At 52.8% G+C, this 72,089-nt stretch overlaps 5 non-coding genes across 5 annotated transcripts; all 5 read right to left on the bottom strand.

Annotated features, from left to right (window-relative positions):
- Positions 1 to 16,379: 16,379 nt before the first annotated feature.
- Positions 16,380 to 16,456, bottom strand: TRNAN-GUU (transfer RNA asparagine (anticodon GUU)). Its single transcript has one exon. It is a non-coding gene; the product is annotated as a tRNA-Asn (tRNA).
- A 5,086-nt stretch (positions 16,457 to 21,542) lies between these two features.
- TRNAN-AUU (transfer RNA asparagine (anticodon AUU)) lies at positions 21,543 to 21,619 on the bottom strand. The gene has a single exon. It is a non-coding gene; the product is annotated as a tRNA-Asn (tRNA).
- Positions 21,620 to 21,690: 71 nt separating this feature from the next.
- On the bottom strand, positions 21,691 to 21,767 carry TRNAN-GUU (transfer RNA asparagine (anticodon GUU)). Its single transcript has one exon. It is a non-coding gene; the product is annotated as a tRNA-Asn (tRNA).
- A 7,305-nt stretch (positions 21,768 to 29,072) lies between these two features.
- On the bottom strand, positions 29,073 to 29,149 carry TRNAN-AUU (transfer RNA asparagine (anticodon AUU)). Its single transcript has one exon. It is a non-coding gene; the product is annotated as a tRNA-Asn (tRNA).
- Positions 29,150 to 29,220: 71 nt separating this feature from the next.
- On the bottom strand, positions 29,221 to 29,297 carry TRNAN-GUU (transfer RNA asparagine (anticodon GUU)). Its single transcript has one exon. It is a non-coding gene; the product is annotated as a tRNA-Asn (tRNA).
- Positions 29,298 to 72,089: the final 42,792 nt, after the last annotated feature.

The raw sequence follows: 72,089 nt of genomic DNA, 5'->3' as shown, positions 1-72,089 counted from the left end.
GCGCCGCACCACCAGCGGGTGGGCTCGTACCTCCAACCTTTCGGTTAACAGCCGATCGCGCTAGCCAATTGCGCCACGGAGACAGTCCTGCTCCACTCTCACCACCATCAGAACATATCTTCAAAGCTATCAGCCCAAAAAAAAGCAACACACCACTCCCGGGAGGGCTCGAACCTCCAACCTTTCAGTTAACAGCCGATCGCATAGCCAATTGCGCCATGGAGACAGTCGTGCTCCACTGTCGCCACCGTCAGAACATTTTTTCAGAGCTATCAGCCCAAAGGAAAAAAATCGCCGCACCACCACCGGGTGGGCTTGAACCTCCAACCTCTCGGTGAACAGACGATCGCGCTAGCCAATTGCGCCATGGAGACAGTCGTGCTCCACTCTCACCACCATCAGAACATATCTTCAAAGCTATCAGTCCAAAGAAAAAAAAGAGCCGCACCTCCACCGGTTGGGCTCGGACCTACAACCTTTCGGTTAACAGTTGATCGCGCTAGCCAGTTGCGCCACGGAGACAGTCGTGCTCCACTCTCACCACCGTCAGAACATTTCTTCAGAGCAATCAGCCCAGAAAAAAGCGCGGCACCACCACCGGGTGGGCTCGTACCTCCAACCTTTAGGTTAACAGCCGATCGCGCTAGCCAATTGCGCCACAGAGACAGTCGTGCTGCACTCTCACCACCATCAGAACATATCTTCAAAGCTATCAGCCCAAAGAAAAAAAAAAGCGCCGCACCACCACCAGGTGGGCTCGAACCTCCAACCTTTCGGTTAACAGCCGATCGCACTAGCCAATTGCGCCACGGAGACAGTCGTGCTCCACTCTTACCACCATCAGAACATATAATCAAAGCTATCAGCCCAAAGAAAAAAAAGCGCCACACCACCACCGGGTGGGCTCGAACCTCCAACCTTTCAGTTAACTGCCGATCGCGCAAGCCAATTGCGCCACGGAGACAGTCGTGCTCCACTCTCACCACCATCAGAACATATCTTCAAAGCTATCAGCCCAATATAAATAAAGCAACACACCACTCCCGGGAGGGCTCGTACCTCCAACCTTTCGGTTAACTGCCAATCGCGCTAGCCAATTGCGCCACGGAGACAGTCGTGCTCCACTCTCACCACCGTCAGAACATTTTTTCAGAGCTATTAGCCCGAAGGAAAAAAATCGCCGCACCACCAATGGGTGGGCTCGAACCTCCAAACTCTCGGTTAACAGCCGATCGCGCTAGCCAATTTCGCCACGGAGACAGTCGCGCTCCACTCTCACCACCATCAGAACATATCTTCAAAGCTATCAGTCCAAAGAAAAAAAAGCAACACACCCTTCCCGGGAGGGCTCGTACCTCCAACCTTTCGGTTAACAGCCGATCGCGCTAGCCAATTGCGCCAAGGAGACAGTCGTGCTTCACTCTCGCCACCATCAGAACATATCTTCAAAGCTATCAGCCCAAAGAAGAAAAAGCAACGCACCAGTCCCGGGAGGGCTCGTACCTCCAACCTTTCGGTTAACAGCCGATCGCGCTAGCCAATTGCGCCACGGAGACAGTCCTGCTCCACACTCACCACCACCAGAACATATCTTCAAAGCTAACAGCCCAAAATAAAAAAGCAACACACCACTCCCGGGAGGGCTCGAACCTCCAACCTTTCGGTTAACAGCCGATCGCGCTAGCCAATTGCGCCACGGAGACAGTCCTGCTCCACTCTCACCACCATGAGAACATATCTTCAAAGCTATCAGCCCAAAGAAACAAAAGCAACACACCACTCACGGGAGGGCTCCAACCTCCAACCTTTCAGTTAACAGCCGATCGCATAGCCAATTGCGCCACGAAGACAGTCGTGCTCTACTCTCACCACCGTCAGAACATTCCTTCAGAGCTATCAGCCCAAAGAAAAAAATCGCCACACCACCACCGGGTGGGCTCGAACCTCCAACCTCTCGGTTAACAGCCAATCGCGGTAGCCAATTGCGCCACGGAGACAGTCGCACTCCACTCTCACCACCATCAGAACATATCTTCAAAGCTATCAGTCCAAAGAAAAAAAAGCAACACACCACTCCCGGGAGGGCTCGTACCTCCAACCTATCGGTTAACAGCCGATCGCATTAGCCAATTGCGCCACGGAGACAGTCCTGCTCCACTCTCACCACCATCAGAACATATCTTCCAAACTATCGGCCTAAAGAAAAAAAAGCAACACACCACTCCCAGGAGGGCTCGAACATCCAACCTTTCAGTTAACAGCCGATCGCGCTAGCCATATGCGCCACGGATACAGTCCTGCTCCACACTCACCACCACCAGAACATATCTTCAAAGCTATTAGCCCAAAGAAAAAAAAGCGCCGCACCTCCACCGGGTGGGCTTGTACCTCCAACCTTTCGGTTAACAGCCGATCGCGGTAGCCACTTGCGCCACGGAGACAGTCCTGCTTCACTATCACCACTATCAGAACATATCTTCGAAGCTATCAGCCCAAAGAAAAAAAAGCAAAACACCACTCCCGGGAGGGCTCGAACATCCAATTTTTCGGTTAACAGCCGATCGCGCTAGCCTATTGCGCCACGGAGACAGTCGTGTTCCACTCCCACCACCATCAGAACATAACTTCAAAGCACTCAGCCCAAAGAAAAAAAAAGCGCCGCACCACCACCGGGTGGGCTCGAACCTCCAACCTCTCGGTTAACAGCCGATCGCGCTAGCCAATTGCGCCACGGAGACAGTCGTGCTCCACTCTCACCACCATCAGAACATATCTTCAAAGCTATCAGTCCAAAGAAAAAAAAGCGCCGCACCTCCACCGGGTGGACTCGTACCTCCAACCTTTCGGTTAACAGCCGATCGCGGTAGCCAATTGCGCCACGGAGACAGTCCTGCTTCACTCTCACCACCATCAGAACATAGCTTCAAAGCTATCAGCCCAAAGAAAAAAAAGCAACACACCACTCCCTGGAGGGCTCGAACATCCAACCTTTCAGTTAACAGCCGATCGAATAGCCACTTGCGCCACGGAGACACTCGTGCTCCACTCTCACCACCATCAGAACATATCTTCAAAGCTATCAGCCCAAAGAAAAAAAAAGCGCCGCACCACCACTGGGTGGGCTCGTACCTCCAACCTTTCGGTTAACAGCCGTTCGCGCTAGCCGATTGCGCCACGGAGACAGACCTGCTGCACTCTCACCTCCATCAGAACATATCTTCAAAGCTATCAGCCCAAAGAATAAAAAGCAACACACCACTCCCGGGAGGGCTGCTACCTCCAACCTTTCGATTAACAGCCGATCGCGCTAGCCAATTGCGCCACGGAGACAGTCGTGCTCCACTCTCACCACCGTCAGAACATTTCTTCAGAGCTATCAGCCCAAAGAAAAAAAGCACCGCACCACCACCGGGTGGGCTCGTACCTCCAACCTTTCGGTTAACAGCCGATCGCGCTAGCCAATTGCGCCACGGAGACAGTCGTGCTCCACTCTCACCACCATCAGAACATATCTTTAAAGCTATCAGCCCAAAGAAAAAATGCGCCGCACCACCAGCGGGTGGGCTCGTACCTGCAACGTTTCGGTTAACAGCCGATCGCGCTAGCCAATTGCGCCACGGAGACAGTCCTGCTCCACTCTCACCACCATCAGAACATATCTTCCAAACTATCGGCCCAAAGAAAAAAAAGCAACACACCACTCCCAGGAGGGCTCGAACATCCAACCTTTCAGTTAACAGCTGATCGCGCTAGCCATATGCGCCACGGATACAGTCCTGCTCCACACTCACCACTGTCAGAACATTTCTTCAGAGCTATCAGCCCAAAGAAAAAAAGCGCCGCACCACCAGCGGGTGGGCTCGTACCTCCAACCTTTCGGTTAACAGCCGATCGCGCTAGCCAATTGCGCCACGGAGACAGTCCTGCTCCACTCTCACCACCATCAGAACATATCTTCAAAGCTATCAGCCCAAAAAAAAGCAACACACCACTCCCGGGAGGGCTCGAACCTCCAACCTTTCAGTTAACAGCCGATCGCATAGCCAATTGCGCCATGGAGACAGTCGTGCTCCACTGTCGCCACCGTCAGAACATTTTTTCAGAGCTATCAGCCCAAATGAAAAAAATCGCCGCACCACCACCGGGTGGGCTTGAACCTCCAACCATCTCGGTGAACAGACGATCGCGCTAGCCAATTGCGCCATGGAGACAGTCGTGCTCCACTCTCACCACCATCAGAACATATCTTCAAAGCTATCAGTCCAAAGAAAAAAAAGAGCCGCACCTCCACCGGTTGGGCTCGGACCTCCAACCTTTCGGTTAACAGTTGATCGCGCTAGCCAGTTGCGCCACGGAGACAGTCGCGCTCCACTCTCACCACCGTCAGAACATTTCTTCAGAGCTATCAGCCCAGAAAAAAGCGCGGCACCACCACCGGGTGGGCTCGTACCTCCAACCTTTAGGTTAACAGCCGATCGAGCTAGCCAATTGCGCCACAGAGACAGTCGTGCTGCACTCTCACCACCATCAGAACATATCTTCAAAGCTATCAGCCCAAAGAAAAAAAAAGCACCGCACCACCACCAGGTGGGCTCGAACCTCCAACCTTTCGGTTAACAGCCGATCGCACTAGCCAATTGCGCCACGGAGACAGTCGTGCTCCACTCTTACCACCATCAGAACATATAATCAAAGCTATCAGCCCAAAGAAAAAAAAGCGCCACACCACCACCGGGTGGGCTCGAACCTCCAACCTTTCAGTTAACTGCCGATCGCGCAAGCCAATTGCGCCACGGAGACAGTCGTGCTCCACTCTCACCACCATCAGAACATATCTTCAAAGCTATCAGTCCAAAGAAAAAAAAAGCGCCGCACCTCCACCGGGTGGGCTCGTACCTCCAACCTTTCGGTTAACAGCCGATCGCGGTAGCCTATTGCGCCACGGAGACAGTCCTGCTCCACTCTCACCACCATCAGAACATATCTTCCAAACTATCGGCCCAAAGAAAAAAAAGCAACACACCACTCCCAGGAGGGCTCGTACATACAACCTTTCAGTTAACAGCCGATCGCGCTAGCCTTATGCGCCACGGAGACAGTCCTACTCCACACTCACCACCACCAGAATATATCTTCAAAGCTATCAGCCCAATATAAAAAAAGCAACCCACCACTCCCGGGAGGGCTCGTACCTCCAACCTTTCGGTTAACAGCCGATCGCGCTAGCCAATTGCGCCACGGAGACAGTCGTGCTCCACTCCCACCACCATCAGAACATAACTTCAAAGCACTCAGCCCAAAGAAAAAAAAGCGCCGCACCACCACCGGGTGGGCTCGTACCTCCAACCTCTCGGTTAACAGCCGATCGCGCTAGCCAATTGCGCCACGGAGACAGTCGTGCTCCACTCTCACCACCATCAGAACATAGCTTCAAAGCTATCAGCCCAAAGAAAAAAAAGCAACACACCACTCCCTGGAGGGCTCGAACATCCAACCTTTCAGTTGACAGCCGATCGAATAGCCACTTGCGCCACGGAGACAGTCGTGCTCCACTCTCACCACCATCAGAACATATCTTCAAAGCTATCAGCCCAAAGAAAAAAAAAGAGCCGCACCACCACTGGGTGGGCTCGTACCTCCAACCTTTCGGTTAACAGCCGTTCGCGCTAGCCGATTGCGCCACGGAGACAGACCTGCTGCACTCTCACCTCCATCAGAACTTATCTTCAAAGCTATCAGCCCAAAGAATAAAAAGCAACACACCACTCCCGGGAGGGCTGCTACCTCCAACCTTTCGATTCACAGCCGATCGCGCTAGCCAATTGCGCCACGGAGACAGTCGTGCTCCACTCTCACCACCGTCAGAACATTTCTTCAGAGCTATCAGCCCAAAGAAAAAAAGCGCCGCACCACCACCGGGTGGGCTCGTACCTCCAACCTTTCGGTTAACAGCCGATCGCGCTAGCCAATTGCGCCACGGAGACAGTCGTGCTCCACTCTTACCACCATCAGAACATATCTTCAAAGCTATCAGCCCAAAGAAAAAAAGCGCCGCACCACCAGCGGGTGGGCTCGTACCTCCAACGTTTCGGTTAACAGCCGATCGCGCTAGCCAATTGCGCCACGGAGACAGTCCTGCTCCACTCTCACCACCATCAGAACATGTCTTCCAAACTATCGGCCCAAAGAAAAAAAAGCAACACACCACTCCCAGGAGGGCTCGAACATCCAACCTTTCAGTTAACAGCCGATCGCGCTAGCCATATGCGCCACGGATACAGTCCTGCTCCACACTCACCACCACCACAACATATCTTCAAAGCTATCAGCCCAATATAAAAAAAGCAACGCACCACTTCCGGGAGGGCTCGTACCTCCAACCTTTCGGTTAACAGCCGATCGCGCTAGCCAATTGCGCCACGGAGACAGTCGTGCTTCACTCTCGCCACCGTCAGAATATTTATTCAGAGCTATCAGCCCAAAGAAAAAAAGCGCCGCACCACCACCGGGTGACTCGTACCTCCAACCTTTCGGTTAACAGCCGATCGCGCTAGCCAATTGCGCCACGGAGACAGTCGTGCTCCACTCTCATCACCATCAGAACATATCTTCAAAGCTATCAGCCCAAAGAAAAAAAGCGCCGCACCACCAGCGGGTGGGCTCGTACCTCCAACCTTTCGGTTAACAGCCGATCGCGCTAGCCAATTGCGCCACGGAGACAGTCCTGCTCCACTCTCACCACCATCAGAACATATCTTCAAAGCTATCAGCCCAAAAAAAAGCAACACACCACTCCCGGGAGGGCTCGAACCTCCAACCTTTCAGTTAACAGCCGATCGCATAGCCAATTGCGCCATGGAGACAGTCGTGCTCCACTGTCGCCACCGTCAGAACATTTTTTCAGAGCTATCAGCCCAAAGGAAAAAAATCGCCGCACCACCACCGGGTGGGCTTGAACCTCCAACCTCTCGGTGAACAGACGATCGCGCTAGCCAATTGCGCCATGGAGACAGTCGTGCTCCACTCTCACCACCATCAGAACATATCTTCAAAGCTATCAGTCCAAAGAAAAAAAAGAGCCGCACCTCCACCGGTTGGGCTCGGACCTACAACCTTTCGGTTAACAGTTGATCGCGCTAGCCAGTTGCGCCACGGAGACAGTCGTGCTCCACTCTCACCACCGTCAGAACATTTCTTCAGAGCAATCAGCCCAGAAAAAAGCGCGGCACCACCACCGGGTGGGCTCGTACCTCCAACCTTTAGGTTAACAGCCGATCGCGCTAGCCAATTGCGCCACAGAGACAGTCGTGCTGCACTCTCACCACCATCAGAACATATCTTCAAAGCTATCAGCCCAAAGAAAAAAAAAAGCGCCGCACCACCACCAGGTGGGCTCGAACCTCCAACCTTTCGGTTAACAGCCGATCGCACTAGCCAATTGCGCCACGGAGACAGTCGTGCTCCACTCTTACCACCATCAGAACATATAATCAAAGCTATCAGCCCAAAGAAAAAAAAGCGCCACACCACCACCGGGTGGGCTCGAACCTCCAACCTTTCAGTTAACTGCCGATCGCGCAAGCCAATTGCGCCACGGAGACAGTCGTGCTCCACTCTCACCACCATCAGAACATATCTTCAAAGCTATCAGCCCAATATAAATAAAGCAACACACCACTCCCGGGAGGGCTCGTACCTCCAACCTTTCGGTTAACTGCCAATCGCGCTAGCCAATTGCGCCACGGAGACAGTCGTGCTCCACTCTCACCACCGTCAGAACATTTTTTCAGAGCTATTAGCCCGAAGGAAAAAAATCGCCGCACCACCACTGGGTGGGCTCGAACCTCCAAACTCTCGGTTAACAGCCGATCGCGCTAGCCAATTTCGCCACGGAGACAGTCGCGCTCCACTCTCACCACCATCAGAACATATCTTCAAAGCTATCAGTCCAAAGAAAAAAAAGCAACACACCCTTCCCGGGAGGGCTCGTACCTCCAACCTTTCGGTTAACAGCCGATCGCGCTAGCCAATTGCGCCACGGAGACAGTCGTGCTTCACTCTCGCCACCATCAGAACATATCTTCAAAGCTATCAGCCCAAAGAAGAAAAAGCAACGCACCAGTCCCGGGAGGGCTCGTACCTCCAACCTTTCGGTTAACAGCCGATCGCGCTAGCCAATTGCGCCACGGAGACAGTCCTGCTCCACACTCACCACCACCAGAACATATCTTCAAAGCTAACAGCCCAAAATAAAAAAGCAACACACCACTCCCGGGAGGGCTCGAACCTCCAACCTTTCGGTTAACAGCCGATCGCGCTAGCCAATTGCGCCACGGAGACAGTCCTGCTCCACTCTCACCACCATGAGAACATATCTTCAAAGCTATCAGCCCAAAGAAACAAAAGCAACACACCACTCACGGGAGGGCTCCAACCTCCAACCTTTCAGTTAACAGCCGATCGCATAGCCAATTGCGCCACGAAGACAGTCGTGCTCTACTCTCACCACCGTCAGAACATTCCTTCAGAGCTATCAGCCCAAAGAAAAAAATCGCCACACCACCACCGGGTGGGCTCGAACCTCCAACCTCTCGGTTAACAGCCAATCGCGGTAGCCAATTGCGCCACGGAGACAGTCGCACTCCACTCTCACCACCATCAGAACATATCTTCAAAGCTATCAGTCCAAAGAAAAAAAAGCAACACACCACTCCCGGGAGGGCTCGTACCTCCAACCTATCGGTTAACAGCCGATCGCATTAGCCAATTGCGCCACGGAGACAGTCCTGCTCCACTCTCACCACCATCAGAACATATCTTCCAAACTATCGGCCTAAAGAAAAAAAAGCAACACACCACTCCCAGGAGGGCTCGAACATCCAACCTTTCAGTTAACAGCCGATCGCGCTAGCCATATGCGCCACGGATACAGTCCTGCTCCACACTCACCACCACCAGAACATATCTTCAAAGCTATTAGCCCAAAGAAAAAAAAGCGCCGCACCTCCACCGGGTGGGCTTGTACCTCCAACCTTTCGGTTAACAGCCGATCGCGGTAGCCACTTGCGCCACGGAGACAGTCCTGCTTCACTATCACCACTATCAGAACATATCTTCGAAGCTATCAGCCCAAAGAAAAAAAAGCAAAACACCACTCCCGGGAGGGCTCGAACATCCAATTTTTCGGTTAACAGCCGATCGCGCTAGCCTATTGCGCCACGGAGACAGTCGTGTTCCACTCCCACCACCATCAGAACATAACTTCAAAGCACTCAGCCCAAAGAAAAAAAAAGCGCCGCACCACCACCGGGTGGGCTCGAACCTCCAACCTCTCGGTTAACAGCCGATCGCGCTAGCCAATTGCGCCACGGAGACAGTCGTGCTCCACTCTCACCACCATCAGAACATATCTTCAAAGCTATCAGTCCAAAGAAAAAAAAGCGCCGCACCTCCACCGGGTGGACTCGTACCTCCAACCTTTCGGTTAACAGCCGATCGCGGTAGCCAATTGCGCCACGGAGACAGTCCTGCTTCACTCTCACCACCATCAGAACATAGCTTCAAAGCTATCAGCCCAAAGAAAAAAAAGCAACACACCACTCCCTGGAGGGCTCGAACATCCAACCTTTCAGTTAACAGCCGATCGAATAGCCACTTGCGCCACGGAGACACTCGTGCTCCACTCTCACCACCATCAGAACATATCTTCAAAGCTATCAGCCCAAAGAAAAAAAAAGCGCCGCACCACCACTGGGTGGGCTCGTACCTCCAACCTTTCGGTTAACAGCCGTTCGCGCTAGCCGATTGCGCCACGGAGACAGACCTGCTGCACTCTCACCTCCATCAGAACATATCTTCAAAGCTATCAGCCCAAAGAATAAAAAGCAACACACCACTCCCGGGAGGGCTGCTACCTCCAACCTTTCGATTAACAGCCGATCGCGCTAGCCAATTGCGCCACGGAGACAGTCGTGCTCCACTCTCACCACCGTCAGAACATTTCTTCAGAGCTATCAGCCCAAAGAAAAAAAGCACCGCACCACCACCGGGTGGGCTCGTACCTCCAACCTTTCGGTTAACAGCCGATCGCGCTAGCCAATTGCGCCACGGAGACAGTCGTGCTCCACTCTCACCACCATCAGAACATATCTTTAAAGCTATCAGCCCAAAGAAAAAATGCGCCGCACCACCAGCGGGTGGGCTCGTACCTGCAACGTTTCGGTTAACAGCCGATCGCGCTAGCCAATTGCGCCACGGAGACAGTCCTGCTCCACTCTCACCACCATCAGAACATATCTTCCAAACTATCGGCCCAAAGAAAAAAAAGCAACACACCACTCCCAGGAGGGCTCGAACATCCAACCTTTCAGTTAACAGCTGATCGCGCTAGCCATATGCGCCACGGATACAGTCCTGCTCCACACTCACCACTGTCAGAACATTTCTTCAGAGCTATCAGCCCAAAGAAAAAAAGCGCCGCACCACCAGCGGGTGGGCTCGTACCTCCAACCTTTCGGTTAACAGCCGATCGCGCTAGCCAATTGCGCCACGGAGACAGTCCTGCTCCACTCTCACCACCATCAGAACATATCTTCAAAGCTATCAGCCCAAAAAAAAGCAACACACCACTCCCGGGAGGGCTCGAACCTCCAACCTTTCAGTTAACAGCCGATCGCATAGCCAATTGCGCCATGGAGACAGTCGTGCTCCACTGTCGCCACCGTCAGAACATTTTTTCAGAGCTATCAGCCCAAATGAAAAAAATCGCCGCACCACCACCGGGTGGGCTTGAACCTCCAACCATCTCGGTGAACAGACGATCGCGCTAGCCAATTGCGCCATGGAGACAGTCGTGCTCCACTCTCACCACCATCAGAACATATCTTCAAAGCTATCAGTCCAAAGAAAAAAAAGAGCCGCACCTCCACCGGTTGGGCTCGGACCTCCAACCTTTCGGTTAACAGTTGATCGCGCTAGCCAGTTGCGCCACGGAGACAGTCGCGCTCCACTCTCACCACCGTCAGAACATTTCTTCAGAGCTATCAGCCCAGAAAAAAGCGCGGCACCACCACCGGGTGGGCTCGTACCTCCAACCTTTAGGTTAACAGCCGATCGAGCTAGCCAATTGCGCCACAGAGACAGTCGTGCTGCACTCTCACCACCATCAGAACATATCTTCAAAGCTATCAGCCCAAAGAAAAAAAAAGCACCGCACCACCACCAGGTGGGCTCGAACCTCCAACCTTTCGGTTAACAGCCGATCGCACTAGCCAATTGCGCCACGGAGACAGTCGTGCTCCACTCTTACCACCATCAGAACATATAATCAAAGCTATCAGCCCAAAGAAAAAAAAGCGCCACACCACCACCGGGTGGGCTCGAACCTCCAACCTTTCAGTTAACTGCCGATCGCGCAAGCCAATTGCGCCACGGAGACAGTCGTGCTCCACTCTCACCACCATCAGAACATATCTTCAAAGCTATCAGTCCAAAGAAAAAAAAAGCGCCGCACCTCCACCGGGTGGGCTCGTACCTCCAACCTTTCGGTTAACAGCCGATCGCGGTAGCCTATTGCGCCACGGAGACAGTCCTGCTCCACTCTCACCACCATCAGAACATATCTTCCAAACTATCGGCCCAAAGAAAAAAAAGCAACACACCACTCCCAGGAGGGCTCGTACATACAACCTTTCAGTTAACAGCCGATCGCGCTAGCCTTATGCGCCACGGAGACAGTCCTACTCCACACTCACCACCACCAGAATATATCTTCAAAGCTATCAGCCCAATATAAAAAAAGCAACCCACCACTCCCGGGAGGGCTCGTACCTCCAACCTTTCGGTTAACAGCCGATCGCGCTAGCCAATTGCGCCACGGAGACAGTCGTGCTTCACTCTCGCCACCATCAGAACATATCTTCAAAGCTATCAGCCCAAAGAAGAAAAAGCAACGCACCAGTCCCGGGAGGGCTCGTACCTCCAACCTTTCGGTTAACAGCCGATCGCGCTAGCCAATTGCGCCACGGAGACAGTCCTGCTCCACACTCACCACCACCAGAACATATCATCAAAGCTATCAGCCCAAAATAAAAAAAGCAACACACCACTCCCGGGAGGGCTCGAACCTCCAACCTTTCGGTTAACAGCCGATCGCGCTAGCCAATTGCGCCACGGAGACAGTCCTGCTCCACTCTCACCACCATGAGAACATATCTTCAAAGCTATCAGCCCAAAGAAACAAAAGCAACACACCACTCCCGGGAGGGCTCGAACCTCCAACGTCTCGGTTAACAGCCGATCGCGCTAGCCAATTGCGCCACGGAGATAGTCGCGCTCCACTCTCACCACCATCAGAACATATCTTCAAAGCTATCAGTCCAAAGAAAAAAAAGCGCCGCACCTCCACCGGGTGGGCTCGTACCTCCAACCTTTCGGTTAACAGCCGATCGCGGTAGCCTATTGCGCCACGGAGACAGTCCTGCTCCACTCTCACCACCATCAGAACATATCTTCCAAACTATCGGCCCAAAAAAAAAGCAACACACCACTCCCAGGAGGGCTCGTACATCCAACCTTTCGGTTAACAGCCGATCGCGCTAGCCAATTGCGCCACGGAGACAGTCGTGCTCCACTCTCACCACCATCAGAACATATCTTCAAAGCTATCAGCCCAAAGAAGAAAAAGCAACGCACCAGTCCCGGGAGGGCTCGTACCTCCAAACTTTCGGTTAACAGCCGATCGCGCTAGCCAATTGCGCCACGGAGACAGTCCTGCTCCACACTCACCACCACCAGAACATATCTTCAAAGCTATCAGCCCAAAATAAAAAGCAACACACCACTCCCGGGAGGGCTCGAACCTCCAACCTTTCGGTTAACCGCCGATCGCGCTAGCCAATTGCGCCACGGAGACAGTCCTGCTCCACTCTCACCACCATGAGAACATATCTTCAAAGCTATCAGCCCAAAGAAACAAAAGCAACACACCACTCCCGGGAGGGCTCCAACCTCCAACCTTTCAGTTAACAGCCGATCGCATAGCCAATTGCGCCACGAAGACAGTCGTGCTCTACTCTCACCACCGTCAGAACATTCCTTCAGAGCTATCAGCCCAAAGAAAAAAATCGCCACACCACCACTGGGCGGGCTCGAACCTCCAACCTCTCGGTTAACAGCCAATCGCGGTAGCCAATTGCGCCACGGAGACAGTCGCGCTCCACTCTCACCACCATCAGAACATATCTTCAAAGCTATCAGTCCAAAGAAAAAAAAGCAACACACCACTCCCGGGAGGGCTCGTACCTCCAACCTATCGGTAAACAGCCGATCGCGTTAGCCAATTGCGCCACGGAGACAGTCCTGCTCCACTCTCACCACCATCAGAACATATCTTCCAAACTATCGGCCTAAAGAAAAAAAAGCAACAAACCACTCCCAGGAGGGCTCGAACATCCAACCTTTCAGTTAACAGCCGATCGCGCTAGCCATATGCGCCACGGATACAGTCCTGCTCCACACTCACCACCACCAGAACATATCTTCAAAGCTATTAGCCCAAAGAAAAAAAAGCGCCGCACCTCCACCGGGTGGGCTTGTACCTCCAACCTTTCGGTTAACAGCCGATCGCGGTAGCCACTTGCGCCACGGAGACAGTCCTGCTTCACTATCACCACTATCAGAACATATCTTCGAAGCTATCAGCCCAAAGAAAAAAAGCAAAACACCACTCCCGGGAGGGCTCGAACAACCAATTTTTCGGTTAACAGCCGATCGCGCTAGCCTATTGCGCCACGGAGACAGTCGTGCTCCACTCCCACCACCATCAGAACATAACTTCAAAGCACTCAGCCCAAAGAAAAAAAAGCGCCGCACCACCACCGGGTGGGCTCGAACCTCCAACCTCTCGGTTAACAGCCGATCGCGCTAGCCAATTGCGCCACGGAGACAGTCGTGCTCCACTCTCACCACCATCAGAACATAGCTTCAAAGCTATCAGCCCAAAGAAAAAAAAGCAACACACCACTCCCTGGAGGGCTCGAACATCCAACCTTTCAGTTAACAGCCGATCGAATAGCCACTTGCGCCACGGAGACAGTCGTGCTCCACTCTCACCACCATCAGGACATATCTTCAAAGCTATCAGCCCAAAGAAAAAAAAAGCGCCGCACCACAACTGGGTGGGCTCGTACCTCCAACCTTTCGGTTAACAGCCGTTCGCGCTAGCCGATTGCGCCACGGAGACAGACCTGCTGCACTCTCACCTCCATCAGAACTTATCTTCAAAGCTATCAGCCCAAAGAATAAAAGGCAACACACCACTCCCGGGAGGGCTGCTACCTCCAACCTTTCGATTAACAGCCGATCGCGCTAGCCAATTGCGCCACGGAGACAGTCGTGCTCCACTCTCACCACCGTCAGAACATTTCTTCAGAGCTATCAGCCCAAAGAAAAAAAGCGCCGCACCACCACCGGGTGGGCTCGTACCTCCAACCTTTCGGTTAACAGCCGATCGCGCTAGCCAATTGCGCCACGGAGACAGTCGTGCTCCACTCTCACCACCATCAGAACATATCTTCAAAGCTATCAGCCCAAAGAAAAAAAGCGCCGCACCACCAGCGGGTGGGCTCGTACCTCCAACGTTTCGGTTAACAGCCGATCGCGCTAGCCAATTGCGCCACGGAGACAGTCCTGCTCCACTCTCACCACCATCAGAACATGTCTTCCAAACTATCGGCCCAAAGAAAAAAAAGCAACACACCACTCCCAGGAGGGCTCGAACATCCAACCTTTCAGTTAACAGCCGATCGCGCTAGCCATATGCGCCACGGATACAGTCCTGCTCCACACTCACCACCACCAGAACATATCTTCAAAGCTATCAGCCCAATATAAAAAAAGCAACGCACCACTCCCGGGAGGGCTCGTACCTCCAACCTTTCGGTTAACAGCCGATCGCGCTAGCCAATTGCACCACGGAGACAGTCGTGCTTCACTCTCGCCACCGTCAGAATATTTCTTCAGAGCTATCAGCCCAAAGAAAAAAAGCGCCGCACCACCACCGGGTGACTCGTACCTCCAACCTTTCGGTTAACAGCCGATCGCGCTAGCCAATTGCGCCACGGAGACAGTCGTGCTCCACTCTCATCACCATCAGAACATATCTTCAAAGCTATCAGCCCAAAAAAAAGCAACACACCACTCCCGGGAGGGCTCGAACCTCCAACCTTTCAGTTAACAGCCGATCGCATAGCCAATTGCACCATGGAGACAGTCGTGCTCCACTGTCGCCACCGTCAGAACATTTTTTCAGAGCTATCAGCCCAAAGGAAAAAAATCGCCGCACCACCACCGGGTGGGCTTGAACCTCCAACCTCTCGGTGAACAGACGATCGCGCTAGCCAATTGCGCCATGGAGACAGTCGTCCTCCACTCTCACCACCATCAGAACATATCTTCAAAGCTATCAGTCCAAAGAAAAAAAAGAGCCGCACCTCCACCGGTTGGGCTCGGACCTCCAACCTTTCAGTTAACAGTTGATCGCGCTAGCCAGTTGCGCCACGGAGACAGTCGTGCTCCACTCTCACCACCGTCAGAACATTTCTTCAGAGCTATCAGCCCAATATAAATAAAGCAACACACCACTCCCGGGAGGGCTCGTACCTCCAACCTTTCGGTTAACTGCCGATCGCGCTAGCCAATTGCGCCACGGAGACAGTCGTGCTCCACTCTCACCACCATCAGAACATATCTTCCAAACTATCGGCCCAAAGAAAAAAAAGCAACACACCACTCCCAGGAGGGCTCGTACATACAACCTTTCAGTTAACAGCCGATCGCGCTAGCCATATGCGCCACGGAGACAGTCCTACTCCACACTCACCACCACCAGAATATATCTTCAAAGCTATCAGCCCAATATAAAAAAAGCAACCCACCACTCCCGGGAGGGCTCGTACCTCCAACCTTTCGGTTAACAGCCGATCGCGCTAGCCAATTGCGCCACGGAGACAGTCGTGCTTCACTCTCGCCACCATAAGAACATATCTTCAAAGCTATCAGCCCAAAGAAGAAAAAGCAACGCACCAGTCACGGGAGGGCTCGTACCTCCAACCTTTCGGTTAACAGCCGATCGCGCTAACCAATTGCGACACGGAGACAGTCCTGCTCCACACTCACCACCACCAGAACATATCTTCAAAGCTATCAGCCCAAAATAAAAAAAGCAACACACCACTCCCGGGGGGGCTCGAACCTCCAACCTTTCGGTTAACAGCCGATCGCGCTAGCCAATTGCGCCACGGAGACAGTCCTGCTCCACTCTCACCACCATGAGAACATATCTTCAAAGCTATCAGCCCAAAGAAACAAAAGCAACACACCACTCCCGGGAGGGCTCGAACCTCCAACCTCTCGGTTAACAGCCGATCGCGCTAGCCAATTGCGCCACGGAGATAGTCGCGCTCCACTCTCACCACCATCAGAACATATCTTCAAAGCTATCAGTCCAAAGAAAAAAAAGCGCCGCACCTCCACCGGGTGGGCTCGTACCTCCAACCTTTCGGTTAACAGCCGATCGCGGTAGCCTATTGCGCCACGGAGACAGTCCTGCTCCACTCTCACCACCATCAGAACATATCTTCCAAACTATTGGCCCAAAGAAAAAAAAGCAACACACCACTCCCAGGAGGGCTCGTACATCCAACCTTTCGGTTAACAGCCGATCGCGCTAGCCAATTGCGCCACGGAGACAGTCGTGCTCCACTCTCACCACCATCAGAACATATCTTCAAAGCTATCAGCCCAAAGAAGAAAAAGCAACGCACCAGTCCCGGGAGGGCTCGTACCTCCAACCTTTCGGTTAACAGCCGATCGCGCTAGCCAATTGCGCCACGGAGACAGTCCTGCTTCACACTCACCACCACCAGAACATATCTTCAAAGCTATCAGCCCAAAATAAAAAAAGCAACACACCACTCCCGGGAGGGCTCGAACCTCCAACCTTTCGGTTAACAGCCGATCGCACTAGCCAATTGCGCCACGGAGACAGTCCTGCTCCACTCTCACCACCATGAGAACATATCTTCAAAGCTATCAGCCCAAAGAAACAAAACCAACACACCACTCCCGGGAGGGCTCCAACCTCCAACCTTTCAGTTAACAGCCGATCGCATAGCCAATTGCGCCACGAAGACAGTCGTGCTCTACTCTCACCACCGTCAGAACATTCCTTCAGAGCTATCAGCCCAAAGAAAAAAATCGCCACACCACCACTGGGTGGGCTCGAACCTCCAACCTTTCGGTTAACAGCCGATCGCGGTAGCCAATTGCGCCACGGAGACAGTCCTGCTTCACTCTCACCACCATCAGAACATAGCTTCAAAGCTATCAGCCCAAAGAAAAAAAAGCAACACACCACTCCCTGGAGGGCTTGAACATCCAACCTTTCAGTTAACAGCCGATCGAATAGCCACTTGCGCCACGGAGACAGTCGTGCTCCACTCTCACCACCATCAGAACATATCTTCAAAGCTATCAGTCCAAAGAAAAAAAAGCAACACACCACTCCCGGGAGGGCTCGTTCCTCCAACCTATCGGTTAACAGCCGATCGCGTTAGCCAATTGCGCCACGGAGACAGTCCTGCTCCACTCTCACCACCATCAGAACATATCTTCCAAACTATCGGCCTAAAGAAAAAAAAGCAACACACCACTCCCAGGAAAGCTCGAACATCCAACCTTTCAGTTAACAGCCGATCGCGCTAGCCATATGCGCCACGGATACAGTCCTGCTCCACACTCACCACCACCAGAACATATCTTCAAAGCTATTAGCCCAAAGAACAAAAAGCGCCGCACCTCCACCGGGTGGGCTTGTACCTCCAACCTTTCGGTTAACAGCCGATCGCGGTAGCCTCTTGCGCCACGGAGACAGTCCTGCTTCACTATCACCACTATCAGAACATATCTTCGAAGCTATCAGCCCAAAGAAAAAAAAGCAAAACACCACTCCCGGGAGGGCTCGAACATCCAATTTTTCGGTTAACAGCCGATCGCGCTAGCCTATTGCGCCACGGAGACAGTCGTGCTCCACTCCCACCACCATCAGAACATAACTTCAAAGCACTCAGCCCAAAGAAAAAAAAGCGCCGCACCACCACCGGGTGGGCTCGAACCTCCAACCTCTCGGTTAACAGCCGATCGCGCTAGCCAATTGCGCCACGGAGACAGTCGTGCTCCACTCTCACCACCATCAGAACATATCTTCAAAGCTATCAGTCCCAAGAAAAAAAAGCGCCGCACCTCCACCGGGTGGGCTCGTACCTCCAACCTTTCGGTTAACAGCCGATCGCGGTAGCCAATTGTGCCACGGAGACAGTCCTGCTTCACTCTCACCACCATCAGAACATAGCTTCAAAGCTATCAGCCCAAAGAAAAAAAAGCAACACACCACTCCCTGGAGGGCTCGAACATCCAACCTTTCAGTTAACAGCCGATCGAATAGCCACTTGCGCCACGGAGACAGTCGTGCTCCACTCTCACCACCATCAGAATATATCTTCAAAGCTATCAGCCCAAAGAAAAAAAAAGCGCCGCACCACCACTGGGTGGGCTCGTACCTCCAACCTTTCGGTTAACAGCCGTTCGCGCTAGCCGATTGCGCCACGGAGACAGACCTGCTGCACTCTCACCTCCATCAGAACATATCTTCAAAGCTATCAGCCCAAAGAATAAAAAGCAACACACCACTCCCGGGAGGGCTGCTACCTCCAACCTTTCGATTAACAGCCGATCGCGCTTGCCAATTGCGCCACGGAGACAGTCGTGCTCCACTCTCATCACCGTCAGAACATTTCTTCAGAGCTATCAGCCCAAAGAAAAAAAGCGCCGCACCACCACCGGGTGGGCTCGTACCTCCAACCTTTCGGTTAACAGCCGATCGCGCTAGCCAATTGCGCCACGGAGACAGTCGTGCTCCACTCTCACCACCATCAGAACATATCTTCAAAGCTATCAGCCCAAAGAAAAAAAGCGCCGCACCGCCAGCGGGTGGGCTCGTACCTCCAACGTTTCGGTTAACAGCCGATCGCGCTAGCCAATTGCGCCACGGAGACAGTCCTGCTCCACTCTCACCACCATCAGAACATATCTTCCAAACTATCGGCCCAAAGAAAAAAAAGCAACACACCACTCCCAGGAGGGCTCGAACATCCAACCTTTCAGTTAACAGCCGATCGCGCTAGCCATATGCGCCACGGATACAGTCCTGCTCCACACTCACCACCACCAGAACATATCTTCAAAGCTATCAGCCCAATATAAAAAAGCAACACACCACTCCCGGGAGGGCTCGTACCTCCAACCTTTCGGTTAACAGCCGATCGCGCTAGCCAATTGCGCCACGGAGACAGTCGTGCTTCACTCTCGCCACCGTCAGAACATTTCTTCAGAGCTATCAGCCCAAAGATAAAAAGCGCCGCACCACCACCGGGTGACTCGTACCTCCAACCTTTCGGTTAACAGCCGATCGCGCTAGCCAATTGCGCCACGGAAACAGTCGTGCTCCACTCTCATCACCATCAGAACATATCTTCAAAGCTATCAGCCCAAAGAAAAAAAGCGCCGAACCACCAGCGGGTGGGCTCGTACCTCCAACCTTTCGGTTAACAGCCGATCACGCTAGCCAATTGCGCCACGGAGACAGTCCTGCTCCACTCTCACCACCATCAGAACATATCTTCAAAGCTATCAGCCCAAAAAAAGCAACACACCACTCCCGGGAGGGCTCGAACCTCCAACCTTTCAGTTAACAGCCGATCGCATAGCCAATTGCGCCATGGAGACAGTCGTGCTCCACTGTCGCCACCGTCAGAACATTTTTTCAGAGCTATCAGCCCAAAGGGAAAAAATCGCCGCACCACCACCGGGTGGGCTTGAACCTCCAACCTCTCGGTGAACAGACGATCGCGCTAGCCAATTGCGCCATGGAGACAGTCGTGCTCCACTCTCACCACCATCAGAACATATCTTCAAAGCTATCAGTCCAAAGAAAAAAAAGAGCCGCATCTCCACCGGTTGGGCTCGGACCTCCAACCTTTCGGTTAACAGTTGATCGCGCTAGCCAGTTGCGCCACGGAGACAGTCGTGCTCCACTCTCACCACCGTCAGAACATTTCTTCAGAGCTATCAGCCCAGAAAAAAGCGCGGCACCACCACCGGGTGGGCTCGTACCTCCAACCTTTAGGTTAACAGCCGATCGCGCTAGCCAATTGCGCCACAGAGACAGTCGTGCTGCACTCTCACCACCATCAGAACATATCTTCAAAGCTATCAGCCCAAAGAAAAAAAAAAGCGCCGCACCACCACCAGGTGGGCTCGAACCTCCAACCTTTCGGTTAACAGCCGATCGCACTAGCCAATTGCGCCACGGAGACAGTCGTGCTCCACTCTTACCACCATCAGAACATATAATCAAAGCTATCAGCCCAAAGAAAAAAAAGCGCCACACCACCACCGGGTGGGCTCGAACCTACAACCTTTCAGTTAACTGCCGATCGCGCAAGCCAATTGCGCCACGGAGACAGTCGTGCTCCACTCTCACCACCATCAGAACATATCTTCAAAGCTATCAGCCCAATATAAATAAAGCAACACACCACTCCCGGGAGGGCTCGTACCTCCAACCTTTCGGTTAACTGCCGATCGCGCTAGGCAATTGCGCCACGGAGACAGTCGTGCTCCACTCTCACCACCGTCAGAACATTTTTTCAGAGCTATTAGCCCGAAGGAAAAAAATCGCCGCACCACCACTGAGTGGGCTCGAACCTCCAAACTCTCGGTTAACAGCCGATCGCGCTAGCCAATTGCGCCACGGAGACAGTCGTGCTCCACTCTCACCACCATCAGAACATATCTTCAAAGCTATCAGTCCAAAGAAAAAAAAGCGCCGCACCTCCACCGGGTGGGCTCGTACCTCCAACCTTTCGGTTAACAGCCGATCGCGGTAGCCTATTGCGCCACGGAGACAGTCCTGCTCCACTCTCACCACCATCAGAACATATCTTCCAAACTATCGGCCCAAAGAAAAAAAAGCAACACACCACTCCCAGGAGGTATCGTACATCTAACCTTTCAGTTAACAGCCGATCGCGCTAGCCATATGCGCCACGGAGACAGTCCTACTCCACACTCACCACCACCAGAATATATCTTCAAAGCTATCAGCCCAATATAAAAAAAGCAACCCACCACTCCCGGGAGGGCTCGTACCTCCAACCTTTCGGTTAACAGCCGATCGCGCTAGCCAATTGCGCCATGGAGACAGTCGTGCTTCACTCTCGCCTCCAGCAGAACATATCTTCAAAGCTATCAGCCCAAAGAAGAAAAAGCAACGCACCAGTCCCGGGAGGGCTCGTACCTCCAACCTTTCGGTTAACAGCCGATCGCGCTAGCCAATTGCGCCACGGAGACAGTCCTGCTCCACACTCACCACCACCAGAACATATCTTCAAAGCTATCAGCCCAAAATAAAAAAAGCAACACACCACTCCCGGGAGGGCTCGAACCTCCAACCTTTCGGTTAATAGCCGATCGCGCTAGCCAATTGCGCCACGGGGACAGTCCTGCTCCACTCTCACCACCATGAGAACATATCTTCAAAGCTATCAGCCCAAAGAAACAAAAGCAACACACCACTCCCGGGAGGGCTCGAACCTCCAACCTCTCGGTTAACAGCCGATCGCGCTAGCCAATTGCGCCACGGAGATAGTCGCGCTCCACTCTCACCACCATCAGAACATATCTTCAAAGCTATCAGTCCAAAGAAAAAAAAGCGCCGCACCTCCACCGGGTGGGCTCTTACCTCCAACCTTTCGGTTAACAGCCGATCGCGGTAGCCTATTGCGCCACGGAGACAGTCCTGCTCCACTCTCACCACCATCAGAACATATCTTCCAAACTATCGGCCCAAAGAAAAAAAAGCAACACACCACTCCCAGGAGGGCTCGTACATCCAACCTTTCGGTTAACAGCCGATCGCGCTAGACAATTGCGCCACGGAGACAGTCGTGCTCCACTCTCACCACCATCAGAACATATCTTCAAAGCTATCAGCCCAAAGAAGAAAAAGCAACGCACCAGTCCCGGGAGGGCTCGTACCTCCAACCTTTCGGTTAACAGCCGATCGCGCTAGCCAATTGCGCCACGGAGACAGTCCTGCTCCACACTCATCACCAGCAGAACATATCTTCAAAGCTATCAGCCCAAAATAAAAAAAGCAACACACCACTCCCGGGAGGGCTCGAACCTCCAACCTTTCAGTTAACAGCCGATCGCATAGCCAATTGCGCCACGAAGACAGTCGTGCTCTACTCTCACCACCATGAGAACATTCCTTCAGAGCTATGAGCCCAAAGAAAAAAAGCGCCACACCACCACTGGGTGGGCTCGAACCTCCAACCTCTCGGTTAACAGCCAATCGCGCTAGCCAATTGCGCCACGGAGACAGTCGCGCTCCACTCTCACCACCATCAGAACATATCTTCAAAACTATCAGTCCAAATAAAAAAAAGCAACACACCACTCCCGGGAGGGCTCGTACCTCCAACCTATCGGTTAACAGCCGATCACGTTAGCCAATTGCGCCACGGAGACAGTCCTGCTCCACTCTCACCACCATCAGAACATGTCTTCCAAACTATCGGCCTAAAGAAAAAAAAGCAACACACCACTCCCAGGAGGGCTCGAACATCCAACCTTTCAGTTAACAGCCGATCGCGCTAGCCATATGCGCCAAGGATACAGTCCTGCTCCACACTCACTACCACCAGAACATATCTTCAAAGCTATTAGCCCAAAGAAAAAAAAGCGCCGCACCTCCACCGGGTGGGCTTGTACCTCCAACCTTTCGGTTAACAGCCGATCGCGGTAGCCAATTGCGCCACGGAGACAGTCCTGCTTCACTATCACCACTATCAGAACATATCTTCGAAGCTATCAGCCCAAAGAAAAAAAAGCAAAACACCACTCCCGGGAGGGCTCGAACATCCAATTTTTCGGTTAACAGCCGATCGCGCTAGCCTATTGCGCCACGGAGACAGTCGTGCTCCACTCTCACCACCATCAGAACATAACTTCAAAGCACTCAGCCCAAAGAAAAAAAAGCGCCGCACCACCACCGGGTGGGCTCGAACCTCCAACCTCTCGGTTAACAGCCGATCGCGCTAGCCAATTGCGCCACGGAGACAGTCGTGCTCCACTCTCACCACCATCAGAACATATCTTCAAAGCTATCAGTCCAAAGAAAAAAAAGCGCCGCACCTCCACCGGGTGGGCTCGTACCTCCAACCTTTCGGTTAACAACCGATCGCGGTAGCCAATTGCGCCACGGAGACAGTCCTGCTTCACTCTCACCACCATCAGAACATAGCTTCAAAGCTATCAGCCCAAAGAAAAAAAAGCAAAACACCACTCCCGGGAGGGCTCGAACATCCAACATTTCTGTTAACAGCCGATCGAATAGCCACTTGCGCCACGGAGACAGTCGTGCTCCACTCTCACCACCATCAGAACATATCTTCAAAGCTATCAGCCCAAAGAAAAAAAAAGCGCCGCACCACCACTGGGTGGGCTCGTACCTCCAACCTTTCGGTTAACAGCCGTTCGCGCTAGCCGATTGCGCCACGGAGACAGACCTGCTGCACTCTCACCTCCATCAGAACATATCTTCAAAGCTATCAGCCCAAAGAATAAAAAGCAACACACCACTCCCGGGAGGGCTGCTACCTCCAACCTTTCGATTAACAGCCGATCGCGCTAGCCAATTGCGCCACGGAGACAGTCGTGCTCCACTCTCACCACCGTCAGAACATTTCTTCAGAGCTATCAGCCCAAAGAAAAAAAGCGCCGCACCACCACCGGGTGGGCTCGTACCTCCAACCTTTCGGTTAACAGCCGATCGCGCTAGCCAATTGCGCCACGGAGACAGTCCTGCTCCACTCTCACCACCATCAGAACATATCTTCCAAACTATCGGCCCAAAGAAAAAAAAGCAACACACCACTCCCAGGAGGGCTCGAACATCCAACCTTTCAGTTAACAGCCGATCGCGCTAGCCATATGCGCCACGGAGACAGTCCTGCTCCACACTCACCACCACCAGAACATATCTTCAAAGCTATCAGCCCAATATAAAAAAAGCAACACACCACTCCCGGGAGGGCTCGTACCTCCAACCTTTCGGTTAACAGCCGATCGCGCTAGCCAATCGCGCCACGGAGACAGTCGTGCTTCACTCTCGCCACCGTCAGAACATTTCTTCAGAGCTATCAGCCCAAAGAAAAAAAAGCGCCGCACCACCACTGGGTGGGCTCGTACCTCCAACCTTTCGGTTAACAGCCGATCGCGCTATCCGATTGCGCCACGGAGACAGTCGTGCTCCACTCTCACCACCATCAGAACATATCTTCAAAACTATCAGCCCAAAATAAAAAAAGCAACTCACCACTCCCGGGAGGGCTCGTACCTCCAACCTATCGGTTAACAGCCGATCGCGTTAGCCAATTGCGCCACGGAGACAGTCCTGCTCCACTCTCACCACCATCAGAACATATCTTCCAAACTATCGGCCCAAAGAAAAAAAAACAACACACCACTCCCAGGAGGGCTCGAACATCCAACCTTTCAGTTAACAGCCGATCGCGCTAGCCATATGCGCCACGGATACAGTACTGCTCCACACTCACCACCGCTAGAACATATCTTCAAAGCTATCAGCCCAATATAAAAAAAAGCAACACACCACTCCAGGGAGGGCTCGTACCTCCAACCTTTCGGTTAACAGCCGATCGCGCTAGCCAATTGCGCCACGGAGACAGTCGTGCTTTACTCTCGCCACCGTCAGAACATTTCTTCAGAGCTATCAGCCCAAAGAAAAAAAGCGCCGCACCACCACCGGGTGACTCGTACCCACAACCTTTCGGTTAACAGCCGATCGCGCTAGCCAATTGCGCCACGGAGACAGTCCTGCTCCACTCTCACCACCATCAGAACATATCTTCCAAACTATCGGCCCAAAGAAAAAAAAACAACACACCACTCCCAGGAGGGCTCGAACATCCAACCTTTCAGTTAACAGCCGATCGCGCTAGCCATATGCGCCACGGATACAGTACTGCTCCACACTCACCACCGCTAGAACATATCTTCAAAGCTATCAGCCCAATATAAAAAAAGCAACACACCACTCCAGGGAGGGCTCGTACCTCCAACCTTTCGGTTAACAGCCGATCGCGCTAGCCAATTGCGCCATGGAGACAGTCGTGCTCCACTGTCGCCACAGTCAGAACATTTTTTCTGAGCTATCAGCCCAAAGGAAAAAAATCGCCGCACCACCACCGGGTGGGCTTGAACCTCCAACCTCTCGGTGAACAGACGATCGCGCTAGCCAATTGCGCCATGGAGACAGTCGTGCTCCACTCTCACCACCATGAGAACATATCTTCAAAGCTATCAGCCCAAAGAAACAAAAGCAACACACCACTCCCGGGAGGGCTCCAACCTCCAACCTTTCAGTTAACAGCCGATCGCATAGCCAATTGCGCCACGAAGACAGTCGTGCTCTACTCTCACCACCGTCAGAACATTCCTTCAGAGCTATCAGCCCAAAGAAAAAAATCGCCACACCACCACTGGGTGGGCTCGAACCTCCAACCTTTCGGTTAACAGCCGATCGCGGTAGCCAATTGCGCCACGGAGACAGTCCTGCTTCACTCTCACCACCATCAGAACATAGCTTCAAAGCTATCAGCCCAAAGAAAAAAAAGCAACACACCACTCCCTGGAGGGCTTGAACATCCAACCTTTCAGTTAACAGCCGATCGAATAGCCACTTGCGCCACGGAGACAGTCGTGCTCCACTCTCACCACCATCAGAACATATCTTCAAAGCTATCAGTCCAAAGAAAAAAAAGCAACACACCACTCCCGGGAGGGCTCGTTCCTCCAACCTATCGGTTAACAGCCGATCGCGTTAGCCAATTGCGCCACGGAGACAGTCCTGCTCCACTCTCACCACCATCAGAACATATCTTCCAAACTATCGGCCTAAAGAAAAAAAAGCAACACACCACTCCCAGGAAAGCTCGAACATCCAACCTTTCAGTTAACAGCCGATCGCGCTAGCCATATGCGCCACGGATACAGTCCTGCTCCACACTCACCACCACCAGAACATATCTTCAAAGCTATTAGCCCAAAGAACAAAAAGCGCCGCACCTCCACCGGGTGGGCTTGTACCTCCAACCTTTCGGTTAACAGCCGATCGCGGTAGCCTCTTGCGCCACGGAGACAGTCCTGCTTCACTATCACCACTATCAGAACATATCTTCGAAGCTATCAGCCCAAAGAAAAAAAAGCAAAACACCACTCCCGGGAGGGCTCGAACATCCAATTTTTCGGTTAACAGCCGATCGCGCTAGCCTATTGCGCCACGGAGACAGTCGTGCTCCACTCCCACCACCATCAGAACATAACTTCAAAGCACTCAGCCCAAAGAAAAAAAAGCGCCGCACCACCACCGGGTGGGCTCGAACCTCCAACCTCTCGGTTAACAGCCGATCGCGCTAGCCAATTGCGCCACGGAGACAGTCGTGCTCCACTCTCACCACCATCAGAACATATCTTCAAAGCTATCAGTCCCAAGAAAAAAAAGCGCCGCACCTCCACCGGGTGGGCTCGTACCTCCAACCTTTCGGTTAACAGCCGATCGCGGTAGCCAATTGTGCCACGGAGACAGTCCTGCTTCACTCTCACCACCATCAGAACATAGCTTCAAAGCTATCAGCCCAAAGAAAAAAAAGCAACACACCACTCCCTGGAGGGCTCGAACATCCAACCTTTCAGTTAACAGCCGATCGAATAGCCACTTGCGCCACGGAGACAGTCGTGCTCCACTCTCACCACCATCAGAATATATCTTCAAAGCTATCAGCCCAAAGAAAAAAAAAGCGCCGCACCACCACTGGGTGGGCTCGTACCTCCAACCTTTCGGTTAACAGCCGTTCGCGCTAGCCGATTGCGCCACGGAGACAGACCTGCTGCACTCTCACCTCCATCAGAACATATCTTCAAAGCTATCAGCCCAAAGAATAAAAAGCAACACACCACTCCCGGGAGGGCTGCTACCTCCAACCTTTCGATTAACAGCCGATCGCGCTTGCCAATTGCGCCACGGAGACAGTCGTGCTCCACTCTCATCACCGTCAGAACATTTCTTCAGAGCTATCAGCCCAAAGAAAAAAAGCGCCGCACCACCACCGGGTGGGCTCGTACCTCCAACCTTTCGGTTAACAGCCGATCGCGCTAGCCAATTGCGCCACGGAGACAGTCGTGCTCCACTCTCACCACCATCAGAACATATCTTCAAAGCTATCAGCCCAAAGAAAAAAAGCGCCGCACCGCCAGCGGGTGGGCTCGTACCTCCAACGTTTCGGTTAACAGCCGATCGCGCTAGCCAATTGCGCCACGGAGACAGTCCTGCTCCACTCTCACCACCATCAGAACATATCTTCCAAACTATCGGCCCAAAGAAAAAAAAGCAACACACCACTCCCAGGAGGGCTCGAACATCCAACCTTTCAGTTAACAGCCGATCGCGCTAGCCATATGCGCCACGGATACAGTCCTGCTCCACACTCACCACCACCAGAACATATCTTCAAAGCTATCAGCCCAATATAAAAAAGCAACACACCACTCCCGGGAGGGCTCGTACCTCCAACCTTTCGGTTAACAGCCGATCGCGCTAGCCAATTGCGCCACGGAGACAGTCGTGCTTCACTCTCGCCACCGTCAGAACATTTCTTCAGAGCTATCAGCCCAAAGATAAAAAGCGCCGCACCACCACCGGGTGACTCGTACCTCCAACCTTTCGGTTAACAGCCGATCGCGCTAGCCAATTGCGCCACGGAAACAGTCGTGCTCCACTCTCATCACCATCAGAACATATCTTCAAAGCTATCAGCCCAAAGAAAAAAAGCGCCGAACCACCAGCGGGTGGGCTCGTACCTCCAACCTTTCGGTTAACAGCCGATCACGCTAGCCAATTGCGCCACGGAGACAGTCCTGCTCCACTCTCACCACCATCAGAACATATCTTCAAAGCTATCAGCCCAAAAAAAGCAACACACCACTCCCGGGAGGGCTCGTACCTCCAACCTTTCGGTTAACTGCCGATCGCGCTAGGCAATTGCGCCACGGAGACAGTCGTGCTCCACTCTCACCACCGTCAGAACATTTTTTCAGAGCTATTAGCCCGAAGGAAAAAAATCGCCGCACCACCACTGAGTGGGCTCGAACCTCCAAACTCTCGGTTAACAGCCGATCGCGCTAGCCAATTGCGCCACGGAGATAGTCGTGCTCCACTCTCACCACCATCAGAACATATCTTCAAAGCTATCAGTCTAAAGAAAAAAAAGCGCCGCACCTCCACCGGGTGGGCTCGTACCTCCAACCTTTCGGTTAACAGCCGATCGCGGTAGCCTATTGCGCCACGGAGACAGTCCTGCTCCACTCTCACCACCATCAGAACATATCTTCCAAACTATCGGCCCAAAGAAAAAAAAGCAACACACCACTCCCAGGAGGTATCGTACATCTAACCTTTCAGTTAACAGCCGATCGCGCTAGCCATATGCGCCACGGAGACAGTCCTACTCCACACTCACCACCACCAGAATATATCTTCAAAGCTATCAGCCCAATATAAAAAAAGCAACCCACCACTCCCGGGAGGGCTCGTACCTCCAACCTTTCGGTTAACAGCCGATCGCGCTAGCCAATTGCGCCATGGAGACAGTCGTGCTTCACTCTCGCCTCCAGCAGAACATATCTTCAAAGCTATCAGCCCAAAGAAGAAAAAGCAACGCACCAGTCCCGGGAGGGCTCGTACCTCCAACCTTTCGGTTAACAGCCGATCGCGCTAGCCAATTGCGCCACGGAGACAGTCCTGCTCCACACTCACCACCACCAGAACATATCTTCAATGCTATCAGCCCAAAATAAAAAAAGCAACACACCACTCCCGGGAGGGCTCGAACCTCCAACCTTTCGGTTAATAGCCGATCGCGCTAGCCAATTGCGCCACGGGGACAGTCCTGCTCCACTCTCACCACCATGAGAACATATCTTCAAAGCTATCAGCCCAAAGAAACAAAAGCAACACACCACTCCCGGGAGGGCTCGAACCTCCAACCTCTCGGTTAACAGCCGATCGCGCTAGCCAATTGCGCCACGGAGATAGTCGCGCTCCACTCTCACCACCATCAGAACATATCTTCAAAGCTATCAGTCCAAAGAAAAAAAAGCGCCGCACCTCCACCGGGTGGGCTCTTACCTCCAACCTTTCGGTTAACAGCCGATCGCGGTAGCCTATTGCGCCACGGAGACAGTCCTGCTCCACTCTCACCACCATCAGAACATATCTTCCAAACTATCGGCCCAAAGAAAAAAAAGCAACACACCACTCCCAGGAGGGCTCGTACATCCAACCTTTCGGTTAACAGCCGATCGCGCTAGACAATTGCGCCACGGAGACAGTCGTGCTCCACTCTCACCACCATCAGAACATATCTTCAAAGCTATCAGCCCAAAGAAGAAAAAGCAACGCACCAGTCCCGGGAGGGCTCGTACCTCCAACCTTTCGGTTAACAGCCGATCGCGCTAGCCAATTGCGCCACGGAGACAGTCCTGCTCCACACTCATCACCAGCAGAACATATCTTCAAAGCTATCAGCCCAAAATAAAAAAAGCAACACACCACTCCCGGGAGGGCTCGAACCTCCAACCTTTCAGTTAACAGCCGATCGCATAGCCAATTGCGCCACGAAGACAGTCGTGCTCTACTCTCACCACCATGAGAACATTCCTTCAGAGCTATGAGCCCAAAGAAAAAAAGCGCCACACCACCACTGGGTGGGCTCGAACCTCCAACCTCTCGGTTAACAGCCAATCGCGCTAGCCAATTGCGCCACGGAGACAGTCGCGCTCTACTCTCACCACCATCAGAACATATCTTCAAAACTATCAGTCCAAATAAAAAAAAGCAACACACCACTCCCGGGAGGGCTCGTACCTCCAACCTATCGGTTAACAGCCGATCACGTTAGCCAATTGCGCCACGGAGACAGTCCTGCTCCACTCTCACCACCATCAGAACATGTCTTCCAAACTATCGGCCTAAAGAAAAAAAAGCAACACACCACTCCCAGGAGGGCTCGAACATCCAACCTTTCAGTTAACAGCCGATCGCGCTAGCCATATGCGCCAAGGATACAGTCCTGCTCCACACTCACTACCACCAGAACATATCTTCAAAGCTATTAGCCCAAAGAAAAAAAAGCGCCGCACCTCCACCGGGTGGGCTTGTACCTCCAACCTTTCGGTTAACAGCCGATCGCGGTAGCCAATTGCGCCACGGAGACAGTCCTGCTTCACTATCACCACTATCAGAACATATCTTCGAAGCTATCAGCCCAAAGAAAAAAAAGCAAAACACCACTCCCGGGAGGGCTCGAACATCCAATTTTTCGGTTAACAGCCGATCGCGCTAGCCTATTGCGCCACGGAGACAGTCGTGCTCCACTCTCACCACCATCAGAACATAACTTCAAAGCACTCAGCCCAAAGAAAAAAAAGCGCCGCACCACCACCGGGTGGGCTCGAACCTCCAACCTCTCGGTTAACAGCCGATCGCGCTAGCCAATTGCGCCACGGAGACAGTCGTGCTCCACTCTCACCACCATCAGAACATATCTTCAAAGCTATCAGTCCAAAGAAAAAAAAGCGCCGCACCTCCACCGGGTGGGCTCGTACCTCCAACCTTTCGGTTAACAACCGATCGCGGTAGCCAATTGCGCCACGGAGACAGTCCTGCTTCACTCTCACCACCATCAGAACATAGCTTCAAAGCTATCAGCCCAAAGAAAAAAAAGCAACACACCACTCCCGGGAGGGCTCGAACATCCAACATTTCTGTTAACAGCCGATCGAATAGCCACTTGCGCCACGGAGACAGTCGTGCTCCACTCTCACCACCATCAGAACATATCTTCAAAGCTATCAGCCCAAAGAAAAAAAAAGCGCCGCACCACCACTGGGTGGGCTCGTACCTCCAACCTTTCGGTTAACAGCCGTTCGCGCTAGCCGATTGCGCCACGGAGACAGACCTGCTGCACTCTCACCTCCATCAGAACATATCTTCAAAGCTATCAGCCCAAAGAATAAAAAGCAACACACCACTCCCGGGAGGGCTGCTACCTCCAACCTTTCGATTAACAGCCGATCGCGCTAGCCAATTGCGCCACGGAGACAGTCGTGCTCCACTCTCACCACCGTCAGAACATTTCTTCAGAGCTATCAGCCCAAAGAAAAAAAGCGCCGCACCACCACCGGGTGGGCTCGTACCTCCAACCTTTCGGTTAACAGCCGATCGCGCTAGCCAATTGCGCCACGGAGACAGTCCTGCTCCACTCTCACCACCATCAGAACATATCTTCCAAACTATCGGCCCAAAGAAAAAAAAGCAACACACCACTCCCAGGAGGGCTCGAACATCCAACCTTTCAGTTAACAGCCGATCGCGCTAGCCATATGCGCCACGGAGACAGTCCTGCTCCACACTCACCACCACCAGAACATATCTTCAAAGCTATCAGCCCAATATAAAAAAAGCAACACACCACTCCCGGGAGGGCTCGTACCTCCAACCTTTCGGTTAACAGCCGATCGCGCTAGCCAATCGCGCCACGGAGACAGTCGTGCTTCACTCTCGCCACCGTCAGAACATTTCTTCAGAGCTATCAGCCCAAAGAAAAAAAAGCGCCGCACCACCACTGGGTGGGCTCGTACCTCCAACCTTTCGGTTAACAGCCGATCGCGCTATCCGATTGCGCCACGGAGACAGTCGTGCTCCACTCTCACCACCATCAGAACATATCTTCAAAACTATCAGCCCAAAATAAAAAAAGCAACTCACCACTCCCGGGAGGGCTCGTACCTCCAACCTATCGGTTAACAGCCGATCGCGTTAGCCAATTGCGCCACGGAGACAGTCCTGCTCCACTCTCACCACCATCAGAACATATCTTCCAAACTATCGGCCCAAAGAAAAAAAAACAACACACCACTCCCAGGAGGGCTCGAACATCCAACCTTTCAGTTAACAGCCGATCGCGCTAGCCATATGCGCCACGGATACAGTACTGCTCCACACTCACCACCGCTAGAACATATCTTCAAAGCTATCAGCCCAATATAAAAAAAAGCAACACACCACTCCAGGGAGGGCTCGTACCTCCAACCTTTCGGTTAACAGCCGATCGCGCTAGCCAATTGCGCCACGGAGACAGTCGTGCTTTACTCTCGCCACCGTCAGAACATTTCTTCAGAGCTATCAGCCCAAAGAAAAAAAGCGCCGCACCACCACCGGGTGACTCGTACCCACAACCTTTCGGTTAACAGCCGATCGCGCTAGCCAATTGCGCCACGGAGACAGTCCTGCTCCACTCTCACCACCATCAGAACATATCTTCCAAACTATCGGCCCAAAGAAAAAAAAACAACACACCACTCCCAGGAGGGCTCGAACATCCAACCTTTCAGTTAACAGCCGATCGCGCTAGCCATATGCGCCACGGATACAGTACTGCTCCACACTCACCACCGCTAGAACATATCTTCAAAGCTATCAGCCCAATATAAAAAAAGCAACACACCACTCCAGGGAGGGCTCGTACCTCCAACCTTTCGGTTAACAGCCGATCGCGCTAGCCAATTGCGCCATGGAGACAGTCGTGCTCCACTGTCGCCACAGTCAGAACATTTTTTCTGAGCTATCAGCCCAAAGGAAAAAAATCGCCGCACCACCACCGGGTGGGCTTGAACCTCCAACCTCTCGGTGAACAGACGATCGCGCTAGCCAATTGCGCCATGGAGACAGTCGTGCTCCACTCTCACCACCATCAGAACATATCTTCAAAGCTATCAGTCCAAAGAAAAAAAAGCCCCGCACCTCCACCGGTTGGGCTCGTACCTCCAACCTTTCGGTTAACAGTTGATCGCGCTAGCCAGTTGCGCCACGGAGACAGTCGTGCTCCACTCTCACCACCGTCAGAACATTTCTTCAGAGCTATCAGCCCAAAAAAAAGCGCGGCACCACCACCGGGTGGGCTCGTACCTCCAACCTTTAGGTTAACAGCCGATCGCGCTAGCCAATTGCGCCACAGAGACAGTCGTGCTGCACTCTCACCACCATCAGAACATATCTTCAAAGCTATCAGCCCAAAGAAAAAAAAAGCGCCGCACCACCACCAGGTGGGCTCGAACCTCCAACCTTTCGGTTAACAGCCGATCGCACTAGCCAATTGCGCCACGGAGACAGTCGTGCTCCACTCTTACCACTATCAGAACATATTGTCACGTTACAACGTGACTGTAACCTGCTGATAAGGGCACACAAGGACGTCAAACTGATTCGAACAACGGCAGTACGACTATTGTTTTTTTTCTGCACGCGCATCTTTGTCCTCTTCTGAACAGCGGCACATACAAGCATGCTAGCATCTGTAGAAATAATAGTTTCAGAACTTGTACTAGTGGCATTACCCCCCTTCCCAAAGGACATCGTCCCGATGTCATAACATTATTGCCAGATGAAAACACACACGATAAGCAGTACACAAGGGGGTGTTCACAATCACTGTAAGTCTACTCAAGGGAGTGTGCCGAATAGTCAGCGTTGGTAAAATGGTTTCATCTTCGAAACATGGACGACGTGTGGCTGTTGTAAACGGCGGGATTGACGAGCCATGTCCTCGTCAAGAACCTCGTAGTTCACTTCGCTGAGACGACGGAGAACTCTATAGGGACCAAAATAGCGGCGTAACAACTTTTCCGACCGGCCCCGTTGTCGATTGGGAGTCCACAGCCATACTCGTTCTCCGGGTTGGTAAGAGATATCGCGACGACGAGCGTTGTACCGCAGCGAGTCGATGCATTGTTGCTTATGGATTCGTTCGACTGCAAGCTTACGAGCCGCGTCTGCCAGTCTGATAAATTCGTTCGTCTTGACACTAATCTGGTGTCTGTCTGGTAGAAGCATGGCATCCAGCATTGTAGTGACCTCCCTGCCATGAAGCAACCGGAATGGTGTGAATCCAGTTGTTTCTTGCACAGCGGTGTTGTAAGCGAACGTGACATAACGGAGGATGTCATCCCAGTTTTTGTGGTCTTGGTCAACGTACATGGATAGCATGTCGGCGATCGTCTTGTTTAGTCGCTCTGTGAGGCCGTTGCTTTGTGGGTGGTATGCAGTAGTTTTTCGATGTACGGTGCCGCTAAGCTGCATGACGTCTTGTATCATCCGGGCGGTAAAAGCTGTGCCACGATCAGTTATGACAACTGCTGGTGCTCCATGTCGGAGGACAATGTTTTTCATAAAAAAGTGGGCAGTCTCAATGGCGGTGCCACGTTGTAATGCCTTCGTTTCGCAGTAGCGCTTCATGTAATCAGTAGCGACTACAATCCAGCGGTTGCCGTCATGAGACTTGGTAAAAGGTCCGAGTAGATCCATGCCTATTTGTTGGAACGGTTGTGTCGGAGGAGCGATGGGCTTCAAAAAGCCGGCTGGGCGCTGATGTGGTGCTTTACGGCGCTGGCACTCGTGACACGTCTTCACGTAATGCTTCACGTCTCGACTGAGCTTAGGCCAGGAGTAGTGTTGGCGAATCCGGGCCAAGGTACGTGTGTATCCCAAGTGGCCTGAGGAAGGCTCATCGTGACAGGCGGACAAGACATCGGCTCGTAACGCTGGCGGGACAACGAGCAGGTACTCAGTCGCGTAAGGGTGGAAGTTTCTTTTATAGAGGATATTTCTGCGGACGCAGAACGATGATGACGAGCGGGCGAATGCTGGTGGTGTATGCAGTGTACGGCCTTCGAGATATTCGATGAATTGTCGAAGCTCGGAATCGTTCTTCTGCTGTTCGGCCAAGTCGGATACACTAACGGCGCAGAGAAAATGGCCGTCGAGATCGTGATCACCTGACACTGTCTTAAGAGGAGCTCGGGAAAGGCAGTCCGCGTCAGTATGCTTCCGGCCAGACTTGTACACGACTGTCAAATCGAACTCCTGAAGGCGTAAGCTCCACCTGGCCAGACGTCCGGAAGGGTCTTTAAGGTTCGCCAACCAGCAGAGCGCATGATGATCGGTAACAACTCTGAACGGGCGACCATACAGGTACGGTCTGAATTTAGCTATTGCCCAGACAACAGCTAGGCACTCCTTTTCAGTTGTTGTGTAATTTGCCTCCGCAGATGATAAAATCCGACTCGCATAAGCAATAGGGCGTTCGACACCGCCTTGCCACTGGACAAGGACTGCACCAAGGCCGATGTTACTGGCGTCTGTGTGTAGTTCAGTGTCGGCATATTCGTCGCAGTGTCCGAGTAAGGGCTCAGATTGGAGACGCTGCTGGAGCTCGGAGAAAGTGCGTGTTTGCTCAAAGCCCCACACGAAGGGAACGTCGTCTTTTGTCAGACGAGTGAGGGGTTCGGCAATGTTTGCGAAATTTTGCACAAAGCGTCTGTAGTATGCACAGAGGCCTAAAAATCGACGCACATCACGTTTGTTGGTAGGTGGTGGAAAATCTGCGACAGCCAATGTTTTGTCTGGGTCCGGCCGAATACCATCAGGGCTAACAAGGTGACCGAGGAACTTTAATTCGTTGTAACCAAAATGACATTTTTCGGGTTTCAGTGATAGGCCTGCCGTGCGAATTGCAGCAAACACAGATCTAAGTCGCTGCAAATGCTGCTCAAACGTTTGGGAGAAGACAACGACGTCGTCTAAGTAAACAAGGCATGCTTCCCACTTGAGACCGGAGAGCACTGTATCCATCATCCTCTGGAATGTCGCAGGGGCAGAACACAGACCGAAGGGCAGCACCTTGAATTCGTACAGACCATCAGGCGTTATGAATGCTGTTTTCTCTCGGTCGCGATCATCAACTTCGATCTGCCAGTAGCCACTGCGTAAATCCATAGAGGAGAAGTATCGGACGTGTCGGAGGCGGTCTAGTGAGTCGTCGATGCGCGGAAGCGGATAAACGTCTTTCTTTGTGACTTTGTTGAGTTTGCGGTAATCGACGCAAAATCGGAGACTGCCGTCCTTCTTTTTTACCAGTACGACGGGGGACGACCATGGACTGTTCGAGGGTTGGATTACGCCATCTTCGAGCATCTGCTTCACTTGAGAACGTATAGCCTCTTGTTCCTTTTGTGATACTCGGTAGGCGTGTTGACGTATGGGTCGCTCAGAATGGTCAGTGACAATGCGGTGCTTTACGGTTGGCGTTTGTTTTATCTTGGATGTAGACGCGAAACAGTCGCTAAACATGCGGAGGATACAGCGGATTTGCTCTTTCTGTGCACATGACAGCTTCGGATTGACATCGACTGCATCGGTTACCGCGGTGTCACTTTCAACGGCTGCAGAAATTGGGGCTATCGTCGTACACGCTTCATCGTCAATGGATTCGAAATGAGCGATAGTTGTTCGCTTGGCCAAATGTTGGTATGATCCACTAAAATTGGTGACCAACAACTCAGTCATCCCACGTTTAAATTGAACTATGCCGCGGGCAACACAGATTTGCTGAGACAAGAGCACCGAAAGGTTGGCTTCAGCGATACCACTACTGTCATGGTCTATGTCGCCCTGTACTGTAACGAACATACTGGTGCGTGGCGGAAGTGTGACGGTGTCGTCGACAATGCGAAGCGCAGTCTTCTGCGGATTCGTATCTCTAGGCTTCGGGCCATAGTCGTCAGCAAACGTTACGAGGCAGTCTCGAAGATTTATAACAGCGCCGTGCTCACGAAGGAAATCCATGTCAAGGATTACTTTCCGGGAGCATTCGGGAAGCACAACAAAAGAAGCAACGAACGTCGACTCACAGATTTGCAGCCTTGCGGTGCATCTCCCGATCGGTGTCAAGAGATGACCACCGGCTGTCCGAAGGTTTGGTCCATGCCCCCAAGGAGTCGTGACTTTCCTGAGTTCAGCCACAAGTTCAGCGCTGATAACTGAGTAGTCGGCGCCGGTGTCGACTAGAGCAGTCACTGGATGGTTGTCGACACGAATGGCAATGTCAGCAGAAACGGGTTTGTCAGCGATGTGAGGTGTCGGCTGAAAGGAATCGTCGAAGGTCGGTGGAAGGGTCGGAGGAGGCTCTTTTGACGATAGCTTAACAGCGGTCCCACCCCCGGAGGCCGCTGATTCTAGTTTCCCCGGCGTGGACTTGGGGACCTAGCGGATCGTCCCGCAACAACATCGGCGAAAGTGGAGTATTGATTCGCGGACGTAGAGCGTCGAGGAGACGGAGAGCGTGATTGGCGTCGCTGAAGATTCGGAGACGGTAGACTTGCCAAGTATTCTGCGATGGCGCGGGGTCGTTCGCCGTCCCAGGGCCGACGAGCGTCTGGCCGAAATCCAGGTAGGCCCATCTGTCTGTACGAGCACTCCCGGTACAGGTGACCTGGCTCACCACAGTGGTAGCATAGTGGCCGATTGTCGGAAGCGCGCCACACGCTAGATTTACGCAAATTGGGTCGCGGATTCTCATAGTGTGGTGGGCCCGAGAAGTACTGCGGCATCTGCAGTCGTTGGTTTTCATAGCGTGGCCCGCCCGAGAAGTGCTGTGGCGTCTGCAGGCTAGTCGGTCGGGGGAAATAGCTGGCTGCCGGTGCAGGAGTACGTACAGCTTCTGCATACGTTAGCAGAGGAGCTTCGGTTGGAGGTGGCGCTAATGGTCGTACCAGCTGCCGCACCTCTTCACGGACGACGTCTGTCAGAGCAGCCACTTGAGGCTGTGAAGGCACTGCGTGAAGCTTTTGCAGCTCGTCGCGTACAATGCTACGGACTAGCTCAGCAAGGTCTCTCACGCTCGTGACATCGGGTGTTACCAAGGCTGCTGACAGACATGCAAGGTTGTCGGACCGCTCATACTGCGAAGATCGCTGTCTCAGCATTCGCTCAATTGTCGTCGCTTCACGGAGGAATTCTGCCACGGTAGCTGGTGGGTTTCGTACAAGTCCTGCAAACAGCTGCTCCTTGACACCCCGCATCAGAATGCGCACCTTTTTGTCTTCCGTCATTGCAGAATCCGCTCGACAGAACAGACGAGACATCTCCTCAACAAACATGGCCACGCTTTCATTGGGTCGTTGATTGCGAGAATTGAGGAGACGTTCGGCTTGTTCTTTCCGGTCAGCGCTACCATACGTGTTCCGCAGCTGAGTGCAAAACACCGGCCAGGTTGTCAGGGCGGCCTCGTGATTCTCGAACCAAATACGCGCCGAATCCTCCAGGTAGAAATAGACATACCGCAGTTTCCGGTGCTCGTCCCACTCGTTGGCGACGGCGACTCGATCGTATTGGTCCAGCCAGTCTTCAACGTCTTCGTAGGGCTCCCCATGGAAGGGCTTTGGCGTTCGGGAGGCTGGTAGCCACGGTGCTGGCGAAGTCGCGGACGGTTCAGTCTGGCTTGCAGTTGTCGCATATGCCATGGTTCTGGAGCGTTCCGGAAGAGGTCTGAACTGGGGTGGTAGGCCTAGTTGCCGCCGACTGCGTCGAAGGTTGGCTGTTTCTACTAAGGTGTCAATGTTGGGACCGAGATCTTCCTCGTGGTAACAGTGCATAGACTATTACCCAGCAGCTCCACCAGTGTCACGTTACAACGTGACTGTAACCTGCTGATAAGGGCACACAAGGACGTCAAACTGATTCGAACAACGGCAGTACGACTATTGTTTTTTTTCTGCACGCGCATCTTTGTCCTCTTCTGAACAGCGGCACATACAAGCATGCTAGCATCTGTAGAAATAATAGTTTCAGAACTTGTACTAGTGGCAATATATTCAAAGCTATCAGCCCAAAGAAAGAAAAAGCGCCACAACACCACCGGGTGGGCTCGAACCTCCAACCTTTCGGTTAACTGCCGATCGCGCAAGCCAATTGCGCCACGGAGACAGTCGTGCTCCACTCTCACCACCATCAGAACATATCTTCAAAGTTATCAGCCCAAAGAAGAAAAAGCAACGCACCGGTCCCGGGAGGGCTCGTACCTCGAACCTTTCGGTTAACAGCCGATCGCGCTAGCCAATTGCGCCACAGAGACAGTCCTGGTCCACACTCACAACCACCAGAACATATCTTCAAAGCTATCAGCCCAATATAAATAAAGCAACACACCACTCCCGGGAGGGCTCGTACCTCCAACCTTTCGGTTAACTGCCGATCGCGCTAGCCAATTGCGCCACGGAGACAGTCGTGCTCCACTCTCACCACCGTCAGAACATTTTTTCAGAGCAATTAGCCCGAAGGAAAAAAATCGCCGCACCACCACTGGGTGGGCTCGAACCTCCAAACTCTCGGTTAACAGCCGATCGCGCTAGCCAATTGCGCCACGGAGACAGTCGCGCTCCACTCTCACCACCATCAGAACATATCTTCAAAGCTATCAGTCCAAAGAAAAAAAAGCGCCGCAACTCCACCGGGTGGGCTCGTACCTCCAACCTTTCGGTTAACAGCCGATCACGGTAGCCTATTGCGCCACGGAGACAGTCCTGCTCCACTCTCACCACCATCAGAACATATCTTCCAAACTATCGGCCCAGAGAAAAAAAAGCAACACACCACTCCCAGGAGGGCTCGAACATCCAACCTTTCAGTTAACAGCCGATCGCGCTAGCCATATGCGCCACGGAGACAGTCCTACTCCACACTCACCACCACCAGAATATATCTTCAAAGCTATCAGCCCAATATAAAAAAAAGCAACCCTCCACTCCCGGGAGGGCTCGTACCTCCAACCTTTCGGTTAACAGCCGATCGCGCTAGCCAATTGCGCCGCGGAGACAGTCGTGCTTCACTCTCGCCACCGTCAGAACATTTCTTCAGAGCTATCAGCCCAAAGAAAAAAAAAGCGCTGCACCACCACCGGGTGGGCTCGTACCTCCAACCTTTCGGTTAACAGCCGATCGCGCTAGCCAATTGCGCCACGGAGACAGTCGTGCTCCACTCTCACCCCCATCAGAAAATATCTTCAAAGCTATCAGCCCAAGCATGAAAAAGAAACGCACCAGTCCCGGGAGGGCTCGTACCTCCAACCTTTCGGTTAACAGCCGATCGCGCTAGCCGATTGCGCCACGGAGACAGTCGCGCTCCACTCTCACCACCATCAGAACATATCTTCAAAGCTATCAGTCCAAAGAAAAAAAAGCGCCGCACCTCCACCGGGTGGGCTCGTACCTCCAACCTTTCGGTTAACAGCCGATCGCGGTAGCCTATTGCGCCACGGAGACAGTCCTGCTCCACTCTCACCACCATCAGAACATATCTTCCAAACTATCGGCCCAAAGAAAAAAAAGCAACACACCACTCCCAGGAGGGCTCGTACCTCCAACCTCTCGGTTAACAGCCGATCGCGCTAGCCAATTGCCCCACGGAGACAGTCGTGCTTCACTCTCGCCACCGTCAGAACATTTCTTCAGAGCTATCAGCCCAAAGAAAAAAAAGCGCCGCACCACCACCGGGTGGGCTCGTACCTCCAACCTTTCGGTTAACAGCCGATCGCGCTAGCCAATTGCGCCACGGAGACAGTCGTGCTCCACTCTCACCACCATCAGAACATATCTTCAAAGCTATCAGCCCAAAGAAGAAAAAGCAACGCACCAGTCCCAGGAGGGCTCGTACCTCCAACCTTTCGGTTAACAGCCGATCGCGCTAGCCAATTGCGCCACGGAGACAGTCCTGCTCCACACTCACCGCCACCAGAACATATCTTCAAAGCTATCAGCCCAGAATAAAAAAAGCAACACACCACTCCCGGGAGGGCTCGAACCTCCAACCTTTCGGTTAACAGCCGATCGCGCTAGCCAATTGCGCCACGGAGACAGTCCTGCTCCACTCTCACCACCATGAGAACATATCTTCAAAGCTATCAGCCCAAAGAAAAAAAAAGCAACACACCACTCCCGGGAGGGCTCCAACCTCCAACCTTTCAGTTAACAGCCGATCGCATAGCCAATTGCGCCATGGAGACAGTCGTGCTTCACTCTCACCACCCTCAGAACATTTCTTCAGAGCTATCAGCCCAAAGAAAAAAAGCGCCGCACCACCACCGGGTGGGCTCGTACCTCCAACCTCTCGGTTAACAGCCGATCGCACTAGCCCATTGCGCGACGGAGACAGTCCTGCTCCACTCTCAACACCATCAGAACATATCTTCAAAGCTATTAGCTCAAAAAAAAAGCGCCGCACCTCCACCGGGTGGGCTTGTACCTCCAACCTTTCGGTTAACAGCCGATCGCGGTAGCCAATTGCGCCACGGAGACAGTCCTGCTTCACTCTCACCACTATCAGAACATATCTTCGAAGCTATCAGCCCAAAGAAAAAAAAGCAAAACACCACTCCCGGGAGGGCTCGAATCCAATTTTTCGGTTAACAGCCGATCGCGCTAGCCTATTGCGCCACGGAGACAGTCGTGCTCCACTCTCACCACCATCAGAACATAACTTCAAAGCCCTCAGCCCAAAGAAAAAAAAGCGAAGCACCACCACTGGGTGGGCTCGTACCTTCAACCTTTCGGTTAACAGCCGATCGCGCTAGCCAAGTGCGCCACGGAGAGAATGCTGCTCCACACTCACCACTACCAGAACATATCTTCAAAGCTATCAGCCCAAAATAAAAAAAGCAACACACCACTCGCGGGAGGGCTCAAACCTCCATCCTTTCGGTTAACAGCCGATCGCGCTAGCCAATTGCGCCACAGAGACAGTCCTGCTCCACTCACACCACCATCAGAACATATCTTCAAAGCTATCAGCCCAAAATAAAGCAACACACCACTCCCGGGAGGGCTCGAACCTCCAACCTTTCAGTTAACAGCCGATCGCATAGCCAATTGCGCCATGGAGACAGTCGTGCTCCACTCTCACCACCGTCACAACATTTTTTGAGAGCTATTAGCCCAAAGGAAAAAAATCGCCACACCTCCACCGGGTGGGCTCGTACCTCCAACCTTTCGGTTAACAGCCGATCGCGGTAGCCTATTGCGCCACGGAGACAGTCCTGCTCCACTCTCACACCATCAGAACATATCTTCCAAACTATCGGCCCAAAGAAAAAAAAGCAACACACCACTCCCGGGAGGGCTCGTACCTCCAACCTATCGGTTAACAGCCGATCGCGCTAGCCAATTGCGCCACGGAGACAGTCGTGCGTCACTCTCGCCACCGTCAGAACATTTCTTCAGAGCTATCAGCCCAAAGAAAAAAAGCGCCGCACCACCACCGGGTGGGCTCGTACCTCCAAACTTTCGGTTAACAGCCGACCGCGCTAGCCAATTGCGCCACGGAGACAGTCGTGCTCCACTCTCACCACCATCAGAACATATCTTCAAAGCTATCAGCCCAAAGAAAAAAAGCGCCGCACCACCACCGGGTGGGCTCGTACCTCCAAACTTTCGGTTAACAGCCGATCGCGCTAGCCAAGTGCGCCACGGAGACAGTCCTGCTCCACTCTCACCGCCATCAGAACATACCTTCAAAGCTATCAGCCCAAAAAAAGCAACGCACCAGTCCCGGGAGGGCTCGTACCTCCAATCTTTCGGTTAACAGCCGATCGCGCTAGCCAATTGCGCCACGGAGACAGTCCTGCTCCACACTCACAACCACCAGAACATATCTTCAAAGCTATCAGCCCAAAATAAAAAAAGCAACACACCACTCCCGGGAGGGCTCGAACCTCCAACCTTTCGGTTAACAGCCGACGGCGCTAGCCAACTGCGCCACGGAGACAGTCGTGCTCCACTCTCACCACCATCAGAACATTTCTTCAAAGCTATCAGCCCAAAGAAAAAAAAGCGCCGCACCAACACCGGGTGGGCTCGTACCTCCAACCTTTTGGTTAACAGCCGATCGCGCTAGCCAATTGCGCCACGGAGACAGTCCTGCTCCACTCTCACCACCATGAGAACATATCTTCAAAGCTATCAGCCCAAAGAAAAAAAAGCAACACACCACTCCCGGGAGGCCTCCAACCTCCAACCTTTCAGTTAACAGCTGATCGCATAGCCAATTGCGCCACGAAGACAGTCGTGCTCTACTCTCACCACCGTCAGAACATTTCTTCAGAGCTATCAGCCTAAAGAAAAAAACGCCACACCACCACCGGGTAGGCTCGTACCTCCAACCTTTCGGGTAACAGCCGATCGCGCTAGCCAATTGCGCCACCGAGACAGTCGTGCTCCACTCTAACCACCATCAGATCATATCTTCAAAGCTATCAGCCCGAAGAAAAAAAAGCAATACACCACTCCCGGGAGGACTCGAACCTCCAACCTTTCAGTTAACAGCCGATCGCATAGCCAATTGCGCCATGGAGACAGTCGTGCTCCACTCTCACCACCGTCAGAACATTTCTTCAGAGCTATCAGCCCAAAGGAAAAGAATCGCCGCACCACCACCGGGTGGACTCCAACCTCCAACCTCTTGGTTAACAGCCGATCGCGCTAGCCAATTGCGCCAAGAAGACAGTCGTGCTCCACTCTCACCACCATCAGAACATATCTTCAAAGCTATCAGCCCAATGAAAAAAAGCGCCGCACCTCCACCGGGTAGGCTCGCACCTCCAACCTTTCGGTTAACAGCCGATCGCGCTAGCCAATTGCACCACGGAGACAGTCCTGCTCCACACTCACCACCATCAGAACATATTTTCAAAGCTATCAACCCAAAATAAAAAAAGCAACACACCACTCCCGGGAGGGCTTGAACCTCCATCCTTTCGGTTAGCAGCCGATCGCGCTAGCCAATTGCGCCACGAAGACAGTCGTGCTCCACTCTCACCACCCTCAGAACATTTCTTCAGGGCTATCAGTCCAAAGAAAAAAAAAGCGCCGCACCACCACTTGGTGGGCTCGTACCTCTAACCTTTCGGTTAACAGCCGATCGCACTACCCAATTGCGCCACGGAGGCAGTCGTGCTAGACTCTCACCACCATCAGAACATATCTTCAAAGCTATCAGCCCAAAGAAAAAAAAGCGCCGCACCACCACCGGGTGGGCTCGTACCTCCAACCTTTCCGTTAACAGCCGATCGCGCTAGCGCATTGGGCCACGGAGACAGTCCTGCTCCCCTCTCAACACCATCAGAACATATCTTCAAAGCTATAAGCCCAAAGAAAAAAAAAGCAACACACCACTCCCGGGAGGGCTCGAACCAGCAACCTTTCAGTTAACAGCCGATCGCATAGCCAATTGCGCCACGAAGACAGTCGTGCCCCACTCTCACCACCGTCAGAACATTTCTTCAGAGCTATCAGCCCGAAGGAAAAAAAGCGCCGCACCACCACCGGGTGGGCTCGAACCTCCAACCTTTCGGTTAACAGCCGATCGCACTAGCCAATTGCGCCACGGAGGCAGTCGTGCTCCACTCTCACCACCATCAGAACATATCTTCAAAGCTATTAGCCCAAAGAAAAAAAAGCGCCACACCACCACCGGGTGGGCTCGAACCTGCAACCTTTCGGTTAACTGCCGATCGCGCTAGCCAATTGCGCCACGGAGACAGTCGCGCTCCACTCTCACCACCATCAGAACATATCTTCAAAGCTATCAGCCCAAAGAAGAAAAAGCAACGCACCAGTCCCGGGAGGGCTCGTACCTCCAACCTTTCGGTTAACTGCCGATCGCGCTAGCCAATTGCGCCACGGAGACAGTCGTGCTCCACTCTCACCACCGTCAGAACATTTTTTCAGAGCAATTAGCCCGAAGGAAAAAAATCGCCGCACCACCACTGGGTGGGCTCGAACCTCCAAACTCTCGGTTAACAGCCGATCGCGCTAGCCAATTGCGCCACGGAGACAGTCGCGCTCCACTCTCACCACCATCAGAACATATCTTCAAAGCTATCAGTCCAAAGAAAAAAAAGCGCCGCAACTCCACCGGGTGGGCTCGTACCTCCAACCTTTCGGTTAACAGCCGATCGCGGTAGCCAAGTGCGCCACGGAGAGAATGCTGCTCCACACTCACCACTACCAGAACATATCTTCAAAGCTATCAGCCCAAAATAAAAAAAGCAACACACCACTCGCGGGAGGGCTCAAACCTCCATCCTTTCGGTTAACAGCCGATCGCGCTAGCCAATTGCGCCACAGAGACAGTCCTGCTCCACTCACACCACCATCAGAACATATCTTCAAAGCTATCAGCCCAAAATAAAGCAACACACCACTCCCGGGAGGGCTCGAACCTCCAACCTTTCAGTTAACAGCCGATCGCATAGCCAATTGCGCCATGGAGACAGTCGTGCTTCACTCTCACCACCCTCAGAACATTTCTTCAGAGCTATCAGCCCAAAGAAAAAAAGCGCCGCACCACCACCGGGTGGGCTCGTACCTCCAACCTCTCGGTTAACAGCCGATCGCACTAGCCCATTGCGCGACGGAGACAGTCCTGCTCCACTCTCAACACCATCAGAACATATCTTCAAAGCTATTAGCTCAAAAAAAAAGCGCCGCACCTCCACCGGGTGGGCTTGTACCTCCAACCTTTCGGTTAACAGCCGATCGCGGTAGCCAATTGCGCCACGGAGACAGTCCTGCTTCACTCTCACCACTATCAGAACATATCTTCGAAGCTATCAGCCCAAAGAAAAAAAAGCAAAACACCACTCCCGGGAGGGCTCGAATCCAATTTTTCGGTTAACAGCCGATCGCGCTAGCCTATTGCGCCACGGAGACAGTCGTGCTCCACTCTCACCACCATCAGAACATAACTTCAAAGCCCTCAGCCCAAAGAAAAAAAAGCGAAGCACCACCACTGGGTGGGCTCGTACCTTCAACCTTTCGGTTAACAGCCGATCGCGCTAGCCAAGTGCGCCACGGAGAGAATGCTGCTCCACACTCACCACTACCAGAACATATCTTCAAAGCTATCAGCCCAAAAAAAGCAACGCACCAGTCCCGGGAGGGCTCGTACCTCCAATCTTTCGGTTAACAGCCGATCGCGCTAGCCAATTGCGCCACGGAGACAGTCCTGCTCCACACTCACAACCACCAGAACATATCTTCAAAGCTATCAGCCCAAAATAAAAAAAGCAACACACCACTCCCGGGAGGGCTCGAACCTCCAACCTTTCAGTTAACAGCCGATCGCATAGCCAATTGCGCCATGGAGACAGTCGTGCTCCACTCTCACCACCGTCACAACATTTTTTGAGAGCTATTAGCCCAAAGGAAAAAAATCGCCACACCTCCACCGGGTGGGCTCGTACCTCCAACCTTTCGGTTAACAGCCGATCGCGGTAGCCTATTGCGCCACGGAGACAGTCCTGCTCCACTCTCACACCATCAGAACATATCTTCCAAACTATCGGCCCAAAGAAAAAAAAGCAACACACCACTCCCGGGAGGGCTCGTACCTCCAACCTATCGGTTAACAGCCGATCGCGCTAGCCAATTGCGCCACGGAGACAGTCGTGCGTCACTCTCGCCACCGTCAGAACATTTCTTCAGAGCTATCAGCCCAAAGAAAAAAAGCGCCGCACCACCACCGGGTGGGCTCGTACCTCCAAACTTTCGGTTAACAGCCGACCGCGCTAGCCAATTGCGCCACGGAGACAGTCGTGCTCCACTCTCACCACCATCAGAACATATCTTCAAAGCTATCAGCCCAAAGAAAAAAAGCGCCGCACCACCACCGGGTGGGCTCGTACCTCCAAACTTTCGGTTAACAGCCGATCGCGCTAGCCAAGTGCGCCACGGAGACAGTCCTGCTCCACTCTCACCGCCATCAGAACATACCTTCAAAGCTATCAGCCCAAAAAAAGCAACGCACCAGTCCCGGGAGGGCTCGTACCTCCAATCTTTCGGTTAACAGCCGATCGCGCTAGCCAATTGCGCCACGGAGACAGTCCTGCTCCACACTCACAACCACCAGAACATATCTTCAAAGCTATCAGCCCAAAATAAAAAAAGCAACACACCACTCCCGGGAGGGCTCGAACCTCCAACCTTTCGGTTAACAGCCGACGGCGCTAGCCAACTGCGCCACGGAGACAGTCGTGCTCCACTCTCACCACCATCAGAACATTTCTTCAAAGCTATCAGCCCAAAGAAAAAAAAGCGCCGCACCAACACCGGGTGGGCTCGTACCTCCAACCTTTTGGTTAACAGCCGATCGCGCTAGCCAATTGCGCCACGGAGACAGTCCTGCTCCACTCTCACCACCATGAGAACATATCTTCAAAGCTATCAGCCCAAAGAAAAAAAAGCAACACACCACTCCCGGGAGGCCTCCAACCTCCAACCTTTCAGTTAACAGCTGATCGCATAGCCAATTGCGCCACGAAGACAGTCGTGCTCTACTCTCACCACCGTCAGAACATTTCTTCAGAGCTATCAGCCTAAAGAAAAAAACGCCACACCACCACCGGGTAGGCTCGTACCTCCAACCTTTCGGGTAACAGCCGATCGCGCTAGCCAATTGCGCCACCGAGACAGTCGTGCTCCACTCTAACCACCATCAGATCATATCTTCAAAGCTATCAGCCCGAAGAAAAAAAAGCAATACACCACTCCCGGGAGGACTCGAACCTCCAACCTTTCAGTTAACAGCCGATCGCATAGCCAATTGCGCCATGGAGACAGTCGTGCTCCACTCTCACCACCGTCAGAACATTTCTTCAGAGCTATCAGCCCAAAGGAAAAGAATCGCCGCACCACCACCGGGTGGACTCCAACCTCCAACCTCTTGGTTAACAGCCGATCGCGCTAGCCAATTGCGCCAAGAAGACAGTCGTGCTCCACTCTCACCACCATCAGAACATATCTTCAAAGCTATCAGCCCAATGAAAAAAAGCGCCGCACCTCCACCGGGTAGGCTCGCACCTCCAACCTTTCGGTTAACAGCCGATCGCGCTAGCCAATTGCACCACGGAGACAGTCCTGCTCCACACTCACCACCATCAGAACATATTTTCAAAGCTATCAACCCAAAATAAAAAAAGCAACACACCACTCCCGGGAGGGCTTGAACCTCCATCCTTTCGGTTAGCAGCCGATCGCGCTAGCCAATTGCGCCACGAAGACAGTCGTGCTCCACTCTCACCACCCTCAGAACATTTCTTCAGGGCTATCAGTCCAAAGAAAAAAAAAGCGCCGCACCACCACTTGGTGGGCTCGTACCTCTAACCTTTCGGTTAACAGCCGATCGCACTACCCAATTGCGCCACGGAGGCAGTCGTGCTAGACTCTCACCACCATCAGAACATATCTTCAAAGCTATCAGCCCAAAGAAAAAAAAGCGCCGCACCACCACCGGGTGGGCTCGTACCTCCAACCTTTCCGTTAACAGCCGATCGCGCTAGCGCATTGGGCCACGGAGACAGTCCTGCTCCCCTCTCAACACCATCAGAACATATCTTCAAAGCTATAAGCCCAAAGAAAAAAAAAGCAACACACCACTCCCGGGAGGGCTCGAACCAGCAACCTTTCAGTTAACAGCCGATCGCATAGCCAATTGCGCCACGAAGACAGTCGTGCCCCACTCTCACCACCGTCAGAACATTTCTTCAGAGCTATCAGCCCGAAGGAAAAAAAGCGCCGCACCACCACCGGGTGGGCTCGAACCTCCAACCTTTCGGTTAACAGCCGATCGCACTAGCCAATTGCGCCACGGAGGCAGTCGTGCTCCACTCTCACCACCATCAGAACATATCTTCAAAGCTATTAGCCCAAAGAAAAAAAAGCGCCACACCACCACCGGGTGGGCTCGAACCTGCAACCTTTCGGTTAACTGCCGATCGCGCTAGCCAATTGCGCCACGGAGACAGTCGCGCTCCACTCTCACCACCATCAGAACATATCTTCAAAGCTATCAGCCCAAAGAAGAAAAAGCAACGCACCAGTCCCGGGAGGGCTCGTACCTCCAACCTTTCGGTTAACTGCCGATCGCGCTAGCCAATTGCGCCACGGAGACAGTCGTGCTCCACTCTCACCACCGTCAGAACATTTTTTCAGAGCAATTAGCCCGAAGGAAAAAAATCGCCGCACCACCACTGGGTGGGCTCGAACCTCCAAACTCTCGGTTAACAGCCGATCGCGCTAGCCAATTGCGCCACGGAGACAGTCGCGCTCCACTCTCACCACCATCAGAACATATCTTCAAAGCTATCAGTCCAAAGAAAAAAAAGCGCCGCAACTCCACCGGGTGGGCTCGTACCTCCAACCTTTCGGTTAACAGCCGATCGCGGTAGCCTATTGCGCCACGGAGACAGTCCTGCTCCACTCTCACCACCATCAGAACATATCTTCCAAACTATCGGCCCAAAGAAAAAAAAGCAACACACCACTCCCAGGAGGGCTCGAACATCCAACCTTTCAGTTAACAGCCGATCGCGCTAGCCATATGCGCCACGGAGACAGTCCTACTCCACACTCACCACCACCAGAATATATCTTCAAAGCTATCAGCCCAATATAAAAAAAAGCAACCCTCCACTCCCGGGAGGGCTCGTACCTCCAACCTTTCGGTTAACAGCCGATCGCGCTAGCCAATTGCGCCGCGGAGACAGTCGTGCTTCACTCTCGCCACCGTCAGAACATTTCTTCAGAGCTATCAGCCCAAAGAAAAAAAAAGCGCTGCACCACCACCGGGTGGGCTCGTACCTCCAACCTTTCGGTTAACAGCCGATCGCGCTAGCCAATTGCGCCACGGAGACAGTCGTGCTCCACTCTCACCCCCATCAGAAAATATCTTCAAAGCTATCAGCCCAAGCATGAAAAAGAAACGCACCAGTCCCGGGAGGGCTCGTACCTCCAACCTTTCGGTTAACAGCCGATCGCGCTAGCCGATTGCGCCACGGAGACAGTCGCGCTCCACTCTCACCACCATCAGAACATATCTTCAAAGCTATCAGTCCAAAGAAAAAAAAGCGCCGCACCTCCACCGGGTGGGCTCGTACCTCCAACCTTTCGGTTAACAGCCGATCGCGGTAGCCTATTGCGCCACGGAGACAGTCCTGCTCCACTCTCACCACCATCAGAACATATCTTCCAAACTATCGGCCCAAAGAAAAAAAAGCAACACACCACTCCCAGGAGGGCTCGTACCTCCAACCTCTCGGTTAACAGCCGATCGCGCTAGCCAATTGCCCCACGGAGACAGTCGTGCTTCACTCTCGCCACCGTCAGAACATTTCTTCAGAGCTATCAGCCCAAAGAAAAAAAAGCGCCGCACCACCACCGGGTGGGCTCGTACCTCCAACCTTTCGGTTAACAGCCGATCGCGCTAGCCAATTGCGCCACGGAGACAGTCGTGCTCCACTCTCACCACCATCAGAACATATCTTCAAAGCTATCAGCCCAAAGAAGAAAAAGCAACGCACCAGTCCCAGGAGGGCTCGTACCTCCAACCTTTCGGTTAACAGCCGATCGCGCTAGCCAATTGCGCCACGGAGACAGTCCTGCTCCACACTCACCGCCACCAGAACATATCTTCAAAGCTATCAGCCCAGAATAAAAAAAGCAACACACCACTCCCGGGAGGGCTCGAACCTCCAACCTTTCGGTTAACAGCCGATCGCGCTAGCCAATTGCGCCACGGAGACAGTCCTGCTCCACTCTCACCACCATGAGAACATATCTTCAAAGCTATCAGCCCAAAGAAAAAAAAAGCAACACACCACTCCCGGGAGGGCTCCAACCTCCAACCTTTCAGTTAACAGCCGATCGCATAGCCAATTGCGCCATGGAGACAGTCGTGCTTCACTCTCACCACCCTCAGAACATTTCTTCAGAGCTATCAGCCCAAAGAAAAAAAGCGCCGCACCACCACCGGGTGGGCTCGTACCTCCAACCTCTCGGTTAACAGCCGATCGCACTAGCCCATTGCGCGACGGAGACAGTCCTGCTCCACTCTCAACACCATCAGAACATATCTTCAAAGCTATTAGCTCAAAAAAAAAGCGCCGCACCTCCACCGGGTGGGCTTGTACCTCCAACCTTTCGGTTAACAGCCGATCGCGGTAGCCAATTGCGCCACGGAGACAGTCCTGCTTCACTCTCACCACTATCAGAACATATCTTCGAAGCTATCAGCCCAAAGAAAAAAAAGCAAAACACCACTCCCGGGAGGGCTCGAATCCAATTTTTCGGTTAACAGCCGATCGCGCTAGCCTATTGCGCCACGGAGACAGTCGTGCTCCACTCTCACCACCATCAGAACATAACTTCAAAGCCCTCAGCCCAAAGAAAAAAAAGCGAAGCACCACCACTGGGTGGGCTCGTACCTTCAACCTTTCGGTTAACAGCCGATCGCGCTAGCCAAGTGCGCCACGGAGAGAATCCTGCTCCACACTCACCACTACCAGAACATATCTTCAAAGCTATCAGCCCAAAATAAAAAAAGCAACACACCACTCGCGGGAGGGCTCAAACCTCCATCCTTTCGGTTAACAGCCGATCGCGCTAGCCAATTGCGCCACAGAGACAGTCCTGCTCCACTCACACCACCATCAGAACATATCTTCAAAGCTATCAGCCCAAAATAAAGCAACACACCACTCCCGGGAGGGCTCGAACCTCCAACCTTTCAGTTAACAGCCGATCGCATAGCCAATTGCGCCATGGAGACAGTCGTGCTCCACTCTCACCACCGTCACAACATTTTTTGAGAGCTATTAGCCCAAAGGAAAAAAATCGCCACACCTCCACCGGGTGGGCTCGTACCTCCAACCTTTCGGTTAACAGCCGATCGCGGTAGCCTATTGCGCCACGGAGACAGTCCTGCTCCACTCTCACCACCATCAGAACATATCTTCCAAACTATCGGCCCAAAGAAAAAAAAGCAACACACCACTCCCGGGAGGGCTCGTACCTCCAACCTATCGGTTAACAGCCGATCGCGCTAGCCAATTGCGCCACGGAGACAGTCGTGCGTCACTCTCGCCACCGTCAGAACATTTCTTCAGAGCTATCAGCCCAAAGAAAAAAAGCGCCGCACCACCACCGGGTGGGCTCGTACCTCCAAACTTTCGGTTAACAGCCGACCGCGCTAGCCAATTGCGCCACGGAGACAGTCGTGCTCCACTCTCACCACCATCAGAACATATCTTCAAAGCTATCAGCCCAAAGAAAAAAAGCGCCGCACCACCACCGGGTGGGCTCATACCTCCAAACTTTCGGTTAACAGCCGATCGCGCTAGCCAAGTGCGCCACGGAGACAGTCCTGCTCCACTCTCACCGCCATCAGAACATACCTTCAAAGCTATCAGCCCAAAAAAAGCAACGCACCAGTCCCGGGAGGGCTCGTACCTCCAATCTTTCGGTTAACAGCCGATCGCGCTAGCCAATTGCGCCACGGAGACAGTCCTGCTCCACACTCACAACCACCAGAACATATCTTCAAAGCTATCAGCCCAAAATAAAAAAAGCAACACACCACTCCCGGGAGGGCTCGAACCTCCAACCTTTCGGTTAACAGCCGACGGCGCTAGCCAACTGCGCCACGGAGACAGTCGTGCTCCACTCTCACCACCATCAGAACATTTCTTCAAAGCTATCAGCCCAAAGAAAAAAAAAGCGCCGCACCAACACCGGGTGGGCTCGTACCTCCAACCTTTTGGTTAACAGCCGATCGCGCTAGCCAATTGCGCCACGGAGACAGTCCTGCTCCACTCTCACCACCATGAGAACATATCTTCAAAGCTATCAGCCCAAAGAAAAAAAAGCAACACACCACTCCCGGGAGGCCTCCAACCTCCAACCTTTCAGTTAACAGCTGATCGCATAGCCAATTGCGCCACGAAGACAGTCGTGCTCTACTCTCACCACCGTCAGAACATTTCTTCAGAGCTATCAGCCTAAAGAAAAAAACGCCACACCACCACCGGGTAGGCTCGTACCTCCAACCTTTCGGGTAACAGCCGATCGCGCTAGCCAATTGCGCCACGGAGACAGTCGTGCTCCACTCTCACCACCATCAGATCATATCTTCAAAGCTATCAGCCCGAAGAAAAAAAAGCAATACACCACTCCCGGGAGGACTCGAACCTCCAACGTTTCAGTTAACAGCCGATCGCATAGCCAATTGCGCCATGGAGACAGTCGTGCTCCACTCTCACCACCGTCAGAACATTTCTTCAGAGCTATCAGCCCAAAGGAAAAGAATCGCCGCACCACCACCGGGTGGACTCCAACCTCCAACCTCTTGGTTAACAGCCGATCGCGCTAGCCAATTGCGCCAAGAAGACAGTCGTGCTCCACTCTCACCACCATCAGAACATATCTTCAAAGCTATCAGCCCAATGAAAAAAAGCGCCGCACCTCCACCGGGTAGGCTCGCACCTCCAACCTTTCGGTTAACAGCCGATCGCGCTAGCCAATTGCACCACGGAGACAGTCCTGCTCCACACTCACCACCATCAGAACATATTTTCAAAGCTATCAACCCAAAATAAAAAAAGCAACACACCACTCCCAGGAGGGCTCGAACCTCCATCCTTTCGGTTAGCAGCCGATCGCGCTAGCCAATTGCGCCACGAAGACAGTCGTGCTCCACTCTCACCACCCTCAGAACATTTCTTCAGAGCTATCAGTCCAAAGAAAAAAAAGCGCCGCACCACCACTTGGTGGGCTCGTACCTCTAACCTTTCGGTTAACAGCCGATCGCACTACCCAATTGCGCCACGGAGGCAGTCGTGCTAGACTCTCACCACCATCAGAACATATCTTCAAAGCTATCAGCCCAAAGAAAAAAAAGCGCCGCACCACCACCGGGTGGGCTCGTACCTCCAACCTTTCCGTTAACAGCCGATCGCGCTAGCGCATTGGGCCACGGAGACAGTCCTGCTCCCCTCTCAACACCATCAGAACATATCTTCAAAGCTATAAGCCCAAAGAAAAAAAAAGCAACACACCACTCCCGGGAGGGCTCGAACCACCAACCTTTCAGTTAACAGCCGATCGCATAGCCAATTGCGCCACGAAGACAGTCGTGCCCCACTCTCACCACCGTCAGAACATTTCTTCAGAGCTATCAGCCCGAAGGAAAAAAAGCGCCGCACCACCACCGGGTGGGCTCGAACCTCCAACCTTTCGGTTAACAGCCGATCGCACTAGCCAATTGCGCCACGGAGGCAGTCGTGCTCCACTCTCACCACCATCAGAACATATCTTCAAAGCTATTAGCCCAAAGAAAAAAAAGCGCCACACCACCACCGGGTGGGCTCGAACCTGCAACCTTTCGGTTAACTGCCGATCGCGCTAGCCAATTGCGCCACGGAGACAGTCGCGCTCCACTCTCACCACCATCAGAACATATCTTCAAAGCTATCAGCCCAAAGAAGAAAAAGCAACGCACCAGTCCCGGGAGGGCTCGTACCTCCAACCTTTCGGTTAACAGCCGATCGCACTAGCCAATTGCGCCACGGAGACAGTCCTGCTCCACACTCACAACCACCAGAACATATCTTCAAAGCTATCAGCCCAAAATAAAAAAAGCAACACACCACTCCTGGGAGGGCTCGAACTTCCAACCTTTCGGTTAACAGCCGACGGCGCTAGCCAACTGCGCCACGGAGACAGTCGTGCTCCACTCTCACCACTATCAGAACATTTCTTCAAAGCTATCAGCCCAAAGAAAAAAAAGCGCCGCACCAACACCGGGTGGGCTCGTACCTCCAACCTTTCGGTTAACAGCCGATCGCGCTAGCCAATTGCGCCACGGAGACAGTCCTGCTCCACTCTCACCACCATGAGAACATATCTTCAAAGCTATCAGCCCAAAGAAAAAAAAGCAACACACCACTCCCGGGAGGCCTCCGAACTCCAACCTTTCAGTTAACAGCTGATCGCATAGACAATTGCGCCACGAAGACAGTCGTGCTCTACTCTCACCACCGTCAGAACATTTCTTCAGAGCTATCAGCCCAAAGAAAAAAACGCCACACCACCACCGGGTAGGCTCGTACCTCCAACCTTTCGGGTAACAGCCGATCGCGCTAGCCAATTGCGCCACGGAGACAGTCTTGCTCCGCTCTCACCACCATCAGAACATATCTTCAAAGCTATTAGTCCAAAGAAAAAAAAGCGCCGCACCTCCACCGGGTGGGCTCGTACCTCCAACCTTTCGGTTAACAGCCGATCGCGGTAGCCAATTGCGCCACGGAGACAGTCCTGCTCCACTCTCACCACCATCAGAACATATCTTCGAAACTATCACCCAAAGAAAAAAAAGCACCACACCACTCCCGGGAGGGCTCGAACATCCAACCTTTCAGTTAACAGCCGATCGAATAGCCAATTGCGCAACGGAGACAGTCGTGCTTCACTCTCACCACCATCAGAACATATCTTCAAAGCTATCAGCCCAAAGAAAAAAAGCGCCGCACCACCACTGGGTGGGCTCGTACCTCCAACCTTTCGGTAAACAGCCGATCGCGCTAGCCGATTGCGCTAGCCGATTGCGCCACGGAGACAGTCGTGCTCCACTCTCACCACCATCAGAACATATCTTCAAAGCTATCAGCCCAAAATAAAAAAAGCAACACACCACTCCCGGGAGGGCTCGTACCTCCAACCTGTGGGTTAACAGTAGATCGCGTTAGCCAATTGCGCCACGGAGACAGACCTGCTCCACTCTCACCACCTTCAGAACATATCTTCAAGGCTATCAGCCCAAAGAATAAAAAGCAACACACCACTCGCGGGAGGGCTCGTACCTCCAACCTTTCGATTAACAGCCGATCGCACTAGCCAATTGCGCCACGGAGACAGTCGTGCTCCACTCTCACCACCGTCAGAACATTTCTTCAGAGCTATCAGCCCAAAGAAAAAAAAGCGCCGCACCACCACCGGGTGGGCTCGTACCTCAAACCTTTCGGTTAACAGCCGATCGCCCTAGCCAATTGCGCCAAGGAGACAGTCGTGCTCCACTCTCACCACCATCAGAACATATCTTTAAAGCTACCAGCCCAAAGAAAAAAAAGCAACACACCACTCCCGGGAGGCCTCCAACCTCCAACCTTTCGGTTAACAGCCGATCGCGCTAGCCAATTGCGCCACGGGACATTCCTGCTCCATACTAACCACCACCAGAACATATCTTCAAAGCTATCAGCCCAAAATAAAAAAAGCAACACACCACTCGCGGGAGGGCTCAAACCTCCAACCTTTCGGTTAACAGCCGATCGCGCTAGCCAATTGCGCCACGGAGACAGTCCTGCTCCACTCTCACCACCATCAGAACATATCTTCAAAGCTATCAGCCCAAAACAAAGCAACACACCACCACCGGTTGGGCTCGAACCTGCGACCTCTCTGTTAACAGCCGATCGCGCTAGCCAATTGCGCCACGGAGACAGTCGTGCTCCGATCTCACCACCATCAGAACATATCTTCAAAGCTATCAGTCCAAATAAAAAAAGCGCCGTACCTCCACCGTGTGGGCTCGTACCTCCAACCTTTCGGTTAACAGCCGATCGAGGTAGCCTATTGCGCCACGGAGACAGTCCTGCTCCACTCTCACCACCATCAGAACATATCTTCAAAGCTATCAGCCCAAAATAAAAAAAATTGCCCGCAGCTTCCCTCGGGGGAACACTGAGGAGGATGCGGACCATATAATTGGTTAACGGGGTGTTAAAGTGCGACTTACTTGGGTCGATGGCTAAATTGGTTAACGTGGTTGTGAAATGGGGTGTTATATTGCGACTTACTTGGGTCGATGGCTAAATTGGTTAACGGGGTTGTAGGAGGGGGTGTTAAATGAGTGAACACGTGCACACGTATGCGAAAGGGCGGCGCTGGTCGAAGGGACGTCGATCATTGTGTTTGTGGATTCGTTGGAATTCATTTCACCGCGACCTTGGACGTCGACGCGCCGTACAAACCAACCGACGAGCAGCAACTGAGCGAGCGAGCGCCGACCTTGAGTATACATACAGCACAACGGCGCATGGACTGTCAGCTGTTGAATGTTCTCGAAGCGCGACGCCACATGCGCGTCCACTGGAGAATCAGGAGAATTGTAGATGTCGAACGCGGTGTGTAGAGGAGGAAGGGTGCACAGATGGTGGAGGAGTGAAGCGCGCGCGGTGTGTAGAGGAGGAAGGGATGCACAGATGGTGGAAGAGTGGGCGACGGCGCGACGGCGCATGCGCGCGCGTCAGCTGTCGAATGTTCGAGAAGCGGTGCGAACGGCGCGGACGGCGCACTACAAGGCGCGAGTATAAGATGCTCCGCATCTAAAAGCAACACACCACTCCCGGGAGGGCTCGTACCTCCAACCTATCGGTTAACAGCCGATCGCGTTAGCCAATTGCGCCACGAAGACAGTCCTGCTCCACTCTCACCACCATCAGAACATATCTTCAAAGCTATCAGCCCAAAAAATAAAAAGCAACACACCACTCCTGGGAGGGCTCGTACCTCAAACCTTTCGGTTAACAGCCGATCGCGCTAGCCAATTGTGCCAGGGAGACAGTCGTGCTCCATTCTCACCACCGTCCGAACATTTCTTCAGAGCTATCAGCCCAAAAAAAAAGCACCGCACCACCACCGGGTGGGCTCGTACCTCCAACCTTTCGGTTAACAGACGATCGCGCTAGCCAATTGCGCCACGGAGACAGTCGTGCTCTACTCTCACCACCATCAGAAAATATCTTGAAAGCTATCAGCCCAAAGAAAAAAAAGCAACGCACCAGACCCAGGAGGGCTCGTACCTCCAACCTTTCGGTTAACAGCCGATCGCGCTAGCCGATTGCGCCACGGAGACAGTCCTGCTCCACACTCACCACCACCAGAACATATCTTCAAAGCTATCAGCCCAAAATAAAAAAGCAACACACCACTCCGGGGAGGGCTCGAACCTCCAACTTTTCGGTTAACAGCCGACTGCGCTAGCCAATTGCGCCACGGAGACAGTCGTGCTCCACTCTCACCACCATTAGAACATTTCTTCAAAGCTATCAGCCCAAAGAAAAAAAAAGCGCCGCACCAACACCGGGTGGGCTCGTACCTCCAACCTTTCCGTTACCTGCCGATCGCGCTAGCCAATTGCGCCACGGAGACAGTCCTGCTCCACTCTCACCACCATGAGAACATATCTTCAAAGCTACCAGCCCAAAGAAAAAAAAAGCAACACACCACTCCCGGGAGGGCTCCAACCTCCAACCTTTCAGTTAACAGCCAATCGCATAGCCAATTGCGCCACGAAGACAGTCGTGCTCAACTCTCACCACCGTCAGAACATTTCTTCAGAGCTATCAGCCCAAAGAAAAAAGCGCCACACCACCACCGGGTGGGCTCGTACCTCCAACCTTTCGGTTAACAGCTGATCGCGCTAGCCAATTGCGCCACGGAGACAGTCGTGCTCCACTCTCACCACCATCAGAACATAACTTCAAAGCTATCAGCCCAAAGAAAAAAAGTGCCGCACTTCCACCGGGTAGGCTCGCACCTCCAAGCTTTCAGTTAACAGCCGATCGCGCTAGCCAATTGCGCCACGGAGACAGTCCTGCTCCACACTCACCACCATCAGAACATATTTTCAAAGCTATCAGCCCAAAATAAAAAAAGCAACACACCACTCCCGGGAGGGCTCGAACCTCCAACCTTTCGGTTAACAGCCGATCGCGCTAGCCAATGGCGCCACGGAGACAGGCGTGCTCCACTCTCACCACCCTCAGAACATTTCTTCAGAGCTATCAGCCCAAAGAAAAAAAAGCGCCGCACCACCACTGGGTGGGATCGAACCTCCAACCTTTCGGTTAACAGCCGATCGCACTAGCCAATTGCGCCACGGAGACAGTCCTGCTGCAGTCTCACCACCACCAGAACATATCTTCAAAGCTATCAGCCTAATATAAAAAAGCAACACACCACTCCCGGGAGGGCTCAAACCTCCAACCTTTCGGTTAACAGCCGATCGCGCTAGCCTATTGCGCCACGGAGACAGTCCTGCTCCACTCTCACCACCATCAGAACATATCTTCGAAACTATCAGCCCAAAGAAAAAAAAGCAACACACCACTTCCGGGAGGGCTCGAACATTTACCCTTTCAGTTAACAGCCGATCGAATAGCCAATTGCGCCACGGAGACAGTCGTGCTCCACTCTCACCACCATCAGAACATATCTTCAAAGCTATCAGCCCAAAGAAAAAAAGCGCTGCACCACCACTGGGTGGGCTCGTACCTCCAACCATTCGGTTAACAGCCGATCGCGCTAGCCGATTGCGCCACGGAGACAGTCGTGCCCCACTCTCACCACCATCAGAACATATCTTCAAAGCTATCAGCCCAAAATAAAAAAAGCAACACACCACTCCCGGGTGGGCTCGTACCTCCAACTTATCGGTTAACAGCCGATCGCGTTAGCCAATTGCGCCACGGAGACAGACCTGCTCCACTCTCACCACCATCAGAACATATCTTCAAAGCTATCAGCCCAAAGAATAAAAAGCAACACACCACTCCCGGGAGGGCTCGTACCTTCAACCTTTCGGTTAACAGCCGATCGCGCTAGCCAATTGCGCCACGAAGACAGTCGTGCTCCACTCTCACCGTCGTCAGAACATTTCTTCAGAGCTATCAGCCCAAAGAAAAAAAAGCGCCGCACCACCACCGGGTGGGCTCGTACCTCCAACCTTTCGGTTAACAGCCGATCGCGCAAGCCAATTGCGCCACGGAGACAGTCGTGCTCCACTCTCACCACCATCAGAACATATCTTTAAAGCTACCACCCCAAAGAAAAAAAAGCAACGCACCAGTCCCGGGAGGGCTCGTACCTCCAACCTTTCGGTTAACAGCCGATCGCGCTAGCCAATTGCGCCACGGAGACAGTCCTGCTCCACACTCACCACCACCAGAACATAACTTCAAAGCTAATAGCCCAAAATAAAAAAGCAACACACCACTCCCGGGAGGGCTCAAACCTCCAACCTTTCGGTTAACAGCCGATCGCGCTAGCCAATTGCGCCACGGAGACAGTCCTGCTCCACTCTCACCACCATCAGAACACATTTTCAAAGCTATCAGCCCAAAAAAAAGCAACACACCACTCCCGGGAGGGATCGAACCTCCAACCTTTCAGTTAACAGCCGATCGCATAGCCAATTGCGCCATGGAGACAGTCGTGCTCCACTCTCACCACCATCAGAACATATCTTCAAAGCTATCAGCCCAAAGAAAAAAAGTGCCGCACCTCCACCAGGTAGGCTCGCACCTCCAACCTTTCGGTTAACAGCCGATCGCGCTAGCCAATGGCGCCACGGAGACAGGCGTGCTCCACTCTCACCACCATCAGAACATTTCTTCAGAGCTATCAGCCCAAAGAAAAAAAAAGCGCCGCACCACCACCGGGTGGGCTCGTACCTCTAACCTTTCGGTTAACATCCGATCGCGCTAGCCTATTGCGCAACGGAGACAGTCGTGCTCCACTTTTACCACCATCAGAACATATCTTCAAAGCTATCAGCCCAAAGAAAAAAAAGCGCCGCACCACCACCGGGTGGGCTCGAACCTATAACCTCTCGGTTAACAGCCGATCGCGCTAGCCAATTGCGCCACGGAGACAGTCGTGCTCCACTCTCACCACCATCAGAACATATCTTCGAAGCTATCAGCCCAAAGAAAAAAAAGCAACACACCACTCCCGGGAGGGCTCGCTCGAACATCCAACCTTTCAGATGACAGCCGATCAAATAGCCAATTGAGCCACGGAGACAGTCGTGCTCCACTCTCACCACCATCAGAACATATCTTCAAAGCTATCAGCCCAAAGAAAAAAAAGCGCCGCACCACCACTGGGTGGGCTCGTACCTCCAACCATTCGGTTAACAGCCGATCGCGCTAGCCGATTGCGCCACGGAGACAGTCGTGCCCCACTCTCACCACCATCAGAACATATCTTCAAAGCTATCAGCCCAAAAAAAAAGCAACACACCACTCCCGGGTGGGCTCGTACCTCCAACTTATCGGTTAACAGCCGATCGAATAGCCAATTGCGCCACGGAGACAGTCGTGCTCCACTCTCACCACCATCAGAACATATCTTCAAAGCTATCAGCCCAAAGAAAAAAAGCGCTGCACCACCACTGGGTGGGCTCGTACCTCACACCATTCGGTTAACAGCCGATCGCGCTAGCCGATTGCGCCACGGAGACAGTCGTGCCCCACTCTCACCACCATCAGAACATATCTTCAAAGCTATCAGCCCTAAATAAAAAAAGCAACACACCACTCCCGGGTGGGCTCGTACCTCCAACTTATCGGTTAACAGCCGATCGCGTTAGCCAATTGCGCCACGGAGACAGACCTGCTCCACTCTCACCACCATCAGAACATATCTTCAAAGCTATCAGCCCAAAGAATAAAAAGCAACACACCACTCCCGGGAGGGCTCGTACCTTAACCTTTCGGTTAACAGCCGATCGCGCTAGCCAATTGCGCCACGAAGACAGTCGTGCTCCACTCTCACCGTCGTCAGAACATTTCTTCAGAGCTATCAGCCCAAAGAAAAAAAAGCGCCGCACCACCACCGGGTGGGCTCGTACCTCCAACCTTTCGGTTAACAGCCGATCGCGCAAGCCAATTGCGCCACGGAGACAGTCGTGCTCCACTCTCACCACCATCAGAACATATCTTTAAAGCTACCAGCCCAAAGAAAAAAAAGCAACGCACCAGTCCAGGGAGGGCTCGTACCTCCAACCTTTCGGTTAACAGCCGATCGCGCTAGCCAATTGCGCCACGGAGACAGTCCTGCTCCACACTCACCACGACCAGAACATAACTTCAAAGCTAATAGCCCAAAATAAAAAAGCAACACACCACTCCCGGGAGGGCTCAAACCTCCAACTTTTCGGTTAACAGCCGATCGCGCTAGCCAATTGCGCCACGGAGACAGTCCTGCTCCACTCTCACCACCATCAGAACACATTTTCAAAGCTATCAGCCCAAAAAAAGCAACACACCACACCCGGGAGGGATCGAACCTCCAAACTTTCAGTTAACAGCCGATCGCATAGCCAATTGCGCCATGGAGACAGTCGTGCTCCACTCTCACCACCATCAGAACATATCTTCAAAGCTATCAGCCCAAAGAAAAAAAAGTGCCGCACCTCCACCAGGTAGGCTCGCACCTCCAACCTTTCGGTTAACAGCCGATCGCGCTAGCCAATGGCGCCACGGAGACAGGCGTGCTCCACTCTCACCACCCTCAGAACATTTCTTCAGAGCTATCAGCCCAAAGAAAAAAAAAAGCGCCGCACCACCACCGGGTGGGCTCGTACCTCTAACCTTTCGGTTAACATCCGATCGCGCTAGCCTATTGCGCCACGGAGACAGTCGTGCTCCACTTTTACCACCATCAGAACATATCTTCAAAGCTATCAGCTCAAAGAAAAAAAGCGCCGCACCACCACCGGGTGGGCTCGAACCTATAACCTCTCGGTTAACAGCCGATCGCGCTAGCCAATTGCGCCACGGAGACAGTCGTGCTCCACTCTCACCACCATCAGAACATATCTTCGAAGCTATCAGCCCAAAGAAAAAAAAGCAACACACCACTCCCGGGAGGGCTCGCTCGAACATCCAACCTTTCAGTTGACAGCCGATCAAATAGCCAATTGCGCCACGGAGACAGTCGTGCTCCACTCTCACCACCATCAGAACATATCTTCAAAGCTATCAGCCCAAAGAAAAAAAAGCGCCGCACCACCACTGGGTGGGCTCGTACCTCCAACCATTCGGTTAACAGCCGATCGCGCTAGCCGATTGCGCCACGGAGACAGTCGTGCCCCACTCTCACCACCATCAGAACATATCTTCAAAGCTATCAGCCCAAAATAAAAAAAGCAACACACCACTCCCGGGTGGGCTCGTACCTCCAACTTATCGGTTAACAGCCGATCGCGTTAGCCAATTGCGCCACGGAGACAGACCTGCTCCACTCTTACCACCATCAGAACACATTTTCAAAGCTATTAGCCCAAAAAAAAAGCAACACACCACTCCCGGGAGGGATCGAACCTCCAACCTTTCAGTTAACAGCCGATCGAATAGCCAATTGCGCCATGGAGACAGTCGTGCTCCACTCTCACCACCATCAGAACATATCTTCAAAGCTATTAGCCCAAAGAAAAAAAAGCGCCGCACCACCATCGGGTGGGCTCGAACCTCCAACCTTTCGGTTAACAGCCGATCGCACTAGCCAATTGCGCCACGGAGACAGTCCTGCTGCAGTCTCACCACCACCAGAACATATCTTCAAAGCTATCAGCCCAATATAAAAAAGCAACACACCACTCCCGGGAGGGCTCAAACCTCCAACCTTTCAGGTAACAGCCGATCGCGCTAGCCTATTGCGCCACGGAGACAGTCGTGCTCCACTTTTACCACCATCAGAACATACCTTCAAAGCTATCAGCCCAAAGAAAAAAAAGCGCCGCACCACCACCGGGTGGGCTCGAACCTATAACCTCTCGGTTAACAGCCGATCGCGCTAGCCAATTGCGCCACGGAGACAGTCGTGCTCCACTCTCACCACCATCAGAACATATCTTTAAAGCTACCAGCCCAAAGAAAAAAAAGCAACGCACCAGTCCCGGGAGGGCTCGTACCTCCAACCTTTCGGTTAACAGCCGATCGCGCTAGCCAATTGCGCCACGGAGACAGTCCTGCTCCACACTCACCACCACCAGAACATAACTTCAAAGCTAATAGCCCAAAATAAAAAAGCAACACACCACTCCCGGGAGGGCTCAAACCTCCAACCTTTCGGTTAACAGCCGATCGCGCTAGCCAATTGCGCCACGGAGACAGTCCTGCTCCACTCTCACCACCATCAGAACACATTTTCAAAGCTATCAGCCCAAAAAAAAGCAACACACCACTCCCGGGAGGGATCGAACCTCCAACCTTTCAGTTAACAGCCGATCGCATAGCCAATTGCGCCATGGAGACAGTCGTGCTCCACTCTCACCACCATCAGAACATATCTTCAAAGCTATCAGCCCAAAGAAAAAAAAGTGCCGCACCTCCACCAGGTAGGCTCGCACCTCCAACCTTTCGGTTAACAGCCGATCGCGCTAGCCAATGGCGCCACGGAGACAGGCGTGCTCCACACTCACCACCATCAGAACATATTTTCAAAGCTATCAACCCAAAATAAAAAAAGCAACACACCACTCCCGGGAGGGCTCGAACCTCCATCCTTTCGGTTAGCAGCCGATCGCGCTAGCCGATTGCGCCACGGAGACAGTCGTGCCCCACTCTCACCACCATCAGAACATATCTTCAAAGCTATCAGCCCAAAAAAAAAGCAACACACCACTCCCGGGTGGGCTCGTACCTCCAACTTATCGGTTAACAGCCGATCGAATAGCCAATTGCGCCACGGAGACAGTCGTGCTCCACTCTCACCACCATCAGAACATATCTTCAAAGCTATCAGCCCAAAGAAAAAAAGCGCTGCACCACCACTGGGTGGGCTCGTACCTCACACCATTCGGTTAACAGCCGATCGCGCTAGCCGATTGCGCCACGGAGACAGTCGTGCCCCACTCTCACCACCATCAGAACATATCTTCAAAGCTATCAGCCCTAAATAAAAAAAGCAACACACCACTCCCGGGTGGGCTCGTACCTCCAACTTATCGGTTAACAGCCGATCGCGTTAGCCAATTGCGCCACGGAGACAGACCTGCTCCACTCTCACCACCATCAGAACATATCTTCAAAGCTATCAGCCCAAAGAATAAAAAGCAACACACCACTCCCGGGAGGGCTCGTACCTTAACCTTTCGGTTAACAGCCGATCGCGCTAGCCAATTGCGCCACGAAGACAGTCGTGCTCCACTCTCACCGTCGTCAGAACATTTCTTCAGAGCTATCAGCCCAAAGAAAAAAAAGCGCCGCACCACCACCGGGTGGGCTCGTACCTCCAACCTTTCGGTTAACAGCCGATCGCGCAAGCCAATTGCGCCACGGAGACAGTCGTGCTCCACTCTCACCACCATCAGAACATATCTTTAAAGCTACCAGCCCAAAGAAAAAAAAGCAACGCACCAGTCCAGGGAGGGCTCGTACCTCCAACCTTTCGGTTAACAGCCGATCGCGCTAGCCAATTGCGCCACGGAGACAGTCCTGCTCCACACTCACCACGACCAGAACATAACTTCAAAGCTAATAGCCCAAAATAAAAAAGCAACACACCACTCCCGGGAGGGCTCAAACCTCCAACTTTTCGGTTAACAGCCGATCGCGCTAGCCAATTGCGCCACGGAGACAGTCCTGCTCCACTCTCACCACCATCAGAACACATTTTCAAAGCTATCAGCCCAAAAAAAGCAACACACCACACCCGGGAGGGATCGAACCTCCAAACTTTCAGTTAACAGCCGATCGCATAGCCAATTGCGCCATGGAGACAGTCGTGCTCCACTCTCACCACCATCAGAACATATCTTCAAAGCTATCAGCCCAAAGAAAAAAAAGTGCCGCACCTCCACCAGGTAGGCTCGCACCTCCAACCTTTCGGTTAACAGCCGATCGCGCTAGCCAATGGCGCCACGGAGACAGGCGTGCTCCACTCTCACCACCCTCAGAACATTTCTTCAGAGCTATCAGCCCAAAGAAAAAAAAAAGCGCCGCACCACCACCGGGTGGGCTCGTACCTCTAACCTTTCGGTTAACATCCGATCGCGCTAGCCTATTGCGCCACGGAGACAGTCGTGCTCCACTTTTACCACCATCAGAACATATCTTCAAAGCTATCAGCTCAAAGAAAAAAAGCGCCGCACCACCACCGGGTGGGCTCGAACCTATAACCTCTCGGTTAACAGCCGATCGCGCTAGCCAATTGCGCCACGGAGACAGTCGTGCTCCACTCTCACCACCATCAGAACATATCTTCGAAGCTATCAGCCCAAAGAAAAAAAAGCAACACACCACTCCCGGGAGGGCTCGCTCGAACATCCAACCTTTCAGTTGACAGCCGATCAAATAGCCAATTGCGCCACGGAGACAGTCGTGCTCCACTCTCACCACCATCAGAACATATCTTCAAAGCTATCAGCCCAAAGAAAAAAAAGCGCCGCACCACCACTGGGTGGGCTCGTACCTCCAACCATTCGGTTAACAGCCGATCGCGCTAGCCGATTGCGCCACGGAGACAGTCGTGCCCCACTCTCACCACCATCAGAACATATCTTCAAAGCTATCAGCCCAAAATAAAAAAAGCAACACACCACTCCCGGGTGGGCTCGTACCTCCAACTTATCGGTTAACAGCCGATCGCGTTAGCCAATTGCGCCACGGAGACAGACCTGCTCCACTCTTACCACCATCAGAACACATTTTCAAAGCTATTAGCCCAAAAAAAAAGCAACACACCACTCCCGGGAGGGATCGAACCTCCAACCTTTCAGTTAACAGCCGATCGAATAGCCAATTGCGCCATGGAGACAGTCGTGCTCCACTCTCACCACCATCAGAACATATCTTCAAAGCTATTAGCCCAAAGAAAAAAAAGCGCCGCACCACCATCGGGTGGGCTCGAACCTCCAACCTTTCGGTTAACAGCCGATCGCACTAGCCAATTGCGCCACGGAGACAGTCCTGCTGCAGTCTCACCACCACCAGAACATATCTTCAAAGCTATCAGCCCAATATAAAAAAGCAACACACCACTCCCGGGAGGGCTCAAACCTCCAACCTTTCAGGTAACAGCCGATCGCGCTAGCCTATTGCGCCACGGAGACAGTCGTGCTCCACTTTTACCACCATCAGAACATACCTTCAAAGCTATCAGCCCAAAGAAAAAAAAGCGCCGCACCACCACCGGGTGGGCTCGAACCTATAACCTCTCGGTTAACAGCCGATCGCGCTAGCCAATTGCGCCACGGAGACAGTCGTGCTCCACTCTCACCACCATCAGAACATATCTTTAAAGCTACCAGCCCAAAGAAAAAAAAGCAACGCACCAGTCCCGGGAGGGCTCGTACCTCCAACCTTTCGGTTAACAGCCGATCGCGCTAGCCAATTGCGCCACGGAGACAGTCCTGCTCCACACTCACCACCACCAGAACATAACTTCAAAGCTAATAGCCCAAAATAAAAAAGCAACACACCACTCCCGGGAGGGCTCAAACCTCCAACCTTTCGGTTAACAGCCGATCGCGCTAGCCAATTGCGCCACGGAGACAGTCCTGCTCCACTCTCACCACCATCAGAACACATTTTCAAAGCTATCAGCCCAAAAAAAAGCAACACACCACTCCCGGGAGGGATCGAACCTCCAACCTTTCAGTTAACAGCCGATCGCATAGCCAATTGCGCCATGGAGACAGTCGTGCTCCACTCTCACCACCATCAGAACATATCTTCAAAGCTATCAGCCCAAAGAAAAAAAAGTGCCGCACCTCCACCAGGTAGGCTCGCACCTCCAACCTTTCGGTTAACAGCCGATCGCGCTAGCCAATGGCGCCACGGAGACAGGCGTGCTCCACACTCACCACCATCAGAACATATTTTCAAAGCTATCAACCCAAAATAAAAAAAGCAACACACCACTCCCGGGAGGGCTCGAACCTCCATCCTTTCGGTTAGCAGCCGATCGCGCTAGCCAATTGCGCCACGAAGACAGTCGTGCTCCACTCTCACCACCCTCAGAACATTTCTTCAGAGCTATCAGTCCAAAGAAAAAAAAGCGCCGCACCACCACTTGGTGGGCTCGTACCTCTAACCTTTCGGTTAACAGCCGATCGCACTACCCAATTGCGCCACGGAGGCAGTCGTGCTAGACTCTCACCACCATCAGAACATATCTTCAAAGCTATCAGCCCAAAGAAAAAAAAGCGCCGCACCACCACCGGGTGGGCTCGTACCTCCAACCTTTCCGTTAACAGCCGATCGCGCTAGCGCATTGGGCCACGGAGACAGTCCTGCTCCCCTCTCAACACCATCAGAACATATCTTCAAAGCTATAAGCCCAAAGAAAAAAAAAGCAACACACCACTCCCGGGAGGGCTCGAACCACCAACCTTTCAGTTAACAGCCGATCGCATAGCCAATTGCGCCACGAAGACAGTCGTGCCCCACTCTCACCACCGTCAGAACATTTCTTCAGAGCTATCAGCCCGAAGGAAAAAAAGCGCCGCACCACCACCGGGTGGGCTCGAACCTCCAACCTTTCGGTTAACAGCCGATCGCACTAGCCAATTGCGCCACGGAGGCAGTCGTGCTCCACTCTCACCACCATCAGAACATATCTTCAAAGCTATTAGCCCAAAGAAAAAAAAGCGCCACACCACCACCGGGTGGGCTCGAACCTGCAACCTTTCGGTTAACTGCCGATCGCGCTAGCCAATTGCGCCACGGAGACAGTCGCGCTCCACTCTCACCACCATCAGAACATATCTTCAAAGCTATCAGCCCAAAGAAGAAAAAGCAACGCACCAGTCCCGGGAGGGCTCGTACCTCCAACCTTTCGGTTAACAGCCGATCGCACTAGCCAATTGCGCCACGGAGACAGTCCTGCTCCACACTCACAACCACCAGAACATATCTTCAAAGCTATCAGCCCAAAATAAAAAAAGCAACACACCACTCCTGGGAGGGCTCGAACTTCCAACCTTTCGGTTAACAGCCGACGGCGCTAGCCAACTGCGCCACGGAGACAGTCGTGCTCCACTCTCACCACTATCAGAACATTTCTTCAAAGCTATCAGCCCAAAGAAAAAAAAGCGCCGCACCAACACCGGGTGGGCTCGTACCTCCAACCTTTCGGTTAACAGCCGATCGCGCTAGCCAATTGCGCCACGGAGACAGTCCTGCTCCACTCTCACCACCATGAGAACATATCTTCAAAGCTATCAGCCCAAAGAAAAAAAAGCAACACACCACTCCCGGGAGGCCTCCGAACTCCAACCTTTCAGTTAACAGCTGATCGCATAGACAATTGCGCCACGAAGACAGTCGTGCTCTACTCTCACCACCGTCAGAACATTTCTTCAGAGCTATCAGCCCAAAGAAAAAAACGCCACACCACCACCGGGTAGGCTCGTACCTCCAACCTTTCGGGTAACAGCCGATCGCGCTAGCCAATTGCGCCACGGAGACAGTCTTGCTCCGCTCTCACCACCATCAGAACATATCTTCAAAGCTATTAGTCCAAAGAAAAAAAAGCGCCGCACCTCCACCGGGTGGGCTCGTACCTCCAACCTTTCGGTTAACAGCCGATCGCGGTAGCCAATTGCGCCACGGAGACAGTCCTGCTCCACTCTCACCACCATCAGAACATATCTTCGAAACTATCACCCAAAGAAAAAAAAGCACCACACCACTCCCGGGAGGGCTCGAACATCCAACCTTTCAGTTAACAGCCGATCGAATAGCCAATTGCGCAACGGAGACAGTCGTGCTTCACTCTCACCACCATCAGAACATATCTTCAAAGCTATCAGCCCAAAGAAAAAAAGCGCCGCACCACCACTGGGTGGGCTCGTACCTCCAACCTTTCGGTAAACAGCCGATCGCGCTAGCCGATTGCGCTAGCCGATTGCGCCACGGAGACAGTCGTGCTCCACTCTCACCACCATCAGAACATATCTTCAAAGCTATCAGCCCAAAATAAAAAAAGCAACACACCACTCCCGGGAGGGCTCGTACCTCCAACCTGTGGGTTAACAGTAGATCGCGTTAGCCAATTGCGCCACGGAGACAGACCTGCTCCACTCTCACCACCTTCAGAACATATCTTCAAGGCTATCAGCCCAAAGAATAAAAAGCAACACACCACTCGTGGGAGGGCTCGTACCTCCAACCTTTCGATTAACAGCCGATCGCACTAGCCAATTGCGCCACGGAGACAGTCGTGCTCCACTCTCACCACCGTCAGAACATTTCTTCAGAGCTATCAGCCCAAAGAAAAAAAAGCGCCGCACCACCACCGGGTGGGCTCGTACCTCAAACCTTTCGGTTAACAGCCGATCGCCCTAGCCAATTGCGCCAAGGAGACAGTCGTGCTCCACTCTCACCACCATCAGAACATATCTTTAAAGCTACCAGCCCAAAGAAAAAAAAGCAACACACCACTCCCGGGAGGCCTCCAACCTCCAACCTTTCGGTTAACAGCCGATCGCGCTAGCCAATTGCGCCACGGGACATTCCTGCTCCATACTAACCACCACCAGAACATATCTTCAAAGCTATCAGCCCAAAATAAAAAAAGCAACACACCACTCGCGGGAGGGCTCAAACCTCCAACCTTTCGGTTAACAGCCGATCGCGCTAGCCAATTGCGCCACGGAGACAGTCCTGCTCCACTCTCACCACCATCAGAACATATCTTCAAAGCTATCAGCCCAAAACAAAGCAACACACCACCACCGGTTGGGCTCGAACCTGCGACCTCTCTGTTAACAGCCGATCGCGCTAGCCAATTGCGCCACGGAGACAGTCGTGCTCCGATCTCACCACCATCAGAACATATCTTCAAAGCTATCAGTCCAAATAAAAAAAGCGCCGTACCTCCACCGTGTGGGCTCGTACCTCCAACCTTTCGGTTAACAGCCGATCGAGGTAGCCTATTGCGCCACGGAGACAGTCCTGCTCCACTCTCACCACCATCAGAACATATCTTCAAAGCTATCAGCCCAAAATAAAAAAAATTGCCCGCAGCTTCCCTCGGGGGAACACTGAGGAGGATGCGGACCATATAATTGGTTAACGGGGTGTTAAAGTGCGACTTACTTGGGTCGATGGCTAAATTGGTTAACGTGGTTGTGAAATGGGGTGTTATATTGCGACTTACTTGGGTCGATGGCTAAATTGGTTAACGGGGTTGTAGGAGGGGGTGTTAAATGAGTGAACACGTGCACACGTATGCGAAAGGGCGGCGCTGGTCGAAGGGACGTCGATCATTGTGTTTGTGGATTCGTTGGAATTCATTTCACCGCGACCTTGGACGTCGACGCGCCGTACAAACCAACCGACGAGCAGCAACTGAGCGAGCGAGCGCCGACCTTGAGTATACATACAGCACGACGGCGCATGGACTGTCAGCTGTTGAATGTTCTCGAAGCGCGACGCCACATGCGCGTCCACTGGAGAATCAGGAGAATTGTAGATGTCGAACGCGGTGTGTAGAGGAGGAAGGGTGCACAGATGGTGGAGGAGTGAAGCGCGCGCGGTGTGTAGAGGAGGAAGGGATGCACAGATGGTGGAAGAGTGGGCGACGGCGCGACGGCGCATGCGCGCGCGTCAGCTGTCGAATGTTCGAGAAGCGGTGCGAACGGCGCGGACGGCGCACTACAAGGCGCGAGTATAAGATGCTCCGCATCTAAAAGCAACACACCACTCCCGGGAGGGCTCGTACCTCCAACCTATCGGTTAACAGCCGATCGCGTTAGCCAATTGCGCCACGAAGACAGTCCTGCTCCACTCTCACCACCATCAGAACATATCTTCAAAGCTATCAGCCCAAAAAATAAAAAGCAACACACCACTCCTGGGAGGGCTCGTACCTCAAACCTTTCGGTTAACAGCCGATCGCGCTAGCCAATTGTGCCAGGGAGACAGTCGTGCTCCATTCTCACCACCGTCAGAACATTTCTTCAGAGCTATCAGCCCAAAAAAAAAGCACCGCACCACCACCGGGTGGGCTCGTACCTCCAACCTTTCGGTTAACAGACGATCGCGCTAGCCAATTGCGCCACGGAGACAGTCGTGCTCTACTCTCACCACCATCAGAAAATATCTTGAAAGCTATCAGCCCAAAGAAAAAAAAGCAACGCACCAGACCCAGGAGGGCTCGTACCTCCAACCTTTCGGTTAACAGCCGATCGCGCTAGCCGATTGCGCCACGGAGACAGTCCTGCTCCACACTCACCACCACCAGAACATATCTTCAAAGCTATCAGCCCAAAATAAAAAAGCAACACACCACTCCGGGGAGGGCTCGAACCTCCAACT

The sequence above is a fragment of the Rhipicephalus microplus genome, unplaced genomic scaffold (assembly GCF_043290135.1).
Source record: "Rhipicephalus microplus isolate Deutch F79 unplaced genomic scaffold, USDA_Rmic scaffold_13, whole genome shotgun sequence".
NCBI classification, from domain to species: Eukaryota; Metazoa; Arthropoda; class Arachnida; order Ixodida; family Ixodidae; genus Rhipicephalus; species Rhipicephalus microplus.
This window is presented reverse-complemented; position numbering and strand designations above follow the sequence as displayed.